At 46.0% G+C, this 71,569-nt stretch overlaps 1 long non-coding RNA gene across 4 annotated transcripts; it reads left to right on the top strand.

Moving 5' to 3' along the window:
- Positions 1-15,938: 15,938 nt before the first annotated feature.
- On the top strand, positions 15,939-47,005 carry LOC105882756 (uncharacterized). Of its 4 annotated transcripts, none has more exons than XR_012920143.1 (7): positions 15,939-16,416; positions 22,642-22,778; positions 25,233-25,329; positions 34,592-34,713; positions 40,727-40,872; positions 45,157-45,305; positions 45,617-46,999. It is a non-coding gene; the product is annotated as an uncharacterized LOC105882756 (long non-coding RNA). The 4 variants fall into 4 exon arrangements; XR_012920144.1 differs by having other exon boundaries at positions 15,941-16,416; positions 45,658-46,999; XR_012920146.1 differs by having other exon boundaries at positions 15,945-16,416; positions 46,499-47,005.
- Positions 47,006-71,569: the final 24,564 nt, after the last annotated feature.

Here is a 71,569-nt window from a genome sequence, read left to right as displayed (position 1 = left end):
TTATTGAACTTTATACAGGAAAACATGCTAAATTGTTTTGTTTTGTTTTAAGAATTGGGAGATTTATGGCCTTTATGGACTCCATACCTGAGTGATTTACTCTATAATCAAAATACAATCTTCCTCTTATTGAGTATCTGTATGTGACAGGCTTTGCTTAATTAGCTTGGGCTACTATAACAGAAATACCGTAGACTGGGTGGCTTAAACAATAAACATTCATTTCTCATGGTTCTGAAGACTGGGAAGTCCAAGATCAAGACGCTGGCAGAATCAATGTCTGGTGAGGACCTGCTTCTTGGTTTACAAACAGCTGTCTTCTCTCTGTGTCCTCATAAAGTGGATGGAGCAGGAAAGCTCTCTGAGGTCTCTTCTTCTAAGAACATGAATCTCATTCATGAGGGCTCCACCCTGATGATCTCATCCCCTCCCCAAAGCCCCACCTTCTAATACCATCACCTTGGGGGGTGAATTTTGGAAGCATATGAACATTCAGTCCATAACAAGTGTGATGTCCAATATTTTACTTACACCAACTAATTTAACTCGCAGAGGTTGGTATCACTTTATAGATGAGGTCACTGATGCTTGGAGTAGGTAAGTAACTTACCCAATGCCACCTAGCTAATAAGAGACAGAGCCCATCTCATGCTTGGTCCTGATCCACCAGCTGACCTACGCTATTAAAAATCACGGAGATAGGGTGAAGATTCTGCTCAGCATTTCCTGCCTCCATTCTGAGCCAGGTGCCTCTTCTCTCTTATGAGTCTCTAAGCCAAGCAAAGTTGGAAAAGATGTTCTGAAAAAGACCGACCTTCATCGAGTCCAGAAAATCCTCAGAGAATGGAAGGCAGCAAGGGCTAAGACAATGCTGGATCCCAAAACAGCTTAAAGAATCAAAGGTGGCACAAAGCTGTCCCATCTGTGGGAGGAGGACAGGGAGCCAAAGCCACCACTGGGCAGAGAGGACTTTGGGGAACAAGCCATTCAAGTTGTTGCATAAGCCTCCATGCGGTAAGTCAGAAAATCTCATAAACCCATGACAGCAGAGAAAAGAGAGGGGTTTTGCATAATATATGCTAAAAATGATAACTAAATAAATACACCTCCAGAAATGTGATATTGATCTCACTGGGCAAGCAGAACACTGTGTCCTGCCAGAGGTACTGGGATCAGCCATTGGCTGATAAGCAAAGCAGTTTATAAGCTTTTCCTTTCAGATGATATTTTTCCAAGTGTGCGGTAATCTGCGGTTGGATCAGAATGCTAAGCTCAATTATGGTGATCACTGTTATCATTATATTTATTTCTAACAATAAAAATTGTTTTTGAATGTCCAAAATGATATCCCATAGGTAAATGTTTCCTAAACTGCCTTGTGCATACAGATCACCCAGGGGACTTGTTAAAGTGGAGTCTCTCATTCAGGTGGGTTTGTGTGGGCCCTCATTCTGCATTTCTGACCAGCTCCCAGGCATCTGACGCAGCTGGTCCATGGACCACACTTTGAGTAGCAAGGTTTTCTAGACCATGTGTGAGTGCCTTTAGGTGCCCTTTAGGATTCACTTAGGGTCACTTTGGATTTGTTGGTAGCTGTGTTGTAGCAGAGAGATCAAGGCTATGGGTCAGAGGAGTCCAAATCTTGTTCTGTCCCAAATCTGTAATTTGGCTTTTGGTAAATTATTTCGGCTCTCAGTCTCAGTTTCTTGCAGAGAAAATAAGCATGTATTCTACACAGTGGCTGAGAGGATGAAATGATATAATGTGTGTAGAGATACCTGGAGCGTGGTAGGTGCTCAAATGTGTTCTATGCACAGATATAGGAGTCTGCAATCTCTAAACCCCCTCAGGGCTCTCCTGGAGGCCACAGGCTGGGCCCCAGGGCTGCCCTTGTTTAATTATTTCTCCCAGATGGAGTGTTGAGTCTGTGCTTGAGAGTTTGGAAAAGCAGTTTCTTTTCTAACATCTCTTCTTGTCCCTTCCTCAGCCCAGGACATTCCTCTCCTTTCTTTTTCTTTGTCTCTTCCCTCCTCTTCCTTGCTGTCACCTACACCCCACATGGCTGCCCCGGGTTCCCTGTCTTCGTGGTTCTGTTTGGAGGTTTGCCCTATTGTCGGGGTGGTGCCTTTCCAAGCCCCTGCTGTGCAGCTCCTAGAAGCATCTGGAATGGGGACCTCCCAGCAGAGAGGGGAGAAACAGCTGCAGGAGCTCCCAGCCCTCACCTGGAACTGTCTACACAGCCACTGGCCCTGGAGCTCCCACCCCTCACCTGGAATTGTCTACACAGCCACTGGTCCCAGAGCTCCCACCCCTCATGACCCATTGCCCGGCACAGGATGCATCAGTCTCGAGTTCCATGCGGTCCCACCAATCTGCTGCTGGTGGGTGAAGGGTTAAATGTCAGCCCTGAGGACACCAAGGGGACGAGCACATAGGAAACATAGAGACATTGGACTTCAACAAGATGAAAAACTTTTGTGTATAAAGAGATACTATCAAGAAAGTAAAAGGGCAATCACCGGATGGGGGAAATATTTGCAAATCATATATCTGGTAAAAGTCTAGTATTCCAAAAATATAAAGAACTCTTATAATTCAACAATAAAAGACAACAAAACAATTAAAAAATGGGCAAAGGACTTGAACAGACATTTCTCCAAAGAGGGCATACAAATGGCCAAAAAGCACATGAAAAGATGCTCAATGTCATTAGGCATTAGGGAAATGCAAATCAAAACCACAATGACACTCCCCTTCACACCCACTAGGATGAATACACACACACACACACACACACACACACACACACACACACACAGAGAGAGAGAGAGAGAGAGAGAGAGAAATTGCAAGTGTTGGCATGAACGTGGAAAAATTGGAGCCCTCACATTGCTGATAGAAGTGTAAAATGATGTGACCACAGTGGAAAACGGTTTGGCAGTTCTTTAAAAAATTAAGCAGAATTATCACCTGACCCAGCAATTTCACTCCTGGGTATATACTCAAAAGAATAGAAAACAGGTACTCAAACAAACCCATTCACACAGTGTTGATGACAGCATTGTTCCTCGGTCCATAGCAACAGAGCACAGATTGCTGGTTGCCAGGGACTGTGGGGGAGGGAATAGAAAGTCACTGCTTAGTGGGTGCGAAGTTTTATTTTGGGAGTGACTCAGATGTTTCGGAACTAGACAGAGGTAGTGGCTGTACAACATTGCGAACGTACTAAATACCACAGAATTGTACACTTTCAAATAGTTTTAATGTTATGTGAGTTTCACCTCAAGGGAAAAAATAGTATCAGAAAAACTAAAAGATACCAATAAGCATTCTTTCATCATTAAACAACCTGAAAGTGTCTAACTGTGTGGTTTGGGGCAAGTCTCTTTGTCCCTCTGAGCTGTGCACCCTGTTCTGTAAGAGGGTTACAGAACCCTCTTGCCCCGCCTGGCTGAACTGCTTTGACAATTGTCAAATAGATAAAAAAGCATTTGATATCAACCCTCAAGGGAAATTTTTAATGAAGAAATAAAAAGATGTCATATGCCCACTTGATGTCAGTTGGAAATCAATCTCATACATTTTCCCCTTCTCCTTTCTTCTAAAATATATTTTACTCACTGGCTCATATAAATCATCACTTAATTATACCTTCCTTGACACTTGGCCTTAAGTATTTATCCCCAATTATAAATGTCTTTCTGGATTAAGTTTAATTTGTTGTCACATTTGGATATGAGCCTTGAGAGAGTGTTTGTGGGAAGAAATGGCAGCAGAAATGGCAATGACACTGCCCAAGATGACCATTTTCTTTGTGGGTCCTCAGTTTTCCTCTGTGCAATGGGAAAGCTGGATGGCCCCTTCAGTTGCTATCATGGCACGAGCACCTCACTTTAGGGCCTGTGTCCCTCAACTGTGAGCCCAAGGACTGAGTTTTGTTCCCTCTACCATGTATCAGCACGTCCAGATCAGCTCTCAACACCTTTCAGTGTCACGCACGGCCACCGTGACCTGGCTTCTGGCCCCTCTCAAGCCCTGTCCCCTGATATTCCCTTGTCCCAGTCGCTGTCCTCCACATTTCTGCTACACAGGCGACTTCCATGGAGGCGTCTAACAGTGCATCTCTGCTGAGCCGGGATCAGTGATCTGGGTGTAGGAAAGACTCTTGTGGATTAGGAAGACCTGGGTCTTGTGCTGGAGTGGCTCGCCGTAGAAAAAGAGGTGGACACACACGCAGACAATTGCCCCAGCATGGCTATGGCTCCCATTAGGGAGCAGGTGTGGGGTTCTAGGAAAACAGAAAGGAGACACTTCACCCAAGTTGCAGGTCATTCCCCCCCCCCACAGAACTTACATTCCAGGGGTGGAGCCCACCCACAAAGAAATAGATTAAGTTAAACGGTCAGAAAATACACCAAAAGGCAGGTAGGGAGGGAAGGTGGGGGTCAGATGGTGGCCCCCGGCTTCTGTGGGCAGCACCTGCTCCAACCCGATGCTTTTGCGTGGCTATTCCTTCTGCCTGCAGGACTCTTCGACCTTCGCCTGGTGAACTCCTAATGACCTCTCAAGACACTATTAAACCCACCCTATGTTGGTTCTCTGAGCTTTCCAGGAAGATTCTACTTCTCCTATCTGGGCGGTTCCTTCATCTTGTTAAAGAAACCTCTGTATTAGAGGCCTGAGGGTGTTGCATTTGCCTATTTCATTCTCTGTGAACTTTTCCAGGAGAAACTGATTATCTCTGTTTTCCAAGCATTGCCTGAAGGTCCTAGTCCAGGAGTTAACTCTGGGCCAAATCTGGCCACCCACCAGTTTTTATAAATAATGCCTCATTGGAACATAGACACACCTGTATTGTCTATGGCTACTGTCACGCTACAATGGCAGAGTTGAGCAGTTGCAACAGAGACTCTATGATGCCTACAAAGCCTAAAATTTTTACTATCCAGCCCTTTGTAACAATAGTTTGCCAATCTCTACTTTAGAACATTATAAAAGTTCAATTGATGCTTGCTCAAATAAACAAATGGGAATGAATGGGTGAATAACAGAGACTGTTTTCCTGAATCACATCAATTGTGCTTTCAACTGAGGAAGTGGAATGAGCTGGTTATGCAGTGGCTGGAAATTCGGATCCAATCCTGCCAGCTCTAGGGAAAAAAGTGCCTGATATCCTTAACCATCCCCTTTCCTGTTTTCTTCATCTTCTGTTCTGCCTTGTTGAAGGAATATCAGGTTCCTGTGCATGGGTGGTGATTTTAATCCAGAAAGTGGATCTGGCTTGGCTTAGAGTTTCTCCAAAGCACCTCTCCCTGCTTAGGCTTCAGGCCAGAGGCTGACAGCAAGGGATCAGTCATAGCTGTTTTATCACTGAATGTGGACAGGGGAGGGCTTTGCCGTTTCCTGAGCACCTGCCATGCACCTGGCGCGTTACATAGGTCATTGCACACGACGAGCTCCATGATAATCTGGTGGGAATTATAACTCATAGGGAAGCTGAGGCAACTGAGGCTCAGAGGAGCAAGAGTTTCTGAACACTACGCTGCTAAAAAGGGCAGATTTTCCTGAATTTTAAACCCTGCTTTTTGCATGGGAGTACTTTGTGATTGAGCAGCTACAGCTCCATGTACGTGTCGGGGCGTGGGAGGAAACGGTATGGAGAAACAGCGTGGATAGTTTGGGGCACAAGGAGCCCCTCCCTGTTTCCCTCCTGTCTGTTGCCCGGCTGTAATGGGGTCCTGTGTCCTTGGCTCGTCAGAGTCCGTCCTCTGCTCTGGTTGCGGGAGCAACGTGCAACCCTGTTCAGGTCATTGATGTTTTGTCTGAGGTGCAGCCCCCACTATCGGTCACACTGGTGACTGACGGTGGACTGTGCAGAGCAATGTGAGCAGAAGAAATGAGGCGGCACATGGGCTATCAGAGGATGAGGAGTGGGGAGGAGATCTGGAAGGCAGCTGGAGAGTGCTTGACACAGAGCAGGCATTGAATTCCCCGTGTTTTGAAGGACTCCGCATTCAAGTGTACTGCTGCCCTTCCCAGGTAGGGGCTGGCAGGCTCCAGGCATGTGATGGAGCATGAAGCATGGTGGCACAGGAAATCAGCCATGTGCATTTCCAGACGAAAACTGTGATTCCACTGGGGCCTCTATTTGTTCAGCAAAAGTATAAAAATAACAAATTGTGTTTATTAAAAAAGGTGATTTAAAAGCCAGAGCGAACAGGTGAGAGCCAGCCTGTAGAGATATGCACCACCTCTCCGATGGTTCATCATGCCCCCTCCCACCCCCTGCCACTGTAGTCACGTTCTGACTCTGTCCACAGTGTGCTGCACTCGGGACTAGGACACATGCTCTTGCATGTTATTTAGTTAGTGGTTTTCAAATTTGTCCATGCATTAAAATCACCTGGGGAAATTTAAAAAATGTTGATACTCAGACTCTACCTTGGACCAATTCAGCCTGGATTTCAGGACATGAGCATTTTGCTTCATTTTGCTTCATGAGGCTCCTGTGCCCCTGAACTTCGAGAACCACTGGTCTCATATCAATGGACTTTCATACAAATTCTCAGTGATGGTTAATTTTATGAGTTAAGTTGACTGGGCCAAGGGATGCTCAGATTAAACCTCATTTCTGATGTGCCTATGAGAGGGTTTCAGATGAGATTAGCATGTCGATCAGACTCAGTAAAGTAGATCTTCTTCCCCAAGGTGGGTGGGCATCATGCAATCGCTTGAAGGCCTGAATAGAATGAAAGGTGGAGGAAGGAGGAGTTGGCCTCCCTTTCTTCTGCCTCACTGCTTGAGTTGCGTCATCTCATCTCATGTTCTCCAGCTCTCGGACTGGGATTTGCACCAGCAGCTTCCTTGGTTCTTGGGCCTCAGACTTGGACCAAGTTGCATGCCAGCTTTCCTGGGTCTCCACCTGGCACTTGGCAGATGGTGGGACAGCTCAGCCTCCGTAACAGTGTGCATCAATTCCTCATAATGAATCTCCATACATCTCCACTGGTGCTGTCTCTCTGGAGAACCCTGACTCACACATCCTGCAAAGATAGGTCTTTTCCAGCACTGTCAGTCTGATTACCCAGCTCGCCTCTGACAGTGGGTTTAAGACGTGGTGAGGACTCTAGGAGACACTGACTCAGTGACCAGGATGGCTGCGGGTGGTGTTTTTGTGGGACAAGCAGCGTCGAGGTCTTACTCTGCGTGGGAGACTTACAGCATGCCCAAGGCAGAAGGATGGGGTTGATAATTCAGATTCCACAGGAGGAAATGAGGTCCTAGGTGGAAAGTTCCTGGGGTATTACCCAGCAGGTAGCAACAAAAATAATACTAACAACTACCACCATGACAGCTGTCACAACATCTAGTATTTTTCTCTGCCTGGTACCTTGTTTTGTATTTTACCTGGATAATCTTATTTAGTCCTCCTGCCATCCCTCCAAGTTGGGTACTATCAGCCTCATTTCATAGACAAAGAAGTGGTGTTCAGAGGCCCAAGGATTCCGCCTGGTGCAGTTCAGCTTTAAGAGCTGTGCACTGAACCCCACCTCCCACTGTAAGCTGGGCCCAAAGAAGGCAGCTGAGGCTGAACAATAAGCGCAAACCGCGAGAGAGTCAGTTACAGAGTCTCCAGGATCACCGTTTCCCTTTCCTAGTAATATGGGGGAAAAAAAGAACAGAATTCTCAGTTTCTACAGTTTGGGAGAAAATCCTCAGATGACTTTTATCCAACCAGGGACGTTTTCACATGGAGGACCAAACAGAGTCTTGAAGCAAAATGAAATGATGGAAGAAAATGAGGTCCTGAGAGGACCAGTTTATAAGAGAGCTGAAGACCTGGTACATCTTAACTGGATAAAAAAATGGGAAAGAAAGATTTCATTTAAAAATGTTACAACCCTCAGTCCTGACAGGTATCAAAGTGAAAAAGCTGATGAAAGGCTCATCAGGGAAGAGACCTGGACTGGTAGAGGTGGCCAAGGGCTGTGGGGGAGCTGTGGGGTGCAGGTGGGCAGATCTGGGGGGGGCTTTTGCTTCACCTCTTACCACAGTGTGACCCTGTGCCCGTGCCCTGGTCTCTCTGAGGATGAGTATACTCACCTCTCTAGTGGAGATGAGAATGAGGTGAGATAACACACGTGACCCTCCTGGCACACAAATAAAGGTCTATTGAATCTGAGTTCTCAGTAGTAGCTGATAGGATGGACTTAGGATAAAAACATGACTCTTGGAGTCATCTCCATTTGCACAGATAAGGATTTGCCAATGTCATACTTTTGGACACTTGTTCTGTGTTAAGCATTTTTGGGGTGTCATCTCATTTAATTCTCGTAGCTACTTGGGCCCATATTCCATGTGTATTAATAGCCAGGCTTAAACATAATTGATGTGTGTGCACATACACTCCAACCTGCACAGATATGATGGGGTGTGGAGGTGAGAATTAGAAGTAATCCTCTCCAACCAACCTATTTTATTGATGGGGACATGAGGCCTGGAGAAGAGAGATTTCCAGAGATTCCCCATAAGCAGGGTTATAAGTCAAGCTTTGTGATGCTTTTGCACTGGATAAGAGTAAAAGAAGGAAGCCAGAATGCTTGGTTTGGATCCCATCCTACCACTTCCTGCTTTGTAACCTTGGGCAAGTTACTGAACCCCTCTGTGTCTCAGCTTCCTCAATTAATTAATAAGGAACAACAGCCAAATTAATGCCAAATTAATGGGATCATTGTAAGTTTAACTATTCCATCAACTGCAAGTTTATAGGTCAGTAGAGAATGCACCTACCAATCCAAGCACACCTGGCTATGCATCAACTATACATCATGATTACATATTTTTTTTTTAATGAAGTTATTAGAACTAGAGTCTTTGGAGTCAAACTGACACAGGTGTGACCCCAGATGTGTAATCTTGGGTAAGGATCTCCCTGTCTTTAACCTGCAGTTTCCTTAAATGTGGACTTCCTGATTGAGATGAGTGAAAATGCAATCTGCCCGTAAGGCCCTAGCACGCAGCCTTCCAACGCTGGCAATATCTGTTAGACGGCAGGTGATGCAATGATACGACTTTATATTGAAGGTGTTGTTCGTCTTGGCGATTCTGAGGGGGGATGCCTGCTTCTTTCCTACATGCAAAGGAGGGGTGGGCAGCTCTGTCACACCAGCACCATTTCTGTTCATTTGTGTGGTTTTTATGTTTTGTATTTTGTTCAACACATATTTTAAAATCCACAAAATATTACAACTGTTGCTTTATACAGTCAACATTTATTGATCTCATTCTCTCCAGTATTCTTTTTTCACTCTCTCATTTCCATGTTTGTCTCTGGGATTGTTTCCCTCTTGTATGAGGAAGAACACTATTTTGTGTTTCTTTCTGTTTTGGTTTGCCTGAAAATATCTTTCTGCCATCTTCATTTTTGAAAGATACCTTTACTGCCTATATAACACTCTAGTTAGCTGCTATTTTCTTTCTGCTATTTAAAGATGTCATGCCATTGTCTTCTGGCTCACATTGTCTCTGTTTAAAAGCAAGCACTCAGTATTACATTTATTCCTTTAAAGCAGTGGTCCCCAACCTTTGGTGGTGCCCCAAACCAGCACCAGGGACTGGTTTCATGGAAGACAATTTTTCCATGGACCAGAGTGGGGAGGTGGTGGTTTCAAGATGATTCAAGCACGTTGCATTTATTGTGCAGTCAGACCTCTCTGCTAATGACAATCTGTATTCACAGCTGCTCCCCAGCGCTAGCATCACCGCCTCAGCTCCGCCTCAGAGCCTCAGGCACTAGATTCTCATAAGGCGTGAGCAACCTAGATCCCTCTCATGCATGGTTTATAGCAGGGTTTGTGCTCCTATGAGAATGTAACGCTTCCACTGATCTGACAGGAAGCAGAGCTTATTTGGTGGTGTGAGCAACAGAGAGTGGCTGTAAACACAGATGACGCTTGGCTCACTTGCTCACCAATCACCTCCTGCTGTGTGGCCTGGTTCCTAACAGGCCATGGACCAGTACCAATCCGCTGCCAGGGGGGTTGGGGACGGTGGCTTTAAAGAGAATCTCTGTCTCTTCCTTCCTTCTTCCCTTCCACCCTTCCTTCCTTCCTGCCTTCCTCTTTCTCTTTTCCTTTTCTTGTTTCTTTCTTTCTTTAAATACAAATAAATATAAAAATATACAGAAAAGTGCCTTTACATGTATATACGACTTAATGAACGTTCACAAGCTCAACACACCCATGAAGTCAGAAAACCAATAAGGCTACAGATGGTGACCCACACCCCTAGAAGCTTCCCTGTGACGTGTCTACCCCCAACTGCTCCCTGTCACATCTCTCCTTCCAACTACTCTCCAACACCATCACTATAGATTAGTGTTTTTTTTTCTTTTTCTTTTTGTACTTTATATAAACTGAATCATGAAGACTTGTGTTTGGCTCTTTTTGCTCAATACTATGTTTGTGTTCATCATTCATAAACCTGATGTTGTGTGTAGTTATAAAGGTTGTGTTCTCAATGCTTCGTAATATTCCACAATTAGTTCACTTATTCATTCTAAAGTGGATGAGCGTTTGGATGGTTTCCATGAGGAACAGTGCTGGTATGGATATTCTAGGGCACACCTTGGGTACACATAGCTAGGAGTGTAATTGCTAGTCAGAGTTTATGCATGTGTTCAACCTTTGTAAGTGCTGCCCCACAGTTGTAAAAAAAGGTTGTGGTTTCCACCTGCAGTGACTAAGAGATCTACCTGCTGCATACCTCCCTGACACAAGGTAACTTTGTCTTTCACATTTTAGTCATTGTGGGCCAGGCATGATCGGGCTCACTTTGGGAGGCTGAGACAGGAGGATCACTTGAGGCCAGGAGTTTGAGTCAAGCCTGGGCAACATAGTGAGACTCTGTCTTTATGAAACAATTTTAAAAACTCAACTAGGCATCGTGGCACATACCTGTAGTCCTAGCTACTTGGGAGGCTGAGTGAGAAAATAACTTGAGGCCAGGAGTTGGTGGTTACAGTGAGTTACGATTGTGCCACTGTACTCCAGCCTGGGTGACGGAGTGAGATCCCTGTCTTTAAAAAAACAAACAAACAAAAATGAAACAAAACATTTTTATCATTCTGGAGGGTGCAACACAATTTTTTGATCTTTGTCTTGACAGTGTAATTTGACTGGAATCCACAGGCCATTGCAGACCAGAAAACAGAGACATGAGAAAGCAGAGGCAGGAAGAGAGACACCTGACACTTACAGACCCTGACGTCAAATAGAGCATTATCGTTTCTATTTTATAGACAAAGAAAGGGAGGCCCAGGAAACTCAAGTGACTTGCTTAAGACCACATAGCTGGCAGGAGGCAGGACCCGGATTAGACTCAGCTTTCTCCCACTCCTAAACCCCATCAGTATCACACTAGACCTTTGGCGACTCTCTTCACTTTGGCTGCACCCTGTTGTCTGCTCCTCCTGAATCTGTCCACCTGCCATTAAGATCGTGGCTCTGGGTCTCACTTTTCTGCACAAAAATATCAGCAAAGGTGAGCAGGTGAAGTGTGGTTTTCTATTTTATCCTTGCACTGGTTTGCAGGTGAGGAGACTGAGGCTGAGAGAGGTAAGTGACTTGCACAAACACAATACCGACGGGTGGCCCAGCAGACCTCAGGCCTGTTAAGCTGCTGCCACCCAACCTGGTCTGCTCTGTGGCCTCCAGGGCACTTCTGAGAAAAGCAGAAGATGGATTTCTGTTTTATTTCCCAGATATGAATTCATGTTTGTCTTGAGCCATAAGGTGAGAACTGTTTACAAAAGGAGTGAAATCTGCGCGCGCGTGTGTGTGTGTGTGTGTGTGAGAGAGAGAGAGAGAGAGAGAGAGAGAGAGAGAGAGAGAGAGAGAGAGAGAGAGAGAGAGAGAGAGAGAGGATGTGTCTGTATACAGGCAGCTTCACTAGAGTGTTCCCAGCATGTCAAACACAGCTACTATTCTTCATTGTGAATTCTAAATTCTCCCTATAGCAGGTCTTGACCACAGCACGGACCCTGTTTCGTATTTTGTGAATGAACTGGTGACAGGTATAAATATTTGTGTGTATGGGGACACAGACACATGCATTCATGCAGGCATTTAGAAAGCACTCTATCAATGCCCATGTCTTGAGCACGAATATCTATCGTTAAATACTGAAGAATAAAAGTATTCATTGCTCAGGGTGCTGCCTGAGATTCCTGGAATGTTATGAAATACGTTCACAGTTTAGTTCTAGGTCCTGGATACAACCCAGAAATAGGAGAAAGTAAAGGAACCGGGGTGGTGGGTGTCTGCCCACTCGCTCACACATCCACCCGTCAAATGTTTGCTGAATAGCTAATGTTAACCACGTACTGAGCTGGGTGCTGGGCTGTGAAGACAAGCAAGACATAGTCCTGGTCTTCACAAGGTTTTAGAGTGACAAATCTTGAGACATTTGTATGAGAAGTGCTCTGATTGTGTGTGCACAGGATGGAAACTCCACGAACACAGGGGCATTACCTCTCCTGTTCACCTCTGTGTCCCCTAAACCTGGTATAGTCCCAGGAAACAACATGAAGGTGGCACGACTTGACTTAGGGAGCCAGGATGGTAAAGAAAGTTAGCCAAGGTGGAAGCTTTTAAGCAAATAAGCTTAGCTAATAAGAAGCTGGGTTTCCATGCATTTACTCATTCATTCATTCATTCATTCATTCATTCATACATTCATTCTTCATTCCCTCGGATGTTACTTGAGCCATTTTCTCTTGCAATGCTTATAGACCAGTAGGGAGGGAAGATGACTGAGGATAAAATTGCAACACAACTTAGAAAATGCTCCACCAAGATCAAAATGGTGTGGGGCTCAGAGGAAGAAGGGCCAAACAGCCTGAGAGAGAGTGTGAGGCTTCCAAAGGAAGGTGGCATTTGAACCACAGTTTGCAGGGCCTCGGAGGGCATGATGTGAAGAAGTCAGTGAGACCATGGGGCCAATGAAAGGGAGCTCCCTGAGCCCCGAAGACCCCAACTCTGGTGAAACTGGCAACACATCCCAACATGACCATGTGTGTGAATGAGCTTTATAAACTGTGAAACACACCTGTGAGTGATCATTGTAGACTGAGCAGAGTAATAGAAATTTGAATGCTTGTCTTGAGCATTCAAGCATTCAAGCTTGTCTTGAGCCACTTGTGCTGCGGCTCCACAAGTGCACGGGGGGTGCTGGCTCTGAGTGGAAGCATTACCACTCTTGACACTGCAGCCACGTCTAGAGCTTGCCAGCGGCCAGCAAAATCCCCAGATACTGAATTTGAGACAGATGAGACATCATAACCATTTGAGTTTTGTATTCATTCATTCATTCTTTTATTGACTTATTCATTCATGCATGCATAGCAGTAGATCCCTTTCTTCATAATAATCTTTATGTGCAAACGCCATACAAAAACCAACCAAAGTAGGCTTACTACAGTGGAAGCGGAATGGGACCCTGGCCAGGATCCTGTCCCCTCCATCTGCCTTCAGCCCCGCTGACAGCCCCCAGGGTGCTTCGGGACTTCCAGGAAAGATGGCTGGAAAACTTCACCTCGAATGCACAAAGTCAGATCCAAAGGAGGAGAGTGGCTTGCCCATGGTCACAGGGCATGGTGGGATAGATAGGCCTGAGCAGAAAACCCAGCCTCTTGTCCCCACAGTAAGGCTCTTTTCACAGAAGCACCTAGAAAGTTCGGGCTCACAACAGACAAGGAGAGAAACCAAAGTCAACGGGGCGGGGATGGTGGAGTCTGCTCTGACTGCCGCTCTCTGACCGCCTCCCAGGTGGCGTCTGTTCAGTCACTAGGGCTGGAGGAGCTGAGCACTGTGCCTTTGATCCCTTCCTGCTGTGTGATAACCATGTCACCTTGGGCAACACATTCCCCCCTCAGGCTCGGTTTCGTCATCGTCATCTGTGAGATGGAAACATACTGAGGAGATTAAATAAACAATGTGTGTCCAGCACAAAACCCGTGGCCAGTACAGAGTGTGTCTCTGACAACACAGATCTTTGATAAATGCCGTTTCCTTCCCCCTTTTTGCACCAAATGTCTTGACAGAGATCTTTTCCACTTGACCCTATGATTTCAGACTTATTAAATAATTAGTCACAGGTGTCTCTGTGGTCACAGAACAATATTCTCCTTTCTCAGATTACCAGGTCTTTAAAAAGAGCCATCCTTTTGCATGGACCAAAGTGGCCCCGAGGCTGTCCCTTGTCCATCTTTGCCTCTTGACTCTATTGGGGGTGGTGTGGGCTCCTGGAACAACAAGTATAACAAGAAGGACCAGGAGCAAGCAATAGAAACTCTCCCAACCAGCCCCACTTCCCCCTCAGCTGGGACTGTTTATGGGAAGAATAACACTAGGAGAACAATATGTGGCTTTTTTTTTTTTTTTGATGGCAAAGAACTGGTCTAGAGAGTGTGGAAAATTTGGGGGACTGTGAAAGAAAGTTTATGAGTTTGGTTTAGTTTTATTCACAACCCATCCCTGAAAACCTATTCTGAGCCAAATCCTGCACTAACCGTGGAGAGTCAGAGCTAGATGAGAACAATGCTCCCCGAATGCCACTGAAAACAGAGATTGCCTGATAAAAATGCAGATTTTGGGCTCCCACCCCAGCAGCCCTCAGTGGCAAGGCAGAGGACACAGAGAGAAGCAATGCTGAACTGGAATCACTGCTCAAGGACCTCCGAGTCTGGTGGGCAGGACAGGCAAGCACTTAGGTGTCACTATGGGTCAGGTGTGTCGACTGTCATCACGGGCCCATTGCCAGTCTACAGAGGAGGCACCTGCCAAGCCAGGCTCAGGAAAGGCTCCTGCTGGGTCTCCTGATTCCTTCCCGACTTGCATACAAACATTGAAATTAAATTCCCACCCGACTGGCTTGGTACTTAACTGACTTTAAAAGGCAAGATACATGGCAATCAGCATTGCAGAGACTGTGATTCAAACGTCACTTGGACAGCAGTTCCTAAGGCCAGAGGTGACCCTCAGAGACCATCCCAACGAAAGAGAACCAAGGAGAGGGTGTTCAAATGTTCAGATGTCGGAGCCTGAAGGATTGCCCTGAAGTTGTCTCTGCTGCCTCATTTCCTGTGATGGTGGCCTTGCTATTTCATTTTCCTTCCCATATCCTGATCTTAAATTGGGGAGGCTCACCCCAGTCTGCAGGGCTGTCATAAAAATTTGGTAAGATGGTGACTAACACCATGGGCAGCTCCTTAGAGCTCAGAAAACATTTGTTCTTGTAATTAATTATTGCAGTGGATATTAGATTTCTGACCCATCCCTCTTCATCTCCCTCTGCAGAAACCCAGAGAGAGGATGAAGACTGGCTTTCCAAAGACAAATGGTCACTTAATGGAAGTATGGGTTTCTGTTTGGGGTCACCCTGTTCTCAGTCTTGGGTTCCCACCACTCAGGCCAGAGCCCCCTGGGGCTGTCTTCTCAGGAGCAGTTTCCTTCTTCCAAACACAGATGGTCTGAAGGGCTCCAAAGAACTCATTCCAAAGGGGATAATCCCCAGGTGACTTCCAGGATTTCTGCCAGCTGGTTTCTTTTTTTTTAAAAGAAAACTTTTTAGGTTTCCTTTTAATCTGCTTGCCTATATTAACTATTTAAATAATATTTTTTAAAATGTATACATAGGGACAAGCCATAAAACTGCACCAACAGGATCCTAGATTCCTTTCCCCACGGGCAGCCCATCCTTGGTTCCTTGTTTCTTTGTGGAATTTCAGAGCAGTCGATGCCGGCAACGATGACGCCACTGGCTTGACCAAGAGGCTAACCAGGTGGGTGCAAAGTTCGGTTTGACAAGTCCCTTCTACAAACGTGGCTAGTCAACACAGTAAAAAACAAATGTTTGACCGTTTGTCTTATCTACACAATGAAAACAATTCCTTCAATAAATCTTCCTCCATTAGCTACTGCCCCTAAGTGGTCACTGTCTGATCCTGCCAGTGCCCTTCACCAGTGTATCTTGGGCACCTGCCGTGAGCAGATGGAGCGTCGGGCACTTGCCCACGTTCGTCCTCACTGAGGCCTCACTACCCCCATCTCGCAGCTGGGGAAGCAGGCGGCGTGGCCGGGTGGGAAGCCAGGTCCCCCAACCGTGGGTCCAGTGTCCTTTCCCTGCCCCAGTAAACACCCCTAGCACAACAGAACTGACCGGCCCTCCGAGCCATGTTGACGGCAGCCCAGCTCAGCGACCGTGTCCATCAGCAATTTCTCGGCAGTCACCCCCTGGATTGATGCTGCACCCATTAAGGGCGGCTGTGGTCAGACTGGATGTGCCTGTGGACCCAGAATACTGATGACCTGATTTCTCCCAGGAGGCTCTCAGCTTCTGGGAAGGACCTGGCACAAGGTGAGGGTGGCAATGTGAGTCCTGCCCCCATCTGAGCCCTCAGGGAGGTATGTACCGACTGGGTTCCTTTTGCAGGAGAAGAGAAGATAACAAAGTCAAGATGTAGTGCCATGAGGCTCTACCAGAAGCAGTGTCCTGCAGGGGCACAAAGGTTCAGAAGATTGAGTGGGGCTGAGCTGGGTTAAGACCCCTCTTCTGGCATTTTCTGAGTAAACTCTGTGACATTAGTGCTGGCTTGGTGTCTCCAGGGCTCCATTTCCACAACTGGGAGGGGCTACTAGCAACAAGCTTTCAGGGATGGTAGTGAGGGTTAAAAACCATGCCTCTACCGAAAACTATATTCACATTCCACTCTTGACTGCCAGACACCAGGCATGGAGCTGGCTACACCCGCATTTGTGGTGCAGGGAGGTGGTGAAGAGAATGGGTTCTTCAGCTGGGCAGGCTGGGGTCAAGTTCAGGCAATGACCTTGAAGCAGCTTATCTATTTATTTATATCTTTCTTTCTTCATTTTTTTTTTCTTTTTTGGCCCTGGCTGGAAGTTTTGCTTTCTCTTCCAAGTCACACTACACCTGCCTAGTGGGAAGGCTCACTCTGCTTTTGGTAGTCTCAATGCCAATCTCAAAAACAAATATTTTAAGCTCCACTTACATTATAGCAAGTGCAGGTGAGGACCACAGGCTTTCTGGTAGACAGGCGTGAGTTCCCATCCTGACAATACCACTTGCTAACACATAGTGCCTTGGACAAGAAACAAATGTCTGAGGCTCAGTTTCCCCATTTGTAAATTAAGGATATTAACTGGCTGAATTCTCGTGGAGTGCAAGTGAAATCGCAGACACAAAGTGCACAGCACGGTGCCCAGCTGGTAGCAAATGCTCACTGAAAGGTGCTTTAGCTGCCAGGCGGGGTGGGGAACCTGCGGCCTTAAGGCTACACGTGGCCTTCCTGGTCCTTAAATGCAGCCTTTTGACTGAATCCAAATTTTCCAGAACAAATCCTTTTATTAAGAGGGGTGAAGCAGAGAACGATGAAGCTCTTCTTGCCTCCTTTGGTGCTTAAAAAAGAAAAATCTTGAAATCAGAAGGCTGCAAGCAGGTAGAAGGATCAGGTGCTGGATCAGGCAGTCTGGAATTTTAAGACAAGGACTAGTCCTATCCACCAAGACACCAGAGGCATCCAGATCTGGCTCACTTCCTGCTGCACAGGCCCGCTGTGAGGGCAAGAAGGATTAGTGCACAAGAAAGCACTTTGCCAATTGTAACATGCTCTGTGAATATCAGGGCAAGTTCAGAGCTCGGAGTTGTTATCATTTGCACGGTTGTTCTTCCTCTTCTGGAGGGCTGAGTCTCTAATTTCAAGACCATCCTGGCACCAAACGGAAGCCCAGTTCCCCACAGCTTGTGGCTCAGTGCATGGCACATGGGTGGGGCCCCCTGAGTGTTTGCTGAGTTGCGTGTGTCTGCTGGGTGGTGCTAGATTTCCTAGGACTCTGGGCCCCCTGCACTCTCTGTGGAGTGGAACTGCAGTACACGTCAGCCGCGGCTGCTCCTGCGAATGGTACACACATGTGCACAGTGCTTTGCCAACTTTAGAACTTTGCACATGTTCGCTAATATTATTATCTGCCAGGGGGGTCCCAGATATCATCTACTCCTTCCCAGGAAGGAAAACAAATGGTTATCTGTATGCAATATCCTTCATCTGGTATTTTAAATATGCAGCTTGCCATGTTTTTAGGAAGAAATAAAAATTAAACCATCTCCAGGAACACTCTTTTTCCCCCTCTCTTTAGATTTACTCATTTGCACAATGTCCTTCAATTAAACCTAAAATCAAATCATGTTTCCCTTGAGTGGTCATTTTAATATTTGCAAGTTGCCTGGGAAGAGAGATTAGGGGGAGTGACGGATTCTGCGAGCCATCTTCTGCCTCAGGAGACACACCCGGGCATCAGCACAGACCAGTCAGGGCCCTGGAGCAAAGCGTGGGCCACACGCTTGGTCCCTCTCCTGTGCCTTTTCCTGGAGACTCTGGCCCAGACACAGTCTCTTTCTTTAAATATTCTAGTCTGAACAGCTGCTGGCTTCTAGAAGGCACTGTGCCTTGGATAGCCTGCACTTGTTCCATGCCACTCCCTCTGTCGGGGACACTCTCTCCCCACATATTTGTTCATGCTCCTTCCTGGACTCTGAGCAGGGCATGTCTGTCTTATCTCCCCGGGATCAATCCTCAGGCCTCTGATCAGACCATCACAATTCTCCCCAGGGGCACTGCCTCTCCTACATGCTTTCCAAGGTGCCACACGTTCTGCCCCCACGTCTTTCCTTCTATCACGCGCTCTTCTCCCAGTTGCTCCCCAGGGTCAGGCCAGAGCCCTTCTTGCTGCTCCTGAAAGCTGTCAAGCCCTTTGCTAGCTCAGGAGCTTAAAAATGTATCTTCCCTCTGCCCAATTCCCTCTGACCCCAGAGTCACCTGGCTCAGGCCTCAGTGCCTTCAGCTTCTGCAGGAATGTTGTCTCCTTCTTACTAGACCTTCCCCCACACCCCTTGTTAATACAGCAGCCTCGGCCCCCTCCCAGCACTGCACCCCACTCCTTTGTTTATTTCCCCAGCACTTGTACTCACTGCGTTGGTCCCACCCCGGGTTTCACTCATTTGCCAGCTCCCAGAAGGCAGGGAGTTCTGTTCTTTCTGTCCTGATGCGTCCCCCTCTTCCCTCAAAGCAGTGGTGGGCTCACAGTATTCCTTAATGAATGTTCAGGAATAAATATCATTTGGAAAGGCTGATGCATTCCCTTCCCCCATTCCTCTGAGTCCAGGGATGGGCACAAGCCTGCCCAGGCAGCATCTTCCACCCTGTGATAGCCAAGATCGGCCCCCAGAAAGACACAAGACCCAAGCCAGGTCAATGACAGTTGGCCCGGGACTATTTCTGGGGCTACTGGGACATAAGCTCTTTTCTTCTTTGGAGTTGCTGAACTGGTAAAATGTGGGCTCCCAGCTGTGGGAGGCCACTTTATGATGACTTAGGGACACATGCCAGAGGCTGAAGCTTGGTGAAAGCAAGGAAAACCAGGAGATGGAGAGAGACCTACCTCAGGGTCTTTGACCTGGCCTTTCCCCCTACTAATTCCCCTCTGCCCACCCATACCTGAATCTCACCTCTTCACTCAGGCCAGTAAAATCCTTGTTTTGTTGAAGCCAAGTTGAGTCCGGATCAGCCCCTGGCAACAGAAGGAGTCTTGACTAGTTTCAGTGAAAACACTACCTCCCTGGGGAAGCTCTTCTCTCCTCCAGGAATATCAGGTTTACTTCTTCCTCCTCTCTTTGCTTGCACACTGCACATCTCTCCTGGATGGCTCTCAGCATTGTGTTGCATTGTATTATTGGTTTATCTGAGTCCCCACCAGTCTGGGCATTCTTTGAGGGCCAGAAGCACATACGAGTCTTTTCTAGATGTTCCATGCCTAAAACAGTCAGGTCCATGGATGATGCCCAATAAATATTTGTTAAATAAACAGTTGAGTTAGTGAAATCAGCTTGTTCCATTCCCCTGCCTAAGTCTGGTGTTCATCTATTTTCAAACATATCCGACCCAAACACCTTTCTTGGCGATGGGCTTCAGGAGACTTCTCCAAGAGTGCTGTCTTCCCAGGTGTGTGGCCTCTTGAAGAGCCGACCAAGGACAGGTGAGATGGCTGCTTTATTCCCCACCATACACCAGCCCATGTCCTTTAGGGAAGTGGCATTTCAAGCAGATTAAGTTCAGCAAAGAGCCCCGCAGTGAGTTAGAAATTCCTTTTGATAAAAAAAAAAAAACCTTTTATTTCAAACGCAGAGAGGCCAGGAGTGAGTTTATGTTTTTAATAAGCTGTTCTGTATTCTGAATTTGATTTTATTTTTCAAAGTGGACGAAAGGAAAACTGGGGATGGGGAAAAATCTATTAACTATTAATATTTGTCCACATGGCCAAAGCGCAGCAGGTGGGAGTGAGAGTGGGTGACGTTTAGGGGTTCAGGGGATGCTGCAGCCCCCAGATCGCAGATTAGAGGGCCCTCGGGGTGAAGGCAGTGGCTGTCTTATTTTGAACAATGGAGCAATGGGAAGCTCCTGGCTTGGAAGCCGCCTGTGCCTTTTCCGTCTTCTCATGGCTCGACGTGAAGATGGCCCCATCTCCAATTCCAGGAACCCTCGTTTCAGCCTAGCCGGGCAAGGGCCTGATGGTATCAGCAGCCTCCAGCGGAATTGGAAATTAATTCACGCCCCTAGCATGTCTCCGGGCATCCTCCACTCTGTGCTGAATTATTCCTCCGGAGGAAAGAAGGAATAAATACTATCGCCTGTCCCTTCATGGTATTTTTCTTCCTCCTGGGAAGGGAACATCCTCTGCCATCCACACTCACCTGCTCTGTCACCTAGGAAGTCCAAGCACCGTGTTTGAGCTTTCTGGCACAAACAGCTGGCACAGAGGATGGATGGGGGCAAGAGCTTGAGGCCCCCGGCACTGGATTCTGGAGACCGTGTCCTAATCTCATCTCTGCTTCTGACTTTGTGTGGTCTTGGGAAAGCCTTGAGCCCCCTTCATGCTGGTCAGGTAAAATGCTGAACTGGTGGGTGACCTGTAAGCCCCTTCCCAGTGCTGATGTTTGATTCCCTGTGGGATTTCTGTCTCATGTCTCAAAAATTTGAGTTTTTATCTGTTAGCAATAGGAAGAGAGAACTGATACTGGGTTAGATAAGATTGCCATGTGAGGAGTTGGCTGGTCCATCCAGGCACTTGTAACTTGTTTGACTCTAAGGGCCTGGCTTGGGTGTGTCCTCTGCCCCGCCGATTGCAGCTTGAGTTGTCCCCATTAGCTCCTGGACCTGCTGAGCTGATTAGCTCCCTAGCATCCATCAGTCCCCCGCTGCAAATCCTTCCTGGTCACTGCTGTGTAGGCTGCAGTCCCAGTTTTCATATTTGGTTTATCAATGTCTTTCCTGGCTGGACGCAGCCTGCTTCCAACCCTGCCTCATCTCAAATCTCATCTTCTGCCTTTTCCTGAGCAGGTCATGTTTATTCAGGCCTCTGCATTTAAATACACTGGTCCTTTGGCTGGGAGCACCCTCTCTCCTCCCCTCTGCTCGACAGACTCCTACATGTCCTGCAATAGCTGAAATATCCATTTCTCTCGGATTCTCTTTCTGATCTCCAAACACATCGAGTATATGCAGCTTAATTTCCACAGCATGGCTCATCTTCCCTAATATCCCTGACATATTTATTGAAAAGAGTTTGGCATTGAGCTAGAGATAGATGCAAAAACATTGCTCGTTATTCCAAGACCGAGACACAGATAGACAATTATGGCGCTGTAAAATCAGGGCTTTGGTGGAGGAAAGCGTGAAAACCAGTGGGAGCGCAGTGTGCCTGGCATTCCCGACTGGACTGCAAACATGGGCTTACGTGCCGTCCCTTGCCCTCACTAGACTGTGATCTCTCTGTGGGTAGGGGCCGGAGTGATCATCTCAGCATCTGCAGCGCTCAAACCTGGCGCACAGTAGGTCTCATCAAGTATTTGCAACGTGATGAGTGGATGAGACGTGGAGCTCCGGGTTTGGGGAGGGGTCGCCTGCACAATGATTAATAGTGCTCCGTAGGTCCCCTCTATGGGTGCACAGCGGCAAAGGGATGGGAGTCCCTCAGCTTCCCGACAAATGCGCAGACAGTGAGGGTGAGAGTAGGGACTGAGGTGGGGGGCATGAAGCTAATTTCCCCCCTTTTTAAGGAAATGCATCCCAGAAATCTCTCAATTCCTCTGAGGAACCACACACGCACGCAGCTTAGAGTTAAATCATTTGTATCCACACGCTCTAAATATATACGTAGAAATAATGCATATATGCATGCTTCTATAATTTATCTCTACTAACTAGACATTGAGAGTATTTGCATCTACTGAAAATACATAAATTATTTGTTTCCTTCAATTATAGATGGCATATTTATAACAAGCACACATAAATTGTGAGTGCATGTTATAAATATATAATCCTGTTTGCTGACATTTATCAGCCATATGCTGTGTGCCAAGCTCGGTGCTAGCACTTTGCAGTCATTATTTCACTTCATCTTCACTGTTGTCCCGTGGAGAAGATGCGATGCAGTGGTTTTCAACTTTCTCTTTTTAAACCAAACTTATTTTTAAAATAAAATATTGTGTGGGAATTTCAACATATAGAAGAGACGAAAGCTTTGCTGCAGACCTGGAGACCTTCCTGCCTCCCTCTATCCCCGCCCTCCATGCCAAAGAGGAGGAGGCAAGAGGACTGGATTCCCGGGCTGGGACACTCTACCTCGCCAGCTGTGTGATCTGGGGTAAGTTGCTTAAATCTCTGAGCATCGGTCTCCTTACCTCTAAAAATCTCCAAATGTTAATTATGAGAATTCAATGAGATAATACATTATAAAAAAAGACAAACATCCTAATTCGGTTCCTGGCACATTGTGGGCACCAAATATGTGTTGTCTGTTTTAGGTTGAGTTCCCCAGAAGCAGATACTGAGATAATTCATGTGAAAGTGGTGTATTAGCAAGCGTGCACTAAGAACATTGGTGCAGTTGTGGGGCAGTGGGCCTGGGTAGGGGGGAGGAGCCCAAGCAAGGCTGTGATGGCAGGCAGAGGCCCACGAGGGGTGACTTTGGGTCAATCCTGCAGGGCAACCCTCAAGTATGACCTACACCATCCCCAGGGTTGCCCTAGCTGGGGGCTGAGGGAGCTGGAATATTGATACTCCTGTATCCATCCACTCAAGCCTGTTCCCAGATGCTCTGCTCAGACCAGCAAAGTGGGCTCCGGCTGCCTCGGGGCAGACTTCCATCAAAGGGACGGGGCTATGTGGGAGCTGCCGGGAGTGAATGCACCCGGAGCTGGCATGCCTTCACATGGTAAAGCTTGCCTGGGGGATGCGGGCAGAGCACTGGCAGTGGCTGCCACAGAGTCCTAATATGTTACGATGTGCAGGAGACCCTGGCACTGTCTAAAAGCAAGGTTTTGGTCATCATCGGTGCCTTTGCTGGACGGAGTCAAAGTGCCAAGTACAAGCAGAGCCCTCCTTCCCACCAACTCGCTCCCTGGAGTCCAGCAGCTCCTTCTCTTTAGAGGCTTTCCTAGCAACATGGTGCAAAATTGTGTGTGTCTGGGTACCAGGTTCCCTCAGCACAGAGCACCAGCCCTAGGGTGCTGGGGACACACCCATGCCTTTTGCTGCAGATTAGAACCAGGAGGGAGCATGTTTCCAAGACAGATGTGCCCAGAGGACAGTGACCAAACACGCTCCAGGACCATAGGCCTCGAGGTGACACTTTCCTGAGGGCCAGTCCATGTCACATCCCCGGACACTGCTCTATCCTCTCATCCTCATACACCAGATCTTGGAGGCATTTTGGTGTTTTCATACCCATTTTCTGGATGGAGACTCTGAGGCTCTGAAAGGTTGTGCAACTTCCCCCAAGGTCTCAGAGCCAGTCAGAAGCAGGAATTCCAGCACCCATCTTTCAGGCTTTCCGTCACCTGCCCTTCAATTAACTTAAGAGATGCGGGAGCCGGGAGGCAGCCTCCAACATTGCTAATTAGAAAGAGACTGCGGGGATTTTAACAAATCTGGAGAATGAACTCTGAGATCACCAGGTGCTGCCCCTGGAACTTGTCCAGCTGTCCACACCTGGAAGCGAATGAGACTTCAAGGAGGGACAGTCCCTTTTGTCTACTGAATTAACCTATGTCATTCTATTTCCCGCTCAATTCCAAGCTGCGGTGCAGCAGCTCTAATTAACACTCAGAATCAAAGACGCATCCAGCGGGACCGTGCCGAGGACGTGTGCACATAGCTTATCCTCTAAACCCAAACCTAATGCTAATTAGCCCCACACGTTCTCCAAGGGGCTTGTCTGCCAATTTAGAACCTGGTGATGAGCTCTATCTCTGCCTAGCCTTGGAGATAAAGGACAAGAATCTCTTCATCTCCATTATCAGTGTCATGCCAGCAGCCAGAGGGGACTGCGGAACCATCAGTGACTCCCCATTGCCTGGCAGAGCAATTCCAAGTCCTGCACAGAGTGACTCTGCCTGGTTTGCTGGTCCACCTCCCACCCCGACAAGATGGGGCTAGGTCTGTGGACAACACTGCCAGCACCTAGGAAGTACCACTGACCTCGCCCCCTACCAGACCGACCCCAAATGGAGATGTGCGTTCCAAGGATTTGTGCGCCGAGAGGGGGCACAGCAGAGGAGTGTGGGGGTGGCAGCTGGGAAGCCCACAGCCTATTCCTGGCAGCACCACTGTTTTCCCTTGTGAAGTTTGTCATAAAGTCTCTGTACCTCAGTTTCCCTAGCTGTAAAATTGGGACCTAACCCTTATAAAAGCCTTATCTCAGGATGGCCATGAGAATTAAATTAGAGTTAAAGCACATACAACACTTAGAAGAGGAAAACAGGAAAAACCCGCAATGTTAGTGTTTGTGCCTACCTGTGATTTCCTTTCCCATTAAACTTTGAGCAGGGACTGAGCCTATATCTGTGCACCAGGATGTGCTAAGACTCCAGGCTCCCAGATCACAGTGGTCACCTCCTTAGTAGCTTCCTCTGTCATCTCTTGCCTCCTATAACCTTGCATTGTGATGTCTTTTAAAAAATCAATCTAAGGATACCACTCTCATTATGTGGAATTTTATCCAATTTTATCTTACTCATAAGAGCCCACCTAGCCTAACCTCTGACGACCTGTCCTACCTCATTTCTAACCACACACCACTCGCTTCATGTTTCTGCAGCAGCACTGTGCTCCTTGCTCTTCCTGGGACCCGTGAGCATGCCTCTGCCTCAGGGCCTTTGCACCTGCCACCCTCTCCTGGATCCTCCTTCCTGCAGGTACAGGTTGCTCATCAATTCTCTCATCTTTCAGTTTAAAGCTTGCTTCATTAGAGAGGCCAAGTGCAATATGTTCACAAGACAAGACAGGGTGACCGGGAGATTCAAAATCACGGCTTAAAATAATAGTTGATAAGCAGAGGCAGCTTAACCCAGGCAAGAGGACTGGGTACAGCATTGAGATTGTCACTAAAACCACAGGGGGACACACCTGTCAGCTCAGTCTGAAAGAGCCACAGTCTCCCGTCAGGTCAGACCTGTCCAGCGCCAAGAGATTTGCAAGTGGAGCCAGAGGAACTGTCAGGCGAGAGAGTTCAGCCGTTTTGACTGGAGTGAGGGGGAGGTGAGTGTTCAATTTAGTAAAATTCCAAAGTGGAGGTTATGGGTTTCCTGACTTTTCTCCTATGTGTGTAGGCGCCTTTGTTGTCTAAGACGATGGTCCTTCTGCACTCATTAAACTGAAATAGGAATATCTGGTTCCAGGGTGTTTCAGAACAGTTCATAAGACAGGGAAATCTCTGATCCGGAGCACCATATTGCAGGACCTCCCTGACCTCGGCCCCTCCCTGCCGTGGGCTCCTGGGGCACTTGCTCCTGGGTCTGTCCTGGTAATTGGCACAGTGCATTCTAAGGATGTATTTGACTCCTCCAAAAAATGAGTATCTTATGTGTAGAGTCTGAGTCTCAATTCTTTCTGCACCCCTCATCGAGTTCAATGCGTGTGTGTGCGTGTGCAGGTTAGTATGCGTGTGCAGGTTAGTAAGCAAGATGTGTGAAGGGTGATCAGGATGCATCTTTTAAACCTTAGGCAGTTGAGGTTACTGTGGTCAGACCCTGAATGAACACTCGCGTGGGCTTATCATTTTTCTGCTCATGGAATAGCAGATGTGCCTGTATCACTTTAAGTCTTGATTTAGAAATCCCATGTAATTCCAGTCCTGTGTAATTACTGAAGCTCTCAACCGCCTCGGTGCTAAATCTTCTCTTTTCTCGTAGCTTGGGTCAGTGTCAGGGTGAAGCTTGCAGTGGCAAACAGGGGTGTGGCTGGCTTTGTTCCATCTCTGCCTGGCCTGCTTCTGTTTCTACTGCCACAGTTTCTGATGTGCCTTAGAAAATAGATAGAAATAGATCAACAGAAAAGGTCTCCTTAGAACTGTCCCAGACACAAGCTGGCTTTGTCCCCTCAGGCTTGGCTATTGCTCGAAGCTGATCCTTTCTCCTGTGTGCTCTCTAGAAGGCCCTCCATGGCCCCCTGCACCCGGCAGACTCAGGAAGTCTGCCCCCTGCTTCCTGTCCTCCAGCCACTAGGTGTTCACCTGCAGCTTCCTTCTTCTCCTTGTCTTTCCCACTGTCCACAGAGAAGGCTGCCCTAAGCTGCCCACTCTGGCTTATGCTTTGCAGAGTCACTGACCAAAGGGTCAGGCTTATGCACCCCTTCCCCCTCCGTGAGCACTCCTATTGCGATGCAGCAGTGCACGCACGGCCCGCACCTGAGCAGTTGGTCATCTTCTTTAATCACCTAGGCAGAAGTCAGACCGAGTTTATCTGGCACACAGGACAGCATGGAAAAGGTACCCTCAAGCCACCTTGAAGCCCCTCTCTCTGGAGTTGGAGGCAGAAGGTAACATGTAGCCCAAATAAAGGGATATGGACCCCCACACTGTGGATGCACATCACTCTCTCCGGAGAAGTTTCTCCATCAGTCTCTTCTCATTTTCTTTCTGACCCTGATCCTTCCAACTGAGGGACCCAAAGAGCAGTGGAATGGGCTTTCCCTCATTCCTCTTGTAAATTCTGAATCTGCATGTGTTTCTGTGGGTCCTTTACACACTCTCTTTGGGGTCCTGTTGGGTCTAGTCCAGGCAAGGAATTTAGACGGAGGCCGGAAGAGTCCCACAGGAACAGCCTCTGGCTTGTAGGATCCACTGTGTGCCAGGTCCTTGGTGGTGAACGGGGATGGGGAGGGAATGAGGCCAGGCTGGTGCTCTGGAGGAAGAACGTTCATTCCAAAGGGGGGCGGTGGGGCACAGGGAGAGAGAGGAGAGAGAGACTCTTTAATCAGCCAATGTGTACTGAGTATCTCTAAGAAGTCAGATATGATACTGTGTTCTCTACATGTACAGGTCCCTGACATTTAAGATGACATCGGGAGTTATTTGAAGGTATAGTCAAGATTTGCTGACGGATTTGATGTGGAAGGTGACTTTAGGGCTTTGGACTGAGCTCCAAAAAGAGAATAAAATTGCCGCTAACTAGGATGGGGACAATTGTGGGAGGAGAGAGTTGGGAGAGAGGTGGAAAATCAGGAATTTTGGACAGGTAAAGTTTGAGATGCTTATTAGAAATACAGTGGAGAGATTTGTGTTTGAGGGAGAGGTCAGACCTCTCCAAATAAAATGGTGGGTCATCAAGGAACAGATTGTACTTAAGTCTTGAGGTGCTGACCCAGCTGTTGTGTATAAGGAGGGAAGAGGTCAGGGAATACGGTCTGCGTCATTCCATGTTTGTTGACAGCTGACATAGGGAAGGGTTGGCAAAGGAGGAGTTGATAAGGGAGGAGAACAATCCTCCACTCTGGGCTTCTAGAGTGGTGTCCTAGAGGCCAACTGCAGAAAGGGTTTCACCAGGAGGCAGTGATTAACTCATCAAACGTGGTTGATACATTGAAATATTACAAGACTGAGGCATGACCATTGGATATAGCAATGACCCAGTCACTGGTGTCCTTGACAAGGGTTCTTTGGTTGCATTGGTGGAAATGGAGTCCTGGCTGGTTGGAATGAAATAGGGAATGGGAAAAGGGTGAACACACAATTCTTTCCAAGAGGGAAGAGGGAGATGTGTGAAAAATAAAATATAATATAGTGTATTAACCTGTTGATTAAAATGATTATGCAAGAGAGAAAGATGAGAATGGGGAGAAGGTATGGGATGTAGGAGAAGAATTAGCTGCAGATACGAGTATAGACAATTGGTAGCAGCAGGAAGGCAGAGGTTATGAGTACAGGTACAGGAAGGGAGGTACAAGTGGTGGTGGCAGTACATGGAATTTCTCCTCTAATTGTCTCATTTTCTCAGCAAAGTAGCAAGCTTAAAGTAAGAGTGGAGAGGAGGTTTGGAAGTTTGAGGAGAGAGTAGATACGGAATAGTCTTCTAGGAAAGAGAGAGGTTGGATTGATGTGGGAAAAGTCTAGGATTGCTGGGCAGCCTTAAAGGCTCACTTGAAGTTGGTGGTGGTTACTTTAAAGTCAATATGGCTTTGAGTTTTCCTCCAGTGACAATTGCTTGGGTTCAGGGAGAAAGAGGTAATGATGAAGATTTAACAAGGGTTGGAGTTTTTCCAGTAAAATTTAATGAAAGGCAAAAAGGGTCAGGGAGAGAAAAGTAAATGACAGGGATGATCATGATGATGCCCTGTGACATCTACACTAGGTTGGAGGGAAGTGGCTGCATGAGTGATGTGAGGATAAATAAAAACCCTCCAATGGTAGGACCAATGGATCACGGGCTGTGTTGAGACCAAAGACTTGTTGGCATTAATGTACTGTACAGAAGATGGAATGACTAATATTTAAGAAATGTGGGGATCTGAGCAAAGGATGCCCAGTGTTGAGGTTCTACAAGGTCTAGGGTTGCATAGGAGGTTGGAGAGGAAGTCAAGTTCAGAGGCCATGGTCATTACCTAGGAAAGGCATGATGATGGCTTGGTTTGGAATGGCAAACATGAAGACAGAAAAAAGCATACAGAGATGAGTAAGCCAATATGGCCATGAGAGTCCATGCAGTGTGGTGGTTTCAAGAACTCCAGAGTCTGACTCCATTATTTACCAGTGCTGTGATCTTGGGCAAATATCTCCAAATGTGATGTGGGTTAACGATAGCACCTATCTCATGCTCTTGTCATGAAGATTAAATGAATTCATGCAGGTAAAGCACTTGGCACAGAATAAAATACCAGTAATTGCTAATATGATGTAGCTCCTTGGATGGGCCCACTGTTGTGGACCCCATTGCTCCAGCAGAGGTGCCTGCTCCCCGGGGGTGCATATTCTATGAACAACTGGTGTTTTAGGCAGAAAAATGGCATGGTAGGAGCTAAGTTTTATAAAGATTATTCTGTTCACTGCAGGGAGAATGGTTTGTTTTGAGTTTTAAATAACATTAAAGAAGGGCTTGAGACTTTGGTATTTATGGAAGTGGGGCAAGCATCGTAAAGTATACAGAAACCAAGACCTGCCACAGGAGAAGGTGCTCCTGGCTGTGGTTTGCAGGGGTTTGCCCGACTCTCTGCCTGGAAGCTGAATCTCTAACCACTGCTCCTGCCCAGCTTCGGGCATGGAGTTCCCTGAGCTGAACCTCATGCCTTGGTTTATGGGAGAACTTTCTTCAGGAATGTGTTCCCCACCCATCCTCTCAACACTTTATTTGGCCACACTCCTATCCATCTTTCAAAACTCAGTTCATCTGTGCAGCCTTCCCTAGGGTCCAAAGCTTGGGTGATTCCCAGCTGCCCTCTGCAGTAGGATCCCAAACTGGTTATATTTACTGTCTTTATAGAGGGACGGCCCATAAGACTTAAGCTAAGGTTTTCTTCTCTTAGGGATGAAGCTGACCTTTAAAATCCACTGGCCATTTGGCTCTCTGGCCTTGGAGGAGTCCAGTCACCATCTCTGCTCAGGGGACACGATGGCTGGCTCTTTCGGTGCACACGCTCAGTGATATTTTTGAGATGGCAGAGAAGAACACAGGGGCCTTCTGGGAGGTAGAAGTCTAAGATCAACTTCTCTTTGTGTTACAACATTTTTCTCAGTTTCTGGGGTATTGAGGACAGTCAGTGGTCCATTGGCAGGTCCCTTTTTCCAGAAGCTTCTATCAGATTTCCCACCAAGGCCCAAGGCCCTGACTCACAAATATAATGATTTTTTTTTCTCTCTATGAGTCAAGTTGGAAATGATAAATCGTGCATCTTGTTTATTACTTCTAAGATCTGAGGGTACCTTTTCTCAAAAAGAGAAAAAGAAAGGCGCATCATTTCAACAGAGGGAGCACACAAAGCGGGCGAAGCATCTGTGAGGGTGTCATTGAAATCTCACGGCAACCTGCTGGGGACGTTTCCAAGGGAGGAAGAGGGCGCGCCCACCCCCGTGTGATACCGTGTGATACTGATTTGACCTCAAATCCCAGCTCCAGAAGCCACTGGGGAACAAATGCCCAATTGTAGACAAAATCTTTAGCATCTTCCTGCTTAAGCAGAGGTGGTGGGAGAGGGGTAGTAGTTTTAGATTTACTGGGAATTTTGAAACCAGAGACTTCCCTAAGCAGAGGGCTGGAGCCCACGGGTGGTGTCTGAATGCTAATTGGAGAGAGAATGACGGGGCTGCCAAAGAACTTTCTGGTGACTCTCCATGGCTCTTGCTGCTTCAGTCTTTGTTTATTTTTTTTCCATAGAACTTACCATCGTAACCATCTTTAAGTCCAGTTCAGTGGCTGTTGGGAAAATATGACTGAGGAATTAATGAGATGTGGCTCATAAAACCATTATTTTATTGTATAACCCAATATCACCATATTAAAGACAGAAACAGGAGTTTGCAGGGTTTTGCCCTAAAGGAATGTGTGGACTCAATGGTTCATTTATTAGAGGCTGCTATCATGGGAGAGCTCTCAAATCTCTGGTAGGGATGTTTTCCAGGAAGGCTTCCAGGTATCTCAAAATCTGTGAGCTTCCCTGTGTCTTGAAAGACAAGACAAGACAAGGCAAACATGGCCCACAGGATGGGAGCCGGAGACAATCAGTGCACTTTGCCCAGAGAAGCACCCGGTGGTTATAAACAACCTGTTTTATTAGAGATGGGTTCCCTGCTCTCTCCTGTCTGTCTACCTTTAAGTTCACCATAACTAATCAAAGATATATTGAGTCACTATACCTCTTTTGTTTTACCTTTGTTAATTGACAACTACTTCTTAGAACTTAAAAACTAGCCCTAAAAGACTTTTTACCTGTTTGTTCACCTAGATAGATTAGAAGCCCCTTGAGAGGACTTTTGACCCTAACTCACTACCTGTATTCCCTAGTAACTGTATTCCCTGATATGCAAATATGTTACCCTGACGACTGGTAATTGATGCCTGTGATTATAAAAACCTGTACGAATGTAACCATTTTGCTGGCAGTTATGGAGATCCGCCAGTCCCCTAGGTGCTCCCTGCTGTGTTATGTCTGATTTCTTTATATATAAATATATATTTGTATAAACATATATTATAAATATATATTTATAATATTATAAATATATTTATATAAATATATTTATATAAAAATATATTATTATATATATTTATGTAGTTATATATATATATAACTATAAACTATACCTTAGTCTTTGTATATTCTTTTATTTCTCTCTGTTGCCTATCAATTTCCTTATCCTCTGTGGCGACTCCTATCTTTGGGACCTGGCTCCGTGAGGAGAAGTAGCTAATCTCTCGGGCCTACCTCAACTACTCTTGCCCTGCAAGTGGCATTAAGTATATCCCCGTTACTGTGCAACCATCACCACCATCCATCTCCAGAACTTCTTTCTTCTTGTAAAACTCTGTCCCCATTAAATAATCACCCATTTCCCCCTCCCTCAGCCCCTGTCGACCACCATTCGACTTTCTGTGTCTGTGAATTTGACTACGCTAGGTAACTCATATAAGTGGAATCACGCAGTATTTGCCCTTTTGCGGATGGTTTATTTCACTTAGTGGAATGTCCTCAGGGTTTGTCTATGTTGTAGCCTGTGTCAGAATTTCCTTGCTTTTCGAATCTGAGTGAGATTCTACTGTAGGTACATAGCACGTTTGGGGTTTTACACTTGGGTTGCTTCCACATTTTGGCTACGATGAATAATGCTGCTGTGAATATGGGTATACTTTACTCTGTGTTTTAAAAGAACAAAAAGTAGGCCTGGCTTCTAGCAGGGGAGATGCTTCTACTTTGGCAAATGTTAAAACTGGCCTCTGAGCAGGACTCCCCATGCAGGGTTGGGGATGGTTCTGGGTTTGTACAAGGCTGAGCCTGGGGCCTCCCTGCCCCAGCCTGAGGGTTGGGCCCTGGGAGAACTGGCTGACCACATGGCGTATGTCTTGGGGAGAAGTGTGGAAAGCTAGACCACGAGGGCTGCAACAGTGCAGTGAGCTGTCCGTGAATGAGTTCAGCTTCCTGGAGAGAGGACCCTGCGGCCACAACAGGGCATCGGTGGGCCCAGCATTCCCAAGTCCTCCTGGGGGTCCACACTTCTGCAGAGCGGCAGAGGAGGGTGCCCTGCAGGGGCCAGAGCAGGCTTCTGATGGAAGATGGTGGTGTAGCCAGGCAGCTGTGCTGGTGTCCTGGCTACACTGTGTGCTGCCACCAGGAAAACTGTGTGTCTAGCCCTCGGTTTCCTGACTTGAAAACTGGGACGATAATCACAGTGCCCAGCTCATGTGGTGGCTGTTAGCTTGAAATGTGACAACATAGGTAAAGTAATCAGCATAATGTCTGGTCTCCATGACAATTTCAATAAATATTCGCCGTTGTCGCTGCTGCTGTTATTTCTCTCTTCCTCGAGACTAGACTTACTTGGATTCATTGAGCCCTTTGGACAGACTCATCCCCCCTGGGTTGTTGGACAGGTTCTAGGAGGTGGGGAATGGGCCGAGAGGCAAGTGTGTGTTTTTCTCATGATCATTGACTGACTAAGTAAACCCTTTCCTGCAAGGCAGGGAGGGGCTGTCAGTGCACACTGGTACTTTGCACTGTCACTCTTGGCTTCCCCTGCTTGACAGTGGGCCGCTGAAGACAGGAACTGGGTTTTACTCACCTTGCACCCTGTGTCCAGGATGGAGCAGGCCACAGTTCCGGCACCAATGTGGGCTCAGGGGCTCAGGCCCCAGGCCTTCCTCTTCCTCTTCCCGCAGATCCTGCCCTGGCCTTGGTTCAACCTCTGCAAAAAGGGCAGGCAGGCCCCAGACATAACCAGCAGGGCTTTCCCTAGGAGAACGCTGCAGTCCTTCTGGGGGCAGAGGGAGGAGGACTCGATGGGGTTGGAGATTTGGGGCCTTGGGGATGATTTTGCAAATTGCTGGTGTTTTCTGGGGATCAAATAGTCTCAGGTTCCTGGGGTCAGGGATGCCTGGAGCAGGGCCTAGATTCAGACAGCCCATCAGGGAGGAGTCTCTCGCACCCCTGTCCTGCCCATGCCCAGGAATTTCAGGGTCCCTTGTCTCACTGCAGTGCTGGCCCTGCCGCTGTGCAGTGAAGCTGCTCCTGACCCCTGCCAGGCAGTGAGTCGGGAGAGATGGTTTTGGGTCCTTGGCAAGCACAGACAGGCACAGTGAGAAGGACCACATTGGCCTGAGCCCAGGCTAACTTTCCAGTGCCTTTTCCCCTTCTGTCCACCACCAAGCTCATGTGCCCTAGAGTTCTGCCAAACCTGAGTTCAGTTCCCAGCTTTGCTTTCACTGAGAGTCAACCAAACCTTATCCCTCACCTCAAAACACAGAGGCTGTTGATAGCCACACAGGGGTGCTGGGAGGACCAGACAGGAGAAGATGCTCTAAGCACAGGCCCAGGTCTACTACGGAGCAAGGGCGGTTCCTTCCCTCCCTCCCCCAGTGCTGGGGACACGCATGTGTCCCGGTGCCCCAGCTGCTCTCACGTGTCTCTTCCTGGACCAAGCTGCTCCTCCCTCCCTGGCCCTGCATCTTCCACCTCCCCTGTCCTGAGGCTGAAGTCCACACCCTCTGTGATGCCTTCTCCCACCCAGCTCAGGCAGAACCGATGGTCCTCTCCTTTGGGGCCCCAGTCCTTTTGTAGATCCAACGGAAGAGCATTTTCCTGGACTGTCCATGATCTGGCATTTCTGTGTTGCTGGTGTTTCCAGAGTTCAGGCATTTTTAACGGATATGGTGCTGAAGGGTTCTACAAGGTTCATTAGCACAGGAAGTAGATGTTTACACACCAGTGTATGCGCACAAGAGCAAGTCAACATTCTATGCCATTATTGCCAAAACAGGTTTCATGGATGATCAATATTCATTCACCTCTCTGGCTACAGAGAGCCCAAGCACACCAACTATAGGAATTGCAGACACTGGGCTGACTGCTGTTTGTAGCTTAGCAGAACACACCGTCATTATGTGCCACTCATCAAAGCAAATGTCCTGTCTGTTTTTTCTTTGATATCACTAAAATGTGATTTATAACTACAAAAGAAGCATTTTCCTATTGTCTTAGAATTTGAAGGAAATCTCAGCATGGAGAACAAAGGCTGATCAGAATCCTGACGTGGGAAGTGCAGGCTCCATCCGTGGAAGGTGGAAGGCTCTGTCCAGTGGCCATGCCTCCCTACAGTGTAGGTAAGAGGGGGATAGGGTTCAGGGGGAGACTTGCAGGGGTGAGAGGTGTTGGGCAGGAGATTAAGAGTTGGGATCCAAGAGAACCTCCCCCAGGAGAGAGGCAGCTGTCCCTCAGGGCCAATGCTTGTGCAGCTCCACAAACAGTGGCTGTTAGAGCCCTGGAGCACCAGAAAATCCGGCACACGTCCCAGGGTTTTTGGGCAAACGAAAGACAAGGGCAGGTGCCACCCCTCCCCTGGAGAAGTGAGAGCTAGGAGACAGGTGAGGCTTCGAGGAGGGAGGGGGACTGTTTGAGTGATACAAGGCAATGACAGACGGATGGGTGTCCCTTTGGAGCCCACTCAAGAGACCTGTCCGTTAGGTGTGTGGAACCCAGAAGAAGGTGGCTACACGGGGCTGTCCAGGACAGGAACTGAATACAGGTCCTCAAATGTGAAGATGTGGTTTGGTGCAGGGGTGCTCATGAGGGTCTCTAAAGAACCAGTTCAAGGGCAGCCCCTGGATGCCTGCTGAGCAGAGAGATCCACAGCACCGGCTACAGACAAAGACTTTGCCCCTGTGTCTTTCGTCCTCCCCCCACTCAGCTCCTGACCCTGAGGGTCCAGAAGCTACAGAGAGAGTGGGGGCCACAGCTTGGGGGTACCAGACCTCACTAGTCCCTCTTCTCCTGCTGCTGGCTCCCCAGGCAGAGGGCAGCCTGGCCAATTGGGTTGGGGTGGGATGGAGGATTATTCCTGAAAGTGACCTTGAAGCCATGGCCCCTACCAGAGGTGCCACTCAGGGGTGATAAGGGAGTAAAAAGACAGACTGTGTCTGAGGCAGTCTATTTTACAATGTACTTTACCAAATTTAGCTGTTCAATAGATAATTACCCAAAAAAGCAACGATCATAGAAGCATCTGCCCAGAGTGAGTCTACTCTGAAGATGCTTCCAGTTTTGGACTCTGGCACGTTCAAACTTCTACTGTATGTCTATTAGAGTGTGCATCAATTTGCAAAGCATGCATTTTTTTCATTCCCTCCTGAAACGTGGCTTTGGAGATGACCGTGCGCCGTGTGGGATGTGAACGTGATGAGTGAGCCGGGGCGGGGGGAGATGTGCAAACAGCGGGCAGAGCTCCTGGGCACTGCGGGGACAGAGTGCTTTCAGCCACAGAAGGCTGGTCCTTACCCAAACCTGGGGGGCGGGGGGAGCTAGGGGAGGCTTCTCGCAAGTAGATTTCTAAGCTGATTCCTACCCAACACGTAGGAATTATCTGGAGGAGAGCAGAGCGCCTGCAAGTGAGAAAGCCTCAGAGGCTGGAGGAAGTGCTGTGTGTGGCTGGTATGTAAAGCGAATGGGGCGAGAGCAGGTAGCGGACGGGGTGATGAGCGGGGCCTTGTTCCACGCTCCCTTCTCCTGGAGCTGGAGCAGGTCCTTCCATTGTAGATGGGCAATAGACATACTCGGTGTGGTCAGATTGCTTTGCGGAAGAACACTCTGGCAACAGCTCGGAGAGTGGGTGGGGCGAGCTGGGGAGGGGAGGCAGTGATGCCAGGTCTAGAGGCTGGGGAGCAAGATAGGCCACAGCTGCAGTAATCTGGAGGGAGGACTGCCCGAGCTAAGCAGGGGGTAGTGAGCACCAAAGAGATGCGGCTGGGAAACAGGCACTGCTCATCCCACTGGCACAGGAGGGAAGTGGTTTTTGGAGAGAATAGGAAACTTATTCATGCTCACAAAATTAAATTAGATCATTTGATTCTTTTTCTCGTGGTCTTTGGAGAGGAGGAGGTGGAGGAAAGGGACCAACAAGGCAGAAAAGAATTGAAATGAAAGGAAAAATAAATATAATTTCATCAATACGAGCATGGATTCATCAGTGCACCCAGGTCTACTGGGGGCCTTCTGTTGGGTAATAATGACACTGGAGAGACCTGCGCATGTAAAACTGGACCCAGCCCTTGGCAAATCCCATCTCTGACTCAGCCTCTCCAGTTCCCTAAGATTTGACTATTATTTTCATGTTATCATGTTTCTATGCTAATAAAGAAGGCAATATTGTCTGTGCAAAGATTTAACGTCCATGTGATTTCCTGCGTACATAGAACATCCCTCCCCCCAAAGGTCATCAAATGACTTTGAACTGTGAAGTCTTGACATTTCCTTGTCCCCAGAATTTTTTTGCCATGGAGAGTTGGATACTGGGACGAGCTTCAGGAGCAGCAGGCTGGGGAGGAGGAGGGGAGGCTGCAGCTCACTCCGCTCGTCATTGCTTTTTAATCTCAGTGTACTTGCACTTCTAATTGGCATCATAAAGTGTCTCTGGAGAGAGAAAAGCCCAAAACACTTAACAGCTATCATGGTCCTGGATAAAAAATAATTAGCTGAAAAAAAACCCTTGAGTTTAAAAATTATGCTTTTCCTTAAATGGTAACATCCATTAGAATGAAAGGAGCTCCCATTTACTACGCACCTTCTGTGGGCCAGACGCACTACATGTGTCGCTCTCAAAACAACTCTCAAAACAGGGTTCTAAGGTAGATAATGTCACTCCCATTTAAAAGAGGGGAATGGCGGCTCAGGAGATTTTAGTGACACGCCCAGGGGCAAGCTGTTGTAAAGCAGACCCCTGTGAGTCCAGAACAAACTTTCTGTGACACTCTGCTGATTCCAGACCAGGAGCCATTGTCACATGGCAGGTTGGTGGTTTATGGGTTCAGCAGCAGTGGAGGAATTTAGACTGGGTTCAAGGAAGGACTTGCTGATCATTAAATGGTAAGATGGAGGGATAAGTTATAGGTGGCCTTTATTTAGTATTTTGATTATGTCTATAGGTGTTTGCCAGCACTACTTCCTTGCAAAAATGTGTGTCCTGTTATGTTGTACCAGCATATCTCTGTCATTACAGTAATTGATAATGTGTTAGGCATAGTAATACTAGATGCTTTCAAATACTAGATCTCTTTCTATCCTGACAAATTATTATTATTTTTTTAGTAGAGATGGGGTCTTTCTCTGTCACCCAGGCTGGAGTGCAGTGGTGTGATCACAGCTCATCATAACCTTGGTGAATTGCAGCAGCAAATGTTCTGGGCTCAAGTGATCTTCCTATCTCAGCCTCCCGAGTAGCTAGGACTATAGGTAGATGTCGCCATGCCTGGCTAATTTTTTTATAATTTTCATTTTTGTAGTAAAAAGTTCTCTCTCTGTTCCCCAGGCTGGTCTAGAATTCCCAGGATCAATCAATTTTCCCACATTATCCTTCCAAAGTGCTAGGATTATAGGTGTGAGCCACCACACCTGGTCCCTAACACATTCTGTAGAGTAGTTGTTATAATTCAACTTAAGTAATAAGGAGCCTGAATCTCCGAGATGCCAACTGACTTGCCCAGAATCACACCATGCGAGTACAACTCTCTATCCCGAGAGCTTGTGTCCTCTGCAGTGTCAGGATAGTCTGAATATGTACTGTTTTGCCAGGGTGGCAGGAAGATGCATGGAAAAACTTCATCAGCTGTCCATCAAGGCCTTGCTCTCTAAAAGGAAGATGGTGGCAGTTCAATGACAGTTTCAGATTAAACATTGACCTACATACCTGGGCAGGACCTGGACGGGATACGAGTGTTGGAAATGAGGATCCAAGGAAGCGACTTCTTCGGACTTTTATGTACCCACCAATGGATCCTGTAGTTTCTCGTAGGGGGGAGGTATCCTTTTATTCTGCAGGTCAGAAGGACCTCCACCACCCTCAGCGCTGGCTCAAAGTCCGTGTGCAGCAATAAGCCTCCCTTTTCCTGATTTCCCACATCCCAAGGCTACCAGTCCTATCAAGCCCAGGTTGGGATGACTGGATGCAGGTGCTCTCCTGCCCCTGGTTACCGCCCTGGCTCAGCCTCGTCCCATCCTCCCTCAGCCTCTCCTCAGGCTCCCTCCTCTGGAACTGATCTTCTGCTTTGCTGCCAGATGAGTCGTTTTATTTTTTTAATGGAGTACTTGTTTATTTTTATTTTTATTTATTTATTTTTTTGAGACAGAGTCTCGCTTTGTTGCCCAGGCTAGAGTGAGTGCCGTGGCGTCAGCCTAGCTCACAGCAACCTCAAACTCCTGGCTCAAGCAATCCTCCTGCCTCAGCCTCCCAAGTAGCTGGGACTACAGGCATTCGCCACCATGCCCGGCTAATTTTTTTTGTATATATTAGTTGGCCAATTAATTTCTTTCTATTTATAGTAGAGACGGGGTCTCGCTCTTGCTCAGGCTGGTTTCGAACTCCTGACCTTGAGCAATCCGCCCGCCTCGGCCTCCCAGAGAGCTAGGATTACAGGCGTGAGCCACCGCGCCCGGCCTTTGTTTAGTTTTATATTCAATTAACTATATACACACTCTAGAAAATCTTGAAGCTACCCTCCCAAAAAAAAAAAAAAAATCATTCCAGAGAAAAAACAAAATCAGATTTTGGACTCTATCCTTCCAATTTTTATCATGTAAACATCTTTATAGTAACTGAAATTAAATACCAGTTGTTAACCAGGGTGGGAGGCCACTGGAGCCCCAAAGGAGATGACATCAGAGGAGGGATTCGAGTGGAGAAACCAAGTCATCCCTCCCCACCTCCTCCACCCAGAAGGAATCAAGATTAGGACATTATAGTTTTCCTTGTGTGTACAGCCAGAGAGTCCCTAAAACCCCATGGAGAACCTCCCAGTGGAAGACTATTATTTGTTCAAAATATTTTCTTGAATCCATCTATGCAAGAAGACTATATTTTCTACTGATATGAGATTTGTGCATATGATTTGCCTAGTCCAGTCAAATGTAAGTGGGAGTGACATGTACCAACCCTGGTGGGTGTCTCCAGGTGTTTCTTTCTCTTTCTTTTCCCTGTGTCATGAGTCAGGTTTGTCCTGGATAGAAGCTGCTCCTTAGTCCTGGAATGCAGAGGTGTAGAGCAGAGAAGTACCCCACTTACAGCTAGAGATGAATATGACTGTGAGCAAGAAATAAACCTTTGCTTCTGCAATTCACCAAGACCTGGGGGAATGATTTATTTCTGCAGCATAAGCCTTAAGTTGACTGATAGCCCCCTGTTGATGGCTGGGGCAGCCACTCAAGGTAGATACCTGGGGCAGATCTAAAACCTGAGGACTAGAAACATCCTAATAAAATGTTAGCACTATGCAATTCAAGGAGATCTGGTGGTTGTGAGGATATAGGAGTGGGACAAGATAAGAGAAGCATGCTCTTCCTAAAGTGGTAATTATGCTAAGGAGGACCCAAGAAAATGAGATACACCATGAGCAATGTGAGCCATCATTCATCTGGTGCTTTCTCTGTGTTAGTAGCCCTGCTGAGTGAGATGACAGGCATTATATCATTTGATCTTCCCCCCAAGTTCTAGAAAGCAGATGTCCATTATTAGCAACATTTTAAAGCTAAGGAAATTGAAGCTTAGGGACGTTAGTAACTTACACACTCATGTAACTCGTACACAATGGAGCAATAATTCATCTCTAGCATGTGCCTTCTCATAGGGGTGGATTCCTGGCCACGATGCAGAGCTGCTAATAAAAATATAGCTCCTGGGCAGAGCCATGTGCGGTGGGAGGTGACAGTGGGCAAGGCTCGTGAGAGCAAATCACTCTACTGGAGTACCCAGAGGGCACTGGTTTTGCACCTTTCCTTCTGAGGGAAACCCCTCAAGGCAAGATTTGGTGGGTTTGTCACAGCTGGCAAAGGCTTAGATCTGAAATTAGGGGCAAAGCAAGAAGGTCTAGAAATTTAAATTATATCCACTCATATTCTCAAGATTTGTTCTGATTGTAAAAATAAAGCAAATCCTGTGAATTATTATCAGTTGGAGTGCAAATGGAAGGAATCCCATTGGAGCCTGTTTATGCAAGAGAGAGAATTGGGCTGTGGAAAAACTGAGGCAGTTCCCAGCCCCAGGGACAGGAAGATGGCAGGGCTCAGGGACATCTGAAGCCAGAGCCTGAGACACGGGGAGACTCCAGCCTGCTCTTCTTTCTTCTATTTCAGCTGCCGTCAATTCTCAAGTTCTCCAGCCTTTTGTTTCAGCCACCTGGAAAGAGCCATCTCAGTTTCATTTCTAAGAACCTGAACAAAAGACTGATTTGGTGCAGTTTGGCGTAGGTGTCCAGACCTAAGCCATTGGTGGTAGCCTGGTATGTATGTGGTCACATTGCTCACATGGCTGCTCTAGTGTTACTGGACTTGGGAGGTAGAAAGTTCCAAAGGAGGTGCTGAGGGCGGGGCCGGCAATGCCATCAAGGTTCAATACACACGTGCCCCAGAACCTATCTGGACCAAACAAAAATAATAAGTAAGGGGTGGAGGAAACAAAGAATCCTGTCTCCCAGCAGCAACCAATCAAAATACCCTAGTGTAGTTCACTGTATCTTTCCAGTACAATGTTCCTCTACATGGCTGAAACTGTCTTGTATATACTATGTTAAAGTACAGTTAACACAGGCAAATTCTCGGTCTTGGGTAGAAGACGATATGAAGAGAGGTTTATTGTAAGATAATATTCAGCACCGAGGGGTTCATTAGTTTTTTCAATTAAAAAACAAACCCAAGGCAGAATGTTAAAAATTCAGGACATTGGTTATGAAATTTAAAGTTGCAGTGCACGTAATTACACAAAGGCCACTAAACTTAACATCCTCCTCCCCTGGTTAATTTTTGTTGATCTCAACTGAAATCCAAACTCCTGGACACAGCAAACACGGACTTTAGTCAACAGGCCCTTGTCCTTTCGCCCTCGTCAGTCTAAAACCCTAACCTGATTCATGTGATTGAAGTGTAAGCAAGGATTCATTTACTGACTCACGCATCACACATTTTCAAGATGGGCGCTGGAGGTACAGAGACGAGCATGGCACGTTTTTGCTTGAGAAGGCTGGCAGGGCAGCAGAATGAGTAATCTGGAAATATTCGCACGGGGGTAAACACCGTGATAGAGGGAAGCCAAGGGCGCTCTCAGGCACGTAAAACCTTGAAGACCTCACAGGTTTTCCAGGTGGGGGTGGGGTGGGGAGGAGAAGGCTGGTTGTAACTTGATTTGGCTCATGGAGCCAAGAGCTGGTAAATCGCAGCGTCTTTCTGTTCCAATTTTTCCAGGAAATTGGCACCAAAATCTTTAGTCCCATCTCCCCTGTGGGCTGTCTGCCCTCTTTGCCATCCATTTCTGTGGTGTCCCTGGTCCCCAGTAGAGGAAGTGGCCTGGAGGAAGGGGAATGCCTTTGCCTCGCGGTCCCTCCCTCCCCGGCCTTCCAGAGCCTGTTCCAGCCCCTGCCATCCATCCGTGGGGCTGGTGGCCCTGCTCTCTGTGTCCCCCTGCCCCGTGTGTCCCCCTGCCCCTTCGGCCCTGTTTTCTGCACCCACTAGCATTTGCTAGATGTGACGAGTCAGGCCTGCCTGCCACACTATGGGCCATTATGCCATTGTCAAAGTCGGCATTTCACTTTTCCAGTTGTTGAGTTGCCTTCTGCGTGTGTAATTGCAAAAAGGATCTTTTTCCTTTTGGGTCCACTGCTTATTTAATAGCAGAGTCACAATAGGAAAATGGGTTTAGTCAGTGAAATTAATTATGGAGAACACTTAGTGCCTCTGCCAAGATGTCTGCCCAGAGGTTGTTCTGACTGTAACAGAGAAAAGAAGCTCCTGATCCTCAGATGAATGGGGACTGGGTGAGTAGGTCTGGAAGCCAGGCAGGTCCTGGACTTCAGAGTTAGGTGGGAGTGTGTGTGTGTGTGTGTGTGCGTGCATGCATGCACACGTGTGTGCCTATCTCTGTGTGTCCATGCATGTGTGTGCAGCTATGCTCACACAGACACTGTGTGTAGGTGATTGTGCATGCACAGATGATTTAGGAAGGTGAGAGTTCATTCACTCATACATGTATTTAACAATAGCAAAAATACACTGGATGACTATTCCAGGTTTTGAGATAGGCACTGGGGATTTTTAAATGAATATGTAGAGATTTCTACCCTCAGGCAATGCACACAGTCAAGAGCAGGGTTTCTCAATTTGGCATTATTGACATTTTGGGTCCTTAATTCTTTGTTTGGGAATGAGGGCTGTTTTATGCACTGCGCAGTGTTCACAGCATCCCTGGTCTCTGCTCACGAGATACTCGCAGGGAAATGCCCCTGCTCCGCAGTTGTGACAATTAAAAATATGCCCAAATAATGCCAACATGTTATCTAAGGGGCAAAATTGCCTCCATGAGAAGGACTGTTATCAAAAATATTGAAGCAGGTAAATTTTGACAGTGTAAAAGGAGTAGTTTTAAAAAAGAGATATGCATTGATGCTCTAGGAGTTCAGAGGACAGGGGATAAGGAAGGGCAAAGAGGTTTAAAAGGAAGATGTTGTTATCCCAGGCGACTTTAGCCAATTGGCAAGCCAAACTCCAAACATGGGGCTCTTCCATGCAAGACAGGGCTGGATGGTGAGCAGCTCTGGGCCTGAGTACAAAGGGAATTCAGTCACTCACTTGGTGCAAGGCAGGGCTGTCTCACGGAACTCAGATATCAGGGGCTCCCCTCCAGGGTGGAGCCTGGGCTGGGTGGGGGTGCAGGGCCCAGGAGAAAAGGGGTGTAGATTAATATCACTGGGATCATGGGAGAGGGAAAGAGGGAGGAAGGCCAGAGAGGGATGGGAACCCCACTGTCCTGCAATGAACTCCAGATGAACTTCATGAGAAAGGAGAGGGGAGCTCTGGGCCACGACTTTAATGGTGGTTTCAGATGCATGCATACCCTTATATTTGTCATGGACTAGTGGGAAGCATGTGGCTCATAGAAGGTGGCCATTAAAGCAAAGGAGGAGCCAAGAAAATTGCAGCTTTCCCAGTCTGTATGCTGGTGGAGGCTTTCCACTTCCTCTGTGAACTGTGAGATAAAGTTGCCATCACTGACCTCCACGTGTTCATCCTCCGCCTGCAGCCACAGAGCTGCTATTTCAGGTTCTCTAGCTGCTTCACATTGCGCAATTCCACCCTGCAGACCGCAGGGCACCCGAGTGTGATTCCTGTTTTCTAAATGCTTTGGTGATGACATCACACTGGGGAGGTTTGCTCTTGGTCTTGTGAAGGTCACATCACTAGGGCAGGAGCAGGTGCCACCTGTCAGTCACTGGGGGGAAGGCAGGCCCTTGGCAGGAGCTCAGCAGAGAGAAGGGACTGCCTTTCTGATCTTTCTTTCTTTACTATGAAGATATTTGGATTTCAAAAAGAAGGTAATGCAGGGATCATGCCTTGTGACTCCCGATTGGGAATGGGGATTAGAGCCGGTATGGGTGGATTCCTCAAGGAGACTGCCACAGGCTTGGAGGAAAGGTTCCCTTTCTTATTCTAAAGTCCCGGAGCTCTTGTGGGAGGGCGAGGGGGGCCTAAGGTTGGCGTGGGGGCCCTGTGAGAGCTCTGGTGGGCACTGGGTCCTGGGAAAAACTGCCCCTTGGAGCTGCTGAGAACTACACAGCTCACTCTGCTCAGAGCAAAGAAGGGAGACCCATAGGCCTGGGAGACACGCAGTCTGTGTGGGGCGGAGGGCCACATGGTCATCGTATGCTGTGCCTGGCACATGCCAGGTACTCAGACAACATAGCATTAAATAGAGCAGACTTGTCTAGTCTCAACCGCATCACTCATCCTGTGTAATCTTGGCAGAGCCTCACTGTTCCCATCTGCAAAGTGGGGATCTTAACATCAACCTTGGAGTGTTTTTAAGATTAAATGAGATCATGTATGTAGACACTCTTTGTAAACTTTAAAAGGATACACAAAGCAAGAATGGAAGCTGCCTGTCTGTTGACACTTTTGTGAATATTCCGAATGTTAATTTGGAGTCTGAAAGTGCCAATTTCCTCCCGGGCATTGCCCATTTCTAATAGTTTTCTGTGCTGTACAAACACACGTTATCTGCCTGGGGCCCAGGAAAGCTATTTTCATCTTCAATGAAAAATAAGTACAGCTTGTAAATATATTTTTTCTGTACTAGTCTTTGTGTTCATGAAGGTTGTTCAGAATTTACTAGAATGTCACTATCTAGAGACAATGTCTGGAAAGAGAGCAAGCTAGTTGGGGAGGGAGCAGAATTTTGCTCTTTGTAAGTCAGACTGTTTATTTCCCCGCTATCCTCCTTAGCTATCGGTTAACAGTTTTTGGAAATCTCTAGTAGGTCCCAGCAATACCTGAAGGATGAAGGGCTGGGGTCTGAGGCTCTGCTGCAGCCGAAATGTAGAAGGGCAGGGTGAGGGCCAGAGGGTGAACTGCAAAATTTTCTCTTGCTGCTGTAACAAATTGGCATAAACTTAGTGGCTCGAGAGGTGCAAATTCATCCTCTTACAGTTCTAGAGGTGAAGAGTCTAAACCAAGGTGTCAGTCGGGCTGCCTTCCTTCCGGGTACTCTATGGGCAAATCTGTGTCCCTCGCCTTTCCAGCTTCTAGAGGATGCCTGTGTTCCTTGGCTCCTGGCCACGTCACCCTGACCTCTGCACCTGTGGTCAAACCGTCTTCTCTCACTCGGACCCTCCTGCCTCCCTCTTATGAGGTCTCTTGTGATGACATTGGGCGCACCCAGATAACCCAGGTAATCTCCCATTTGCGAGATCTTTAATTTAGTCACCTCTGCAAAGTCCTTTGTGTTACGGGCTGAATGTTTGTGCCGGCACCCCCTACCCCCCGCCAACAAACCATATGTTGAAGGCCTGACCCCCAAGGTGATGGTCTCTGGAGACGGGGCCTTTGGGAGGTGCCTAGGGTTGGGCTGGGTCATGAGGATGGGGCCCTCACCATGAGATTAGTGGCCTTATTGGGGGCGAGCACAGAAGAAAGGCTGTGTGAGGAGGCAGTGAGAAGACAGCTGTCTGCACCACCGCTTGACCTCTGCCTCCCTCTCAGTGGCATCCTCGGTCCTGGCTCCCTCTTCTGCATTCCCACAGCACTTCTCCAGTGTCTCGGTTACTGGGTCCCGCTTCCTCCAATGATCCAGGACTCTCAACTGCGGAGACAGACAAGGGCTCCAGGACCTCCTCCAGCACCTGTGCTCACTCTGGGGGAAGATTTCCCCCCAAAGCTGCCGGGCCCTGGGAGGCATGTCTGCCCTGTGTTAGGTCCTGGCACAACACCATGGGTTTGCTGGTGACAAGTAACTGATGCAGGGGGGTCTGGAGGTGGCCAGACCTACCACGTAGACCAGATGCCATCACTGACCGGCTCGGGTGTGACCGTGGACACGCCACTTCAACTTCTTCACCTGGGAATAGGGGCTGATGTTCTCCATTTTGAATGGACTTGAGGGACACTGAATCCAACCACTTTTTCAGGTTTTGAGGAAAAAGGTTCAATTTATTCATCTCTGCAACGTGAAGCATAATAGGGTTTTGGGAGGGGTAGAGATAATACATATGCAATGCTGCCACGTGGAAGGTACTCTACACGTAGGAATTATGGTGGCATAATTATGTTTCTTGGTCTCACCGATGTTCTGTGTTCTCCCATTTACTGGAGCCTATGCAAGTAGAGTGTCCAAGAGCCACACCAGGAGCTGCTCCAGTGGTTCTGAGCTCACAAGACACGTCTCCCCAAGTTTGAGTTGGCACTAGTTATGCGCACCTTTGTTCCTTTTATATTTCTGCAAACTCTGAGTGAGGAGAGAATTTCTTTCCCAGGCAGCATCTAAACCACAACATGTTCTCTGTCTTCATTCTCACCCACTTGGTTATTTATTTTTTGTTTTTTTTTCGCCTCTCCCTTTCAGGCTTTTTTTTTTTTGTCCTTTAGATGTGGTGGCCACGCTATCAGGACTGTGGAACTGGTTTTCTGTGATGAATAATACCATGGCCCTTCCCTAAACAACAAAGAAGGGATCATGAAGCTACTCAAAAGAGGCCAATGTCTGCTTCTAGAACATAGGGCTTTGGGAGAAAAAAGAAAGAGGGAGGCTAAAGTCCTGGAGTGAAAAGATAAATGCCTTTATGTACAAATTAAATTAAATCAGCTAAGTAGTAAAATAAATTAAAAAATATAAACACATTTATGTAATTAAAATATTACTAAGTATTGAAATATATGTACATATATTAAAATATTATTATGATAATAAAGATGGACTACAGCTAATCAAAGTGTGAATGATATTTTTCATAGCTGAAAATAACCTAAAGAAATCAATTTTATAACTAATATCCATTTAGCATCCTTTATGCCCTGGAAACAGGTCAGGAGCTTCCCATTCTGAGGCCTGGAGGAGGTGCTCACAAGCATGGTCTGTAGTTCTTGATCAACTATTTCCAGCTCTTGGTCCTCTGGTGAGATTGTACTTCCTAACCTTCTTTAGGTGTGGCCGTGTCACTGGTATTGGCCAATGACAGGTGAGCAGAAGTGACACATGTTCCACCTTCGTGGGACTTATAAATGCTGGTGAGCAATTTGTCAAGTCTGCTTCCCCCACCAATCACGGTCATGAACCTGACGGGGCTGCTCCGTGTGCCAGGTTCTGGAGGGAAGACAGCAGGGAACAAAGACCCCAGCCCAGCCTCCAGGGACTGCCAACATAAGAGGGAAGTAAAAGCAGGTGGTTTTAAGCCATGAGGATTTTGCATTACTTGTTACATAGCACAACCTAGTTTTTTCTGCCTGATGCAAAAATATTATGCTTTTTTGCAGACACCAACTTCTTACTTTGTGAGTCTGTCTCTTAACCACAAATCTGTTGCCTTTATGGTTTCTCATCTGCCACTCACCAGGGAGCAATTGCAGTTCATGGTCTTAAGGTCCTTTATGCACAGTGTCTTCCCTTCTGCAGCCCAGCATTTATGAAGATGCTATGCTCAGGTGGGGGCACGCATTGCTGCATTTCCTTCCCAAGATCTCACTGCAGAAAAATCTGTGCTTTGTCCCTGACCCTAGTCTCCTCATTGTTATTATTGTCAGTGAGTTTTGTAAATGTTGTAAGTATCCCCCCTCCACACACTTGATCCTCAGCATTGTTGAAAACTTAGAGAAGTGAAGGTGAATGGAGTATAACTTTCCCGATGGGAGTCTGAGTTTGTAAAGGGATTGCTCTAGGTTCTTAATTTCCTACGGATGGGAATTTCCCAGAGTCAAGTCTATTAATGCGAGTTTTTCACCAGTCAACGTTGCTCTGTCTGCGTCTGGGCGTAGAGGGTTAGCACCAAATTCCGTAAGTGTTGAGCCAGCGCTGGGGGCCTTCAGGGAGGGGGCACCGTTGTTTCCAGAGACCATATCTTAGCTGGGGCTCCTGAAAGTACAAGGAGCAGGAATGAGGATTTGTGTCTAGATGGTTTATCTGGCAGGTGGTCAAGGAAGCAGAGTAAGGAAACAGGGGGGAAGGACTTGCTAAGGCAGGGGTGTCTTACTGAGGTCGTTGCCGTGGACAGTGGGGCACTGTGTCTCCAGGGATATCTGAGAAACACACGGGATGCTGCCCGGAGTTGTCGGCAGGAAGGGCAGGGAGCGCTCCCCTCCCACTTCCCCTCGTTGACGGCATGCTTAGGGAGGAGAGTGCGCACAGGCCACGTGTGCCCAAGGCAGGGTTCCGCCGACACCGAATGAGCCAAAGTCCCCTGGAAACGTCCATACCAGGAGCAGCTGAAATCTAAGGGGCAGAGAATGGGAGTCACAGGGACAGTGACAGTTGTGTCTGCTTCCATACTGTGATGCGATCTGCAATAAAAAGTGTGTGCCTGGTATTTTTAAACACCACTGCTTTCCTGGAAAGGCAGGCTCACTGCGCCCTGTCGCCAACGTGGTGGGTAAGGGTGACGTGGGGTAACGTGCACTCTCCAGAAACCAGCAAATGCACCTTACACTGCCTTCCATAAGGCAGTCATCGGATCCTGGCTGTTCTCTGTGACTGGGGAAACTGAGGCAATACAGCCAACTTTTCCAGTAAGGTTCTCATTTGACCTGGCCTCAGGGTCCCCTTTTTCCTGCATGGCTCTTCCTGCAGGCCGTGTCTTCTCTCGGTAGGACCTGCACATGTGCCCCAGGTGAGAGGTCTGCCCAGGACTGCGTTGCTGCTGTGCAGAAAGAATCCGATGCCCTTAATCGTGCAGCCTTCCCACACGGAAACAGGGACGGAGACTGGCGCTTGGAATTGCCACTGGTAGGGGTGCTGCTGGGTTCGCGTTTCTTTTTGCAATATGCCATCTGTAGGAGAGAAATTGATTTTTTAAAATAAACAGGCTTTGTGTAAAATGCATACATATGTATGGCACTATTATTAGGCTTTGCAAATGCCTCTCTCCCCCTGAAGAACTGCCCGAGTGCGGCTCCTCTGCTGTCGGCATGCAGGTGCTCATGACCAGGGTTCACGTGTCAAGGAGGGGTTGTGTGCCACTGGCCCCTCCCACAACCTCTGAGCCCTGAGCCTCGGGGAGGGAGGGCCTAGGGTGACCATTTAATGGGCTTTTCCAGGCAGGGAGAAAGCTGCGGAGGCTTTACTGCTCTTGGCCAATGACAGATACAACCTTAAACATTTGTATTGATACAGAATTATAGCATAGGGGTTCAAATAGCAATAGCACCTGAACATATCGGGGTCTTCACTGACCATACCACAACATGGGTTACTAGCATGATGTGGCTGCTTCCAAAAGCAGAGCCACAGAATTCTAATATGACACCTGTGACGGTCACATGTCATCTCAGCGAGGCTGTAGTATCCAGTTAGTTAATCAAGGAGTAATCTAGGCTCCTGGGCAGGCGTTTTGCAGATGTGGCTAATGGCTGCAATCAGTTGACTTTAAATAAAACAGATCACCCTTGATAATGTGGGTGGGCCTTGTCCAATCAGTTGAAGACCTTACGAGCAATAACAGGTTTCCCAGAGAAGAAGAAAGACGGCCTAAAGACAGCAGCACCCACTCCTGCCTGAGTTTCCAGCCTGCTCACAGGCCCTGCAGACTTCAGACTTGCCAGCCCCACAGTTACATGGGCCAATTCCTTAAAATAAATCTCTTAACATCTATATATGCATGCATAGACAAATATAGTATGTCTCAAGAGATGTATTGAAATCTATGTCTGTCCCTCTATAAAATTTCTATATATCTGTCATCGGCCCTCCCCTTACCCTCTGAGGGCCACGCCTCATCTCATCCACACTCATGACTTCAAATCACCTTTCCCTGAATATTCATTTCCAGCCCAGGCGTCTCTCTGATGCTCTAGGCCAGGGGTCAGCACACCACGGCCCTCGAGCCAAATCCAGCCTGTCACTTCCTTCTGTAAATCAAACTGACTGGAACTTGGCCATGTCCATTGGTGTGAGGGATTTCCAGTGACGGCAGCGGAGGTGAGCAGTTGTAACAGACACTGTGTGGCCCACAAAGCCAAGAACATTTACTACTTGGCCATGTACAGAAATAGTTTGCTGACTTCTGCTCTGGACCCAAATATCCAACTTCTCTATGCAATCTATGTGGTCTTCCTATGGGACCCCAACCCACAACTCATTTCCTCCCCCTTCTTTTTCCATCTCAGGAACAAAACCTCCCTCCATCCATTTGTTCCAACCAGAAACCCCGGAGTCATCTTCGACTTTCTCTATGTCTCCCACAGCCGGGCACCCAATCCCATGTCCAGTCTCACAAATCCAGTTTCCTGAGTAGCTCTTGGGTATCTTCCCCCATGCCCTGGTACCCCGGATCCCCTCTAGCTGTCTGGGACAGTCTTCTCAGCGTCTGCTGGCTCCCTCTCCTCCTGTCTGCAGAGGATCTTCCTAAAGCAAAACCAAGAGGATCTTCCTGTGTTCTTACAAGACACTTCAATGCGACGCAGTTTCTCTTAGGACAGTCTAACTTCCTGGGTCCTCTATGAAGCTGTCACTGGCCAGGTCCCGCCCACCCCCTGCCTTCCAGCTCCAGCCATCATCTCCAAGTTTCTAGAAACTTCCATATGCCTGCTGGACTCTGAGGTTTGCACATCTTGCTTCCTCCACCTGCCCTGCTCTCAGCTCTTCCTTTCTTGCTCACCTCCAAGGGAACCTCAGCCCGCTGGAGACATGGCTGTCCTGGGGGAGCTTCCCATGGCCTTCCAGGCTTGGCATGTGCCGTGGGGGCTTCTCTGGTCTTTTCATTTCACACTGTAACTTCCAGTTCTCTGCCTGATCCTCCAGTTGACCGTCAGCTCACCCCAGGCAGGTCCTTCTGTTTGCTCTCCAGGGGACCCACAGGCCTTTTGTGAGTACATGAAGGCATGAGTATCTGGGCACTGGCCTGACCCAGCTGCCAGGAAACAGAAGTAAGGGTGGCTTCCATGTCACCCAAGCACAGAGAAGTGCAGCTGTTCTTCGGGGGAGGCGGTGGCCGAGTGACAGAGCCGTGGACAGTGGCCTGGCTTCTGTGCCTGGGGGATGCTAGGGCAGAGTGGGAAGCTCTGGTGCAGTGGCTCTTTCTATTTAGACTGGCAGCCTCTCTGTGTCCCTTCTTTCCTCCCCATTCATCTTCCTCCTCTTTCTTCCTCTTCCTCACTCCCTCAGTCTCTTCTCCTTTCTCTCTCCTTCCCACCAACCTCCCCTCCCGTCCCGTCCCCTTCCCTCTCCTACAGGTGGGCAGCACTAAAATATGTCACCCCAGTGTTGTGCAACCGTTGGCAGCTTTGTCTGCCTTAAGCAATTTTAACACAAGTTAATAACCTTTTATTAAGCTTATGTTGAATCCTCACATGTGTCAGGCATGTGCTGAGCCATTGTCATGTGGACATGCATCAAACACACAGGATTCCTTTAAAGTGGGTATTGTCATTTAAAGATGAGAAAATCGCATCACCTGTGATTCAGGAGGTGCAAGACACTTCAGGGAATGGAAAAAGCATTTAATTAGTGTTCTGCTGTCTCAAAGGACACATAACCCAATGGAGGGCTAGCAAAACACCCCAGCGTCTAAGGAGAGCTCTAGGGAGGAGATGTCCCTTAAGCATGTCTCTTGCTGTCCCCTCCCCACCCTCTGGCCTGTTTGGTTTTTCTTTACTCACATTGTGGATCTTACAACAAAGACTGCTGGATGCTCAGCAGAAATCTCCAGCACCCTGCTGCACACCGGAGCCTTTGGGGAACACATCTGGGTTTCTATCCTGTTTTGTTGTGTCTCTGTAAGGAATCCTAATGTCTTCTCGTAATGAGGGGGTCTATAAGAATTATTATCATAAATGAGCAAACCAATCATCTAGGTATCAAGCATGCCCAGGTGTGATGTCTGACCCATAAAACTTGTTCTGGTGCTGTGAGAACGCTGGGATGGAGAGCAGAACTCCGGACCTGCCGCTCTGCAAGGTGTGAACCTGGTGGCCATTTCCCAGCCCTGAGCCCGGTTGATGCAAGGTACATGGTGCTGCTTCCCAGCAGGCTACTCGGGGGATTAAAGACACAGGCAAGCGCCTGGTGCTGCCTGGCAGGTGGTTCATTTTCAGTTAATGTTAGTGCCTGTTTAATAATTATTTTGTTACTGGTATTCATTGAGCCTTTCTCTGTTGGACTGTCCCAGTAAATCAAAGGCACGGCTAAAGGTTACGTTAATGAAACCATGATCATAGTGTAACATTTTACCCTCTCGCCAGCCAGCACCTTGCTGAGGGCAAACCCACTCTGGGCTGTGCTGAGGAACAAAGCAGCTTCGGTTCCCGCCCAGTGGATTCCCGGGTGACATCAGACAGACAGACGAAATTAGCAAGTAGCAGCGGACACCTCCGCACGGTGCCGAGGATGGCTTCCAATGATCAGGCAGCAGCCGCACTCCCCGTAGTTACTGTCACCTTCCTGCCTTTATCCTCAATGATAATTGCAGTATGTTTTTAACTGTTCCTTTTTTTTTTCTTTTTAAAACGGAAAGAATGTCATTCTTTTTCTACAGAAGCTCAGCTGCAGCATTGTTGTCCCTATAAAAGAAAAAAAAGAATAAAAAAAAACAACACCCTGGAACAATCTTCCCCTGTCAAGTGGCCACACGGAACCCCGGGCTCACAGCCTGAAGAGAGAACAGCCTAGTTGTATGTTTGAAACCAATTTTAGCAGCTTTTGGTGTCCTGTGTGTCGTGTGTGAAGGCACAAACATTCCAAGAAGAATCGCTCTGAGTTGTTTAGAATGAAGAATGCTCCCCTTTATTCTTTGCCCCACCCCCTTTTATTAAGAGTAGGGAACTAGGAGCTGTAAGAGAATGCCCATGAAACGGGCAGCTTGAGTTTAGGTGACCTGTTTGTTTTTATTTTTTATTATTTTAAATGTTTTATTTTGTAACTTTTTAGATTTACAGCAAAGTTGCAAAGGTACCACCGTGAGTTCCTTTGTACGCTTGATGCGGCTTCCCCTAACATTAGCATCTTACGTAACCACGGAGCAATATGAAAACTAAGAACTGAGTCCTGATCCAGCACTGTTAACTAACGGGCAGACTTCAAGTGGATGTCACCTATTTTCCCACTGATGTTCTCTTTCTGTCCCAAGATCCAACGCCAGCCAAAATCCCACATTGCACCTAGTCGTCACGTTTCTTTAGTCTCTTCTGATCCAAGAAAAAACTTTCTCTTTGACCCTTTTTCTTTGAGAGTTTGGGAGACTATCAGTCAAGTATTTTATAGAATGTCCCTTTGTTTGGACTTTGTTTGGATTACATTGGGGTTATAGATTTTTGAGAAAATTATCTTAGAAATCAAATGTCCTTCTTGTTGCATGTTGGGGCTACATGACAGCAAAATAACTCATCACTTGGTCAAGGTGGATTCTGCCAGGTTTCTCGTAATGAAGTTGCTCTTTTTTTCATTTCCATGCCTTATTCTTTGGGAACAAGTCACTAAATCTAGCCCCCAATCTAGAGGAGAGGAATGGAGCTCTGCCTCCTAAAACTGCAGTCCCCAAGCCCCAGGCTGTGGACTGGTACTGGTCTGTGGCCTGTTAGGAACCCGGCTGCATAGCAGGAGGTGAGTGGCAGGTGATTGCGTATTCATCTGTGTTTACAGCTGCTCCCCATCCTCTCCTCACAGCCTGAGCTCCTGTCAGATCAGCCGCAGCATTAGATTCTCATAGGAGCATGAACCCTACTGTAAACAGCACACGTGGGGGATCTAGGTTATGCGCTTCTTATGAGAATCTACTGCCTGATGATCTGAGATGGAGCTAAGGCAGTGATCCTAACCCTCAACCCCTGACCCCGGTCTGTGGAAAAATTGTCTTCCTTGAAACTGGTCCCTGGTGCCAAAAAGATTGGGGACTGCTGTACCTAAAGGGTATGTATGTAATACATTGTTTGGAATTCTTCTGGAAGGAAGATTTGGGTAGCTAAGCTTTAATGGTAGATATGTCACTATGTAACTTCGGGCCAGTCACTCAATCTCTTTTGGCCTCAGGTTTTACTTCTATGGAAAAAAGAAGTTGCACAAAGATGCATTCCATGATTTGCCCAGCTCAAATGCCCAGTGTTTAATCTGTAGTTAGGCTGGCAGATTCTAAAATTAGAAAAATGAGTCTTTAGGTTTCAGCTCCACCACTTGCTACCAATATGGCCTTAGATAAGTTTCTCAAACTCTGCAACTTTAAGTTGCCTTGTCTATAGAATGGAATGATGCTGATATTGGGATAGTATCCATAAGGCATTTATAACAGAACTTTGTGTATAGGGACACACTGTAAGTTCCAGCTGCTATTTTGACTGAATGGAAGCTCAGTAATATGCTAGTCAAAGTCAGTGTTTAATGATATCAAAAGACTTTATAGAAATATTTCCCTGCCTATGTTATTGAAAAATATTTTAGGTCCTTTTCCAGCCCTGTTGAAATGTGATACCTTTAGTAGTAGCAGGAGAACACCACCCTTATCTTGGCCTCTGAATTTAGCACAATTACAGTTTTGGTGACATCAACAGAGTCTTCCTTGAATATCATGTAGAAAACTTGGCTCTCAGTCCCTGCAACCACTAAGCAACCCAATATCTTCAAGTCTGTGCCTCAGTTTCTTCATCTGCCAAACAAGCATGACCGTTGCAGCTCTTAGCACAGTGACTACCACATGGAGAACATTCAATTCCTGAGCTAAATAGTGGGCCCACCTGTCATAAACTGCTTATTGTAAAAGACTAGATGGGCACACAGCCATCAGCTCTTAAGGTGCAGAAAGCACCATGACATCCAAAGTGTGTGAGATGACAACAGTGGTTTGATTTTAGATAATATAGTTAATGTCCATGCTAGAAAGAAATAGACAATGAAGGCTTTGAAGGGTGATTATCTTTCCCTGTAGAATTTAAATGTATAAAGGTGGAGGACATTAGGTAAAGCGCATGATGTTGGGATATATTTGTCATTTGGTGTTGGCGAAGCTGCGGTGAAACTGTGCATATTTCCACATGAATGCGCTGTAAATGGGCAAACTCTAGAAAGAAATGCATAAGTAAATGTAGATAGCAAGTCAGAAAACTGTTTTGATCCTGTGAATCCATCCATGGGGCTCAATTCAAAAGAAATAGCTTAGCTGAAGAAAATAACAACGTGCATGGAGATACTTGCTGGTGCCTTGCATATAATTATGAGGGAAAAAAAGAAAATGATCTAATGAGAATGTTTAAGCATCTCTATTTCACAAGTTATTCAGTAACAATATGCTAATAAGAAGTGAAGCAACATATGAAATGCTTATGATAAATTGTTTAGTGCAGATAATGGTAAGAACATGATATACATACCATGCTTGGAGCTGTGAAAATACATGAGCATGTGGACAAATTCTAGAAGGGAGTGTGTAAGTGCAAAAACATGCTTCTATTAAGAAAAAAAAAGGGAATTTGGTAAAAGTTAAAGAAACCTCCTTTTATTTTAAGTGTCCAAACAAATCTTCCAAGTTAAGAAAAACAGAAATAAATGCTATTCCAATTTTTCAATGTTTGGGGATAAATTATACCAGCGTCCTCCCAAACACCTTCTGCTTTACATAAGTATTTTCCCAAGGTATTCTCCTTCTTCACTTATATGCCCCTCAAAGCTCCTAAATAAAATTAATACAGTCAAAAGAATTGCTTTTAAAGGGCAAAGAGAAACAATTTCAGGACTCTATACGAGGAGAAAAAGAAAGAGCTTTTTCTTTTTTTTTTTTTCCATTCTTTAGCAGCTTGTTAGAGTCTCAGAGCCTGTGTTATTGAAACCCCAGGGTGACAACCATTAAGGTGAATCTATTGCCAAGCCTGAGTCCTTTAATGAGTGCATTGATCAGAGGACAGAGGCAAGAAAGCACAGTCCGGTGACACCTGAATGAATATAAATTTCGCCGGGATTGAAGATCCTCCACAGTCGGCCTGCTCCATGCTGACTGTTAGCAAGAGCAGAGAAAAGCAATCTGGGTCTTCGGTCTCGATTCTCATCACGCTGTTGGCAGTTTCTAAGAAGAACAAGTTATGACTATTTTACCTCTAAAAGCAACGAGAACTTGTCAAAGATTTCCTCCCTGGAAGTGACAATCGAGAATGAGTCTGCTTGATATCGATTTTGAATCTGAAATCATTCTGTTTGATTGGAGAAGGAAGTGCTAAAAGCCAGTAGAGATATTGGGAAATTGGGCAGGCTGCCTTAGCAGAGAGTGAGTGCCCCGTCACGGGCAGGGTGCAAAGAAGAGTGGGCTGGCCAGTGGGCAAGATGTTTCAGAAGGGCTCACATGTGAAAGGGAGACCTGCAGGGGAGGTGGAGCACTTGATACCGGGTCACCTTTCACATTACTCCAATGTAAGCCGTGTATCAGTCTAGAAAACCAGCCAGCGGAATGAATGGCAAGGATCACAGGTTTTTTGTTTTTTGTTTTTTTTTTTACAAGAATAATAATGATTTATTGAAAATCTCTTCACTAAATGCTTTAAAACATTTTCCTTAATATTCCAACAACATACAAACATACAACATATACAATATACAACATAAACAACATATTAACCTCAAATTATAGAAACTGAGGCTTAGAAGAATTAAGTAACTTGCCCAAGGTCACAGGAAGAAAAAAATCAATAAGAAAACAAATATGGGCAGTATTAAAGAATAATAGAATTTTTTTCCTTTTATTTTATCATATTATGGGGGTTAAAATATTGTTAGGGTTACATATATTGCCCCTGCCATTCCTCCCCCCGCCCCCTGCCTTGCCAAAACATCAAGCGTGTCCTACCCCCAAGTGGTGCGCATGGCACCTATTTTGTAGTATATGTGTTTGCCCTCCTCCCCCCTCCAATCTGCCCACCACCCGATAAAAGTTTGTTTGTGTTTTTGTTTTTTTCCCTTTTTTTGACCTTTGGGTTACATTGTATATCTTTGCCTTTCCCTAGGAAGGGTTAGAGGTATTCCCTCCCCCTCCCCCACAATGCTCATCACAACCCTAAGATGTGTATCCCCCCCCAACCCTGATGAACCCTACCACCATTTGAGCAGCACAGTTTTAATCAGTCAGTACCAATTTGATGGCTAGTAGATGAGGAGCCCATTTTCTTGGATCACAGGTTTTTGAACCAGACAGATGGAGTTTTGGATTCCGGCTTCTCTCTTGTGTGACACTGGACAACTTACTGTCCTCCTCTGTGTGCACCTCTGTCTCTTCAGTCTAATATTACCCAACTCGTAGGTCTGTCTTGAGAGTTTAAACCAGGTAATGCATGAATATAGACTGCTTATCACAGCAACGGGAGTGTAACCTGTTCTTAATAAATGTTATTATCACGATAATTGTCCAGTCTTTTTCTTGAGATTTGGCTACGATGTATTGAGCCCTTCACAGATGCTTGACATTTTCACCCATGTTATCTCACATAAACTTCTTGAGCACTTTAGGAGGAGTGGATGGTTATCTTCATTTTCCAGAAGAAGACACTGAGGTTCAGAGAGGGTCAGCGACACCTCCAAAGGCCACACAGCTCCCTCAAGGAACAGGTGTTTTCTGAGATATCATGTTCATACTTAAGGTGCCTAGCACATAGTAGATGCTCAATAAAAGTGAGGGCCCCTGAGGACTCGTGCTCTGCTCTGCCTGCACGACTCAGCCCCTTTCTACCCTCCTGCCCTCCCTTCCATCCTGCCCTGAAATGCTATTTCTTGCTCATTGGCTTCCCCTAAATGCTAATGCCCCCGACTCTTCTCTCTCCTCTCCCCTTTCTCCCACTCCAGACTCTGGCACATCAGCACCTTTGGATTTGTGCAGCCTCTTCAGAAGTATGTTTGATGCAAACAATAGTCCCGGCTTTTGCTTTTTCAAGAGGCATCAGCACAATCCGAGCAGACACCGGTGACTCATTTTGATCATCGCCTTTAAGCAATTCACTCTGTGAGCCCGGACTTGACAGGCCTCACTGTGCCGTGAAATCTAATACTATTTTTATGCCTTTTAATCTATCTTTTAACAGCCTTTTTGTTTAGAAGTCTGTGCCCTGGATTCACTGAAAGCACATTTTTGAGAGTGCTGAGGACAAACTTGGCCTGTCTTAATCAAAGGCTCTGGGAGACCCAGTCTGGGGTCCTTATCCAATCCTCCGCTTCCCCGACGCCTCCCCCACCGCTCCCTTCTGCGATGGCCTCAGCAGGAACTTTCCTGGCAGCTCGTCAGAGCCACTGGCTGGCTTCTTCCATCTTAATAACTGCCGAGCTCTCCAAAGTAGGAGGTTGTCAAAATGTTTCTAAAGTGCTAGCGTTGCTCAATTGAGTCACTGCTATTGGAAAGTCATTATGGAAATACATTTTTAGGGTGAATGTCAGGGAAGGGGTCAGTCCCTTCCTTCTGAAAGTCTTCCAAGATACCCCCAGGCCAGGCAGAGCTATAGGCTTCTCTCCTGAGTTCCTTAAGAACCGGGTCCGTATCTGTTTGCTCATATTCCATTTAATGTGACAAGCATTCGTGAAGCATTTACATGAAGCATTGTACTGTATTTGTTTCAATGTCTTTCCTTTGGACTATACCATGAGTTCCTTTGTCTTATTAAGGATTTAGGGTAGGGAACGCAGGACTCGGACCCTACAACTCACTTCTGCTGTTCTCTGAGATCCAGACCAAGAGAATTGCATGTTCAAGAATGATAGCAAAATGAGCAACACACCCGCTCTTTATTAACACAATAACTGGGCCAGCATCTTATATATTTTATTGCTGGGATTTCTGGTCAAACCAAGTTGGAGAATGGTATGGGGGCTGGGGTCCCATGGGGTGCTTTGGCTTCCCCCAGTACCCTGACTCTGGGACCCATGTGCTTCGGCCGGGTCCCAAGAGGGCTCCTGAGACCAATAACACCACCTTCAGAGTGCACAGAGGCCAAACAAGACCTCATGGAGCAAGCATGGGGGCAGGAAGTGAAAGAGAAGGCCAGGCTCTGTGTCTGGGGTCTGGGGGCTCAAGGTCACGGCCTTTCAACTGAGCATTAACTCCTCTTGGTGATTTGTGAGGTGGACAGAAATTGTTCTCTTTTCCCTATGAGAAAAACAGGAAGAAATATTTCCTCTTCCCAAACATACCAAAAGTGAGTGAAACTTAGGCAGAGAATGTAGAAGGGCTCAAATCTCATCACAAAGATTAGAGTTGAATGGAGCCTCCAAAAGGCTCAAGCCACCTTTGCTCAGTCGGGAAACACGAAAGGCAACACAGTTATTCATGCGTGGAGCAGTGGTTACAGCTGGCCTGTCCTGACTCTCTCTACCTTCCCTATCCTGAGAGCCTCCAGATTTGGGGACATCCCTTGTCTGATGACGATGATCCAGCCACTTTGCAGCTTGCTCTGCAGTGAGAAATGAGCTGTAACCTCCCCAAATCTCTTTCTCCACCTTTGGCTTTCAAAATAAAATGTCTCTCAGAGGAAGAGGAGGCCTCTGAGGGCTGTGGAGGGACCTCTTTCCTTAATAAACTTTCTTCCCTCAATCACAGGATTATTGTTACAAATTTGCTTTCGTGATATGTCCTAAAGTCATAAATTTCCCTTCTCTCCACTGGCTCTACCTTTGCAGTCCGAGATCAAGCCAAGATATGTAGTCTGGAATGTGACCTTTGAGACAAGTAAAGAGAGAGATAGCAGATGGGTTCGATGTGATGGGTTCACTCTGGGGATGGGACTCTGGGCCAGAAGCCCATCACATTGCAGCAGCAGGAGGTGGGGGAAAGGGACATGCCCACCTCTGCCATGAAATTCCCCATTTCAGCAGCTGGAGGACTTGAGACTTGGGTGGGGCCAGGAAATGGGTGTGTGCAGAGCCCAGATCAAGAAGAGAACCTGGGCATTGGATCTCAGGCCTGCCTGAAGTAGGACATGAAGAGTTAGGTCTGTGTCCCCAGGTCTGAAGACTTGGAGACCAAGTTCTTCATTCACAGAGGGTTGAGACCAAAACAGTGCCATGCATGACCATACAGATTTCCCAGGGTCCCTGCCAACTTCCCAGTTGGCCCATGAACACCAGTCTCTGGCCAATATGCTTAGAAATCCTTTTTCTCTTCAATGGGAGGGGTTGTAGGTTGAGCTTCAAAGAAGCAGCATCTGAACTGATTCTTGAAGGATGGGTAGAAATTCAGGCTCACCAGCAGAAAGGAAAATTCCTTTGGAGCAGAGGGAGTTGCATAGATAAAGCACAAGTGTACAAAGTGTCATGGCAAATTTTATGCTCCACATGTTTATGTGTAGTTGGAATTCATAGTGTGGGTAAAAAGGGACAGGAGATGAGCCTGGAAGGATAATCAGAGACCATTTAGGTACTTACATGTCGCTCCAAGTTGTTGGGCTTTTTTTTCCTGAAAGCATCTGGGAGCTACCAATTATTAAATAAGGAAGGACATTTTTACTTCCAGCCATGATGAAGCAGCATGTCCTGGACTTACCCTTCCACTTTAAATAAATAAACACATGGACAAAAAATTAAATAACAGTTTTCATACATTGGAAAACAGGCAGTGCAGGAGGAAAGTAATCCTTGAGAAAGGAGGAACACATGAGGTACATTTTATGAATACTTCTCTCTATTTTTCTGGGGAGAGTTTCCAGGCTGTAGGTCAGGGAAAAGGAGCCCAGACTGAGTCCAGTGGTCTTCCTGAATTTGGGAGGCAGAATTGAGAATGTGGGAAGGCTAAGGTAGCTGAGATTCTCTGTGCAGTGCTCCAGACAGGAAAGAGCTCTATGAAAGAGAGCTTTGGAGTTTTGTAGAAGAGTCCTTTTGAGGCTAGCTGGGTCCCAATCAACACATGCACTAGAGGAAACTATCTGAGGCCAGGGAAAAAAACACCCGGAAGGAGTAAATGGAAAAATTCCTGGAGCCACATAAGTCTAGGCATAATTTGTGTTGCTGGCAGCCATTATGAGAGACCTCATATTGCTCAGAACAGCAGGTTGAGTACTCAAAAGGGTATTGTCTTACCGAGGGGGAAAAATTAATCTGAGCCACCTGCCCAGGAAAGCATAAAAGCAGGACTTGAGAGGCTCAGCCTGTTCCCAAGTACCTTAACTGTATCCAAGAACGAATTTTAAGAATATTTATAGGAATACAGAAGAAAAAAATGTAGCATCTGGCAAGTTAAAGTCACCAGTACCTAGCATCTTATCAAACATTACTGCATGCTCAAAGAAGGAGGAAAATATGACCCATAATAAGGCTAAAAAATCAACCAATAGAATCACACATAAATTAAATGACATAAATGATATAATTAGTAGACAGGGAAATTGAAACGGCTCTTATAAATATGCTCCATTTGTTCAAGAAGATAGAGGAAGACATTAGCATAGAGACATAGAGGGTATGAAAAAAGATCCTAATCAGACTTCTAGAGATGAAAAAATATCTGAGATGTAAAATGCATGAGATGTTACTAACAGCTGATTAGATGCTACAGAGGAAAAGATTAGTGAACTTGAAGGCAATGCAATAGAAAGTATTCAAAATGAAACACAGAGAAAAAAGACTGAAAATAAAATAAACAGAGCATCAAGGTGCTGTGCGATCACTTCACAAGGCCTAACATGTGTGTAACTGGAGTCCCAGAATAAATGGAGAGGGCAAAGATATATAAAGAAGCATGTTCCACATTTTTCCAAATTTGCTGAAAAGTATAAACTCTTAAATCCAACAAGCTCAGAGAACTCCAAGCTGAAGAAACTAGAAGAAAACTACACTAGTGCACATCATAATAATTTTTCTTAAAACCAGTGATAAAGAGACTATCATAAAAGTATTAAAAAATGTGCAATGAATGATAAGAATGACAATAATCTTTTGGTTGGTGCCAATGCAGACCATGGAGCAACATCTTTAAAATACTGAAAGAAAAAAAGCAAATCTACCTAAAATTCTATACCGAGTAAAAATATCTTTCAAAAACAAAGAAGGAAATGAAGACAAATCAGGGGAGACATTTGTTTAGATACATGTTTTAGAAAGGTCACTCTGCTGATAGCACAATGAATAGATGGGCAGGAGAATATTTTAATAGTCTTGATATTAAATGATGAGAGCATAAATTAGAACAGTTATTGTAGGAATAAAGAAAAGGATGAGTTGGAGAGATATTGACTCTTGTCTGCCCAGAAAATACCCATTAGTCCTCTAAAGTCCATTTTGAATAGCAGAAATTGTGTCTCCTCCGTCTCTTATTCCTTGGGACTTAGGGCAAGGACACGGGTGGCTCTTAGAAAATACTTTTTCAATTCTGGTCACCTTCCTTCATACTGAATCTTGTCTATACCACTCAATTTTACTAGATATTTGCTTCTTTTTGAAATCATGTTAGTTATATAGTTATACATCATTGTTAGTACAACTGAAGTTATTAATTTCAAAATACAATTGTTTGTTTTGAAGGCTTGTCCCTATAGTAAATGTCATGACATACACTTACTAGTCTTTTCTTCTAGTTTTCTGTGTTTTTCTCTGTAAGACAACCTGGATTGCTTTAAAAAATGCTAATAGAATTGAATATTAGAATAGGGTCAACAATAAGCAAGATTCTAAAACCTAAATTAATTTTCAATTAGTAGTAAATATTTCAAAGTAAAATATCTGTTTTTTCAATAATAAAAACTCCTACAATTTAAGTTGCAAATATAACCCTGTTGAATTGAAATCATTATAGCAGCAATTGAATTATTCTTTCAGTACTAAGGGTGGCTTTAATTAATGCATCCTTAATTTATTAAAAAAAAAAAAGAATGAAAGCATTACCAGTAAATTTTCAATTTATTTTTCAAGGTCCTGTCAAATGCTACTATAGCTTTCCCTGATTCTTCTAGGTAGAAGAAAATGCCTATTCCTCTTGTTTCTAGTATACTGTGTACACAATTTTATGGTTTTTATCAGCTTGAACTCTCTTCCCCAATTCCTTGTGAGCTACTCCACATTAGTTTTTAGGCTAGAAGTTCCTTCTTCCAAATAGCATTTCCCAAATTCCTATGCCTGGGCAAATGTCCTCTCTATGTACTGTCATTGACCCAGATACTTCCCCTAGTGTAGACATGACTTAGCTGGGTAATTCCCTATATGCCTGCCCCTTATCTCCACATTGTAGACACAGTGAGGGAGGACACTGTGTCTCTCAAGGTCAGACACATGGATCCCAGTGCTTCTTAGAATTCCTGGCACATAGTAGGTTCATTTTAAAATCAACACATGAGTCTAAATAATCCTAGATCTTCAGTTCTTGATATGTATGGTACTTGACACACAATATTTGTTCACAAATAAGTATTGGCTAGCTGGAATTGAAGCAAGGTCCTTGCCCATACAATCTGGAGAGGGAAACAGGTACATAAATAGACCATAATACAACTAAGAATGTGCCAAACACTGAAAGAATAATTAATTCATATTGGACGCCTTGGAAGTATAATAGAAGATTGAAGTTCTTAACAAATGGTAAGGGAACATAAATGGATAAAGAGGGAACCTAACGTCACAATGTTAAATATATAAAACCATCTACCTACAACCGACCGATCTTCAACAAAGCAGACAACAACATACACTGGGGAAAAGAAACCCTATTCAATATGGTGCTGGGAAAATTGGATAGCCACACACAGAAGAATGAAATAAGACCCCTACCATACACCACTCATAAAAATTAATTAAAGATAGATAAAAGACTTAGATCTAAAGCATGAAACCATAAGAATTCTAGATGAAAATGTAGAAAAATCTCTTCTAGATATCAGGCTAGGCAAAGCATTTATGTCTAAGATCCAATGGCAATCATGGTAGCAACAAAAATTAATAAATGAGATTTGATTAAACTAAAAACCTTCTTCACAGCTAAGAAAACAATCAACAAAGCAAACAGACAATCTAAAGAATAGGAGAAAATATTCACAAGCTATATATCCCATAAAGGGTTAATATGCAACATTTACAAAGAACTCAAGCAAATCAGCGAGAAAAAAGAAACAACCCTATTGAATGTGGGCAAAAGACATGAACAGAAGCTTTTCAAAAGAAAGACAATGGCCAATAAACATATGAAAAAATGCTCAACATCACCAATCATCATGGAAACGCAAATTAAAACCACAATGACTTACCACCTTACCCAATTAGAATGGCTTTTATTAAAAAGTCCCAAAACAATAGATGCTGGCATAGATGCAGAGAGAAAGGAATGTTTATATGCTGTTGGTGGGACTGCAAATTAGTACAGCCACTATGGAAAACAGATTCTTCAAAGAAATAAAAGTAGACCTGGCATTAGATCCAGTAATCCCACTACTGGATGTTTACCCAAGGAAAATAAGACTTTTCATCAAAAAGACACCTGCACTTGAATGTTTATTGCAGCACAATTCACTATTGTGAAGATGTGGAATCAACTTAAGTGCCAATCAATTCATGAGTGGATTAATAAAATGTGTTATATGTATACCATGGAGTACTACTTATCCATAAAAGATAAATTAATACCTTTTGCAACAATCTGGATGGAACTGGAGACCATTCTTCTAAGTATCTCAAGAATGGAAAAGCAAAAACCACATGTACTCACTATTAATTTGGAACTAACCAATGAACATATGTGCACAGAGAGAAGTAAAACTCAGTGGTAATCAACCAGGGGAAGGGGGAAAGCCTGTCTAATGGGTACTATGAACACTATTTTGGTGATGGGCACACCTGTAGCCAGGACTCAAGCAATACAGAAATGATCCATGTAACCTAAAACATTTGTACTGACTTAATATTTTGAAAAAAAAAATTGAAAGATTTTATCTCTATCAGACTTGTAGTACAAAACATGCTTCAGGTCAAAGAGAGGTGATATCAAATAGGAATTCAGATCTATAAGAGAAAATAAAATACAACATAGATATTAATTAAGTAGGTGAATATGAGACACTAAATAAGTAGGTAAATATAAGAGACTATCTTCTTTCTTCTTGTAACTCACATAAAAGGTAATTGACTGTTTAAAGCACAAACAAAACCACTAACAAATAGGATATATAATGCATGTAAAAGTCATGACCACAATTTAAAAAATATTTTGCATTTAATCACGAGGTAATAATCAGACAAATATTGATGTTCATCCTAGAAGACAACTGACATGAATTCTTCAGAAAGAACAATGTTTTTAAAATCCACAAAAGGCAAGAGAACTATTTTAGATTAAAGGAGACTAAAAAGACACAGCAACCAAACATAATTCATGACTCTTAATTGGATAATGGCTCAAATACACACACACATATAAAACATTCAAGTACATGTGTGGATACACACACACAACATAACAAAACTTCTTTGGGGTGATTAATGGAATTTTATTTGAATATGAACAGCATATTAGACAATGTTAATGTTTCAAAGAAATTCTCCAGTGTGATCATTATATTGTGGTTATGTAGAAAAATGTCTTAGTTGTTTGGAGATACATGTAGCTGTGTAGTATAGTGCTCAAAATGCTGTGATGATTGCAACTTATCTTCAAACCGTTTAGCAAATAAAAAGAAAGAAAAGAAAAACATTAGAGATTGTTATAACAACCACAGAAGCTCACTGCTCCAATTTCCCTTCAAGAAAGGACTTGCCAGTCACTTATAAAAAGTGTGGTCATCTGACAGATTCCAGATCCTTCAATAGCCAACTCAGCTTTTGAGCTGAGGCTACACTCTTCTCCAGCAGCTCCTAGCCAGAGACTGACCAGGGCAGGGTACCAGCTGCCCAGTGGGAAATCTTTGCTCTGAAGCTCCCTGTAGGTTGGCTGAGACACTGTGAGATCCTCATCACCACAGTCAGTCTGAGACACTCCCTAGCAGTGCTTCTTCTATCGCCCTCTGTGTTTCATAGACTCTCCTCTTGCATTCCTAATCCCGCCTAATCAGGTGGCTCCTTCCACCTGACACCATTGTCCACCTAGTTGAGGACTATACAGATGTGCATATCTTACTCTTTCAACTCTAGTGCGGGCTTGAAAATTTCAAAATAATAAAAAGTTAAAAGCCATATTACAACAACAACAACAACAATAAGCACTCCTTGTAGCTAGGGTGCCCGAGTGGTTAATCAGAACCACTCATGTGAAGCTTGGGATAAGATCTAAGTTCACTGGTGACAGTCACTGTGCGAAGGTCAATTTTTAGTAGAATGGATGGTGACAGAGATAGGGAGGCTATTTCGGTCAAAAGCTCCCTGATTCGACAGTTTCCTATAGTGGTGGCAGTACTTTTCCATCTCAGCAAGAACAACGGCTTCCTGAGGGCTGAGTGTTGTTCTGGAAGCTCAGCCTAGAGCTTGCTTTTCCAGATGTTGCATCATTTTTTTTTAATTCTACATAATACCCTAGACATAAATCTCTTTCTATTTTAGCAGCTTGTGTGGTTTCCATCTTCAGCTGGATCTTAGCCAATGTGCAGGTAGAAATATATTTTTTTCTCATATGTACCTGAAGAATTTCTCCCTTGCTTTCTAGGTACTAATATGGCTGTTGAAAAGATCACTGCCGTTCTTACTCCAGTTCTTTAAATGTTTTCCCCATGGAAGCTTTTAGATGCTTATCTTTGCCACTCATATAGTTCTGAAATTTCATGATGAAGCATCTTTTTGTTCACTATGTTTGGTGCTAAGTGGGCTCTTTCATCTCTTATACTAGTTACTGGATATTTACTCATTTCAGGTCCAAGAAACGTCCCTGGCTTATATCTTAGACAATTTCACATTATTCTTTATCTCATTGTGGGAGACCATATGTTAAATATCTTGGACTGATCTTCTAAATTTTGAATTTTGAAAATCTTTTTCCCTTCTATTTTGTCCTTATGCTTTCTGAGAGATTTTTCCTTTAGCTTCCAGGCTTTATATTTTTCCCTTAGATTTTAATTTTTAAATCTTTTCATTTTTAATTTGTGGAAACTTTTTTGCTCTCTGTTTCTTTTTATTATACCTATTTTTTTTTGGGGGGGGCAGATGTCATATCTTCTTTTATTCTTCCGAAGATAAAGTGAATTTCAGAAAAGTTTTCTTCCATGTCCTGCATTTGCTTGGTTTCTTCTGAGTTACTTTCCCCTTCCACAGTTGCTGTTGTCTGTTTTTTCCAGTTTGGAAGCTTTTGTTAATTATTTATGATTTCTGGTTTCCACCTCCCAAGTCAGAAGTGAGTGATTGAATCATAAAAAAAAAGATTATTGTGAGCTACTTGTTGGTAGACAGAACTCATTGATTATTGGGTTTCATTTCAGGAGGACTATGTGTGAGCTGACTTTTTCACTGAGTGAAAATGAAATGCCAGTGTCTGGCAATTACTAGTTTCTTAGTAATAGCATTAAGTATTAGGATTACTCACTTTTCTGTGCCTCATTTTCCTTATAGGAAAAATGAGGATAATAATAGTACTTACATTTTAAGATGAAGGTAAAATGAGTTAATAAATGTGAAATGCTTATTAGAACAATGTTTGGCACAGAGTAAGCACTACATTAGTATGCCCTTCTCCGTGAAAATATTAAATGGAAAATTCCAGAAATAATCAATTCATAAGTTTTAAATTGCACACTGTTCTGATTAGCATGGTGAAATCTCGCACCATCCTGCTCTGTCCTGCCTGAGGCATGAATCCCTTTTTGTTCAGTTGTATCAATGCTGTGCACACTGCCCACCCATCAGTCATTTAGGAGCCATTTGGGTTATTGGACTGGCTGTTGAAGTACTGCAGTGCTTCTGTTGAAGTAACCATTACCTTATTTAATAATCACACAAGAGTAATGATGCTGGCAATTTGGAAATGCCAAAGAGAAGCCATAAAGTGCTTTTTAAGTGAAAAGGTGACCTTGGTTTTCCTTGGCTAGGGTTTGGTATCATTTGCAGTTTCAGGCATCCACTGAGGGTCTTGGAATGCAGCCCCCTGTATTTTTCTTCATCATCACCATCATCATCATTATTCTTGTTGTAGCGCTCTTTCTCACTAAAAGCATCCTTGAGTATGCTGCTGGGTGGTCTCAACTTGGTTGCTGGTATTCTAAAGCAAGGCAGGTCTGGGGCTGGTGGTCTCATCAAATCCCCCTGATTCTATTTTGATCCCTTATCCCTCCCCTTCCTGGTGGCTGTTGTCCTGAGTCTGAGAAGTCTTCAGTTCCATTTAGCTGGAAAACAAGCCTCTGATCTCCTGTGTGCGCCTGTGCGTGTGCGCCTGCGTGGCTGGCGGCCTGGCTGCGCAGGGTCTGTCCTGGGTGGGTGGGTGCCCACTTTCTCTGCGGGCAGACTTCCAGCCAACCCGGCTTCCAGCCTCAGCCTTGTTCTCGACTTTGTAAGCACACAGTGCTCTGCGTGAGGGCTTTTCAGAAGGTCTGCAGGGCAATTTGACTCCTTTTTCATTGTTTGGCTCCACTGTTGGCATATCTATTTTTCTGCTTCTCATCTCACTTTCTCTTTTCTAACCTGAAGCCAACAATAGTCTTATTTCCTAGGAATGTTGAAGGAATTAAATGAGGTAACACAGGTGAGAAGCCCTGCGTCGTGTTGTCGCACAGATCACTGATGATCAATGTGGTCCATTTCCTTCCCTCCCAGCCCCTTTCTTCCTTTCTTCCTTCTTTCCCTTCTGTTTATCCTTCCTCCTCCCCAGCATTATGCATTCATACATCCAGCTACCTCGGGCTGCTTTTAGGACAGCAGTTTGTAATTACTGCAGCATGGTGTATAGTGTCTTTGGCAAATTTATTTCCTCTCATATTTCTTGGAAGTGTTGCTGATGCAGAATGAATGCCTCAAATCACTCAGAAGCAACAAATGGGATGGAAAACCTGCTGGTAATAAGACTGAATCAGGAGACATGCACATTTTTTTAAACCGTTCTCTTCTTTGCCTTAAACTGCAGCCCAGTAGAGGCTCGTCTGGGGCCATGACAATCCAGCCTCTGCCTTCCTCCCCCTGGACACACTTGGTCTGGGCTGAAAGGGAGGATGGGGGGTTGGAGCCTGACCTGTGTCAAGGGCTCCTCCTTCCACTGAGTATGGTAGAAACTAAGGGAACTTAGAGAGAAGCCCATGGAACCGTCTGTAGATGAGAGAGGATGGAATCCCAAGACTGGAGTTGACTTCTTTCAAGGTCAAAGCAGTTCATGGCCAAGCCTGGACTAGACCCTGGGTCACACCTGGTCCAAGTTCCTTCTAGGTTCAAGGAATGGCCCATTCCTGTCCTGTTTCCTTTTTCTTTTCCAGCCTGTGGCTGTCCCTAGCACCAGTTGGTTTTGATTCTGTTTTTGTTTTTTTTGTTGTTTGTTTTTTGTTTTTTTTTACTTAACTAATTCAGCAAATATTTATGGTGCACTTCACAATGCCAGGCACGTTCTAGGTACTGGAGGCACAGACAAAAGGGACTCTGTCTCTCCCATCAAATTGCTCATAGGTGGCTGGGAAGACTGACAGTGAACAGGTAGTTTCAGTTCTGTGTGGCTGCTGTCAGAATGCAGGGTAGTCTGAGGCAATAGAGGGGAAAAGAAGCAAACCCATAAGCTTGCCTGGGGTGCTTCTAAGAGTTTCTGGGAAAGGCACTGCTTCAACTGAATGTTGAGAGAAGAGAAGAGAGCTTGTCCAATAGGAGTCAGGAAAGAGGAGGGAGAGGAAACCGGTCCAGGTGGGAGGAGAACTCATGTGTGATGGTGGAGTTGGGATTCCAACTCTAGTTGCCTGGGTCTAAAGGGCGAGCTCTGTTCTCTTGACAACACAACCTCCAAGGGCTGAAGGCCAGGCTGGTCTGGGGACAGTGGTCTTTCTCAGGGCAAGCCAGGACAACTAACACTTCAAATGCAAAACCCTTTCACCTTTTTTGGGGAGAGCCTGCACCCCAAAGACTAGATGCTCCCTTCCCCAACGCAGCACCGCCTAGTCCTCAGACAGCGCCATGAATCAGAGTCACAGGGAGGCATGTCCAGGGTGTAAGGTCCATGCTTCTCATCTTCATGCTGTCAGTTTCCTCAGTGGTGACCAGAGACATGGCACCCAGAAGCACATGGCTTCTTAGGAGAGCACATCCAGAGCTCTCAAAGCACAGTCACACTCCTGACGTCCTCCCAGGCAAGGCACATGGGATCACAACAGCATTTCACTGGGCACTTGCCCTGGGCCAAGTGACCCGCAAGTCCTTGATGGTCTGTTTTATGTGCTGAATCCTCACGGCATTCCCCAAACCTGTGTATTTTACCACCCCCATCTCCTAGCTGAGGAACGGGAGGCTCAGAGAGCTTAAGAAACTTTCCCAAGGTCGCACAGCAAGTGAACTGAAATTGAGATGCAAACCCGAGTCTGCCTGACTCCAGAGCCCTCACTCTGGAAAACAAACAAACAAAAAAGAAACAAATTCTGAGAGAAAAAATGTCCATGAGATTTCATGGGGATCAGTGTAAAACCCCAGATTCAGGCTTGAAAAGCCCACTGGCTTTAAAATAGATGAGAGAGAACTGGCTTAGACACAGATCACGTGTTCAATATCTGAGGCTTTATTTGACCACGTGACGGTGTGACCCAGATCCACAAAGCCGAGTGAGGAGCCGTGGTGAGTGGGTGGCCACCGAGGGTATAGAAACTGCCCTGTGCTGCCCTCGGCTCAGTCCCCACCTGTGGGTGCTGCGGTTTTAGGGATCTCCCATGCTGGGATCGGCCGCCCCTTGAGCAAGTGCATCCCTGCCATCGGGGTGTGCAAGAATGGATGCTTATCCGGGAAACCATAGAGAGGTTCCTGCCCTGCTTAGGAAGTAGCCGGGAAGGTAAAGCGAAGCCCAGAGAGAGGAAGGGACCGTCCGAACAGTCCACAATGCATTAAGGGAAGGACCAGACCCTCTGCCTGTGCAATATTATATTACAGTGATGTGCGGAGCACTTACAGTCTGAAGCCTGAGAACTTTGTATATTCTACCCGGTGTTTCCTGCCCCAGACCAAGGCCCCAGATTTAGGAATCAGGGTGGACATTGTTAGGGATTTGAGGGTTGGAATGCCAGCTTGCGTTCTGGGCTATGTGAGCCATAAGCGTGTGTCACAGAAGCCCTGGATGCACAGGGACAAAGAGCTCTGAGCACAGGAACACGTCGTCTCAAAGCCCGTATCCCCACCCCTCACACCCCTGTCGATCTCTTCTTTAGGGTTGTGCAAGACTCTGGTCTTGCTGACTCCACTCTGCTGTTGCACAGAGTGGCTTCTGGCAGCCTCTGCTGATGGGCCGGAACAGTGATAAGAGGCACATTTCTGGGAAGCAGGAATGTGGTTGGCCTGGCAGGCTGGGGTGGACAGGGGCCCAGATGTGAAACAGACCCTGCTTGCACAGGGAGACACCGTAGAGGTATGTGGACAGGGCACCCCAGAGTCCAAGTTGGGAGGGGAGGCAAAGATTGGCTGAGGACCAATTTGGAAGGGGCAGGAGGAGGAGTCAGGCTTCT

The sequence above is a fragment of the Microcebus murinus genome, chromosome 7 (assembly GCF_040939455.1).
Source record: "Microcebus murinus isolate Inina chromosome 7, M.murinus_Inina_mat1.0, whole genome shotgun sequence".
Lineage (NCBI taxonomy): Eukaryota > Metazoa > Chordata > Mammalia > Primates > Cheirogaleidae > Microcebus > Microcebus murinus.
The sequence above is the reverse complement of the archived record's forward strand: the minus strand, read 5'-3'. Positions and strand labels throughout refer to the sequence as shown.